General features: G+C 47.4%; 4 protein-coding genes and 1 non-coding gene across 6 annotated transcripts; 2 read left to right on the top strand and 3 right to left on the bottom strand.

Annotated features, from left to right (window-relative positions):
- The first annotated feature begins 1,173 nt into the window (after positions 1–1,173).
- On the top strand, positions 1,174–16,030 carry HNF1A (HNF1 homeobox A). Its single transcript, XM_033097635.1, has 10 exons — positions 1,174–1,731; positions 8,343–8,542; positions 10,068–10,254; positions 10,667–10,911; positions 11,696–11,844; positions 11,964–12,165; positions 12,828–13,019; positions 14,081–14,199; positions 14,285–14,429; positions 15,842–16,030. The coding sequence occupies exons 1-10, from the start codon at positions 1,406–1,408 to the stop codon at positions 15,967–15,969; spliced, it is 1,893 nt and encodes a 630-aa protein (XP_032953526.1). The 5' UTR covers positions 1,174–1,405; the 3' UTR covers positions 15,970–16,030.
- On the bottom strand, positions 15,971–26,762 carry C25H12orf43 (chromosome 25 C12orf43 homolog). 2 transcript variants are annotated; one of them, XM_033097636.1, is made up of 6 exons: positions 25,887–26,762; positions 22,533–22,575; positions 22,257–22,355; positions 19,693–19,769; positions 19,066–19,156; positions 15,971–18,573 (listed from the first exon to the last, which is right to left on the bottom strand). In XM_033097636.1, exons 1-6 carry the CDS (start codon positions 26,032–26,034, stop codon positions 18,222–18,224), a joined length of 810 nt encoding a protein of 269 aa, XP_032953527.1. In that variant the 5' UTR covers positions 26,035–26,762; the 3' UTR covers positions 15,971–18,221. The 2 variants fall into 2 exon arrangements, with proteins under 2 accessions (XP_032953527.1, XP_032953528.1); XM_033097637.1 differs by having other exon boundaries at positions 15,971–18,570; positions 25,887–26,761.
- A 454-nt stretch (positions 26,763–27,216) lies between these two features.
- OASL (2'-5'-oligoadenylate synthetase like) lies at positions 27,217–44,491 on the bottom strand. The gene is made up of 6 exons (XM_033097167.1): positions 44,259–44,491; positions 40,844–41,126; positions 39,588–39,760; positions 32,547–32,788; positions 30,146–30,290; positions 27,217–28,556 (listed from the first exon to the last, which is right to left on the bottom strand). The coding sequence occupies exons 1-6, from the start codon at positions 44,454–44,456 to the stop codon at positions 28,056–28,058; spliced, it is 1,542 nt and encodes a 513-aa protein (XP_032953058.1). The 5' UTR covers positions 44,457–44,491; the 3' UTR covers positions 27,217–28,055.
- LOC117017913 (U6 spliceosomal RNA) lies at positions 37,171–37,273 on the top strand. Its single transcript, XR_004422144.1, has one exon. It is a non-coding gene; the product is annotated as a U6 spliceosomal RNA (small nuclear RNA).
- Positions 44,492–53,047: 8,556 nt separating the features above from the next.
- On the bottom strand, positions 53,048–64,334 carry LOC117017873 (2'-5'-oligoadenylate synthase-like protein 2). Its single transcript, XM_033098485.1, has 6 exons — positions 64,031–64,334; positions 60,252–60,540; positions 59,259–59,434; positions 56,803–57,044; positions 56,167–56,308; positions 53,048–54,321 (listed from the first exon to the last, which is right to left on the bottom strand). Exons 1-6 carry the CDS (start codon positions 64,226–64,228, stop codon positions 53,854–53,856), a joined length of 1,515 nt encoding a protein of 504 aa, XP_032954376.1. The 5' UTR covers positions 64,229–64,334; the 3' UTR covers positions 53,048–53,853.
- Positions 64,335–69,419: the final 5,085 nt, after the last annotated feature.

The following is a 69,419-nucleotide window of genomic DNA, read 5'->3' on the forward strand; positions in this document are numbered from 1 at the left end:
TTCAAGTTCAGAACTCAGTGGTTTTTTGTATAGTCAGAGTTGTGTAATATCACTCAATCAATTTTAGAACATTTCCATCATCCCCAAAGAAACCCCTTACTCACTAAACAGCGGCTCCCTGTTCCCTGCCCCTCCCACCCCCCGACCCTCAACTGCCAGTCTACTTTCCGTCTCTGTGGATTTGCCTGTTATGGATGGACACTTCATATAAATGGACTCATAATATGCAACCTTTTGTGTCTGGCTTCTTTCGCTAGTATAGTGTCTTCAGTGGTTCATCCATGTTGTACAGCACTTTGTTCTGTTTTCTGGTCAAATAATACACCGCTGCATCGACAGACCACATTTTATTTACCCATTCATCCACTGAGGCATGTTGTTTCCACATCATCGCTAGTGTGGATAACGCTGCTACTACAGACATTCACATGCGAGTTTCTGTGTGCACATGTATTTCGTTCTTTTGGGTTTTGCATCCATTTTGATGTTTAAATATATTGTATAGAAATGTGATTTTTTTTGTTTACTGAGTTTTTTGGCACCCCTTTCAAATATGCGCCTGAGTCAACTGCCTCACAGACCTCACCTTATTTCCACCCTGAAAGTCTTGTCCCTGGTTAGCTGTGTGACTTTGGGCAAGTTGCGTACCCTGTTGGAGCCTCGAGCCTCAGTTTCCTCCTCTATAGAATGGGGATAATTCCTGTACCTACCTTCTCATTGTTACAGACCTTGGCACACTGTAGACCTCAGTTAACAGCTTTTCCTACAGGCAGGCCTGGTGTCAGGCCTGAGGGGGCAGGTCCCCAAATGAATATGACCTTGCCCTTGAGGAGAGCTGGCCCACTTGCCTACAACTCCCTGCTGCTTCTGTTCCCAAGGGAAACCTGCTGTTTTTGCTCTCCTGCCTCAGCCTGGCCCCCCTACAAGGTCCTTGGGGGTGGGACCTGATGCTGCTCACCCGAAGTCCTCCTTGGCTCCCGGCACCTTCCATCCCAGCTGCCCTGGGCCCCCCACCACCGCCTCCCCCACCCTCCGCTCTGCCCACTCCCATTGAAGGCCGTGGCTCGCCGTCCCTCTGTGCTGCCATGAGGCCTGCACTTTGCAGGGCTGAAGTCCAAAGTTCAGTCCCTTCGCTAAGCACACGGATAAATATGAACCTTGGAGAATTTCCCCAGCTCCAATGTAAACAGAGCGGGCAGGGGCCCTGATTCACTGGCCGCCGGGGCCAGGGTTGGGGGTTGGGGGTGCCCACAGGGCTAGACTAGTGGGGTTTGGGGGGGACTATAGGTGCAAGCAGCCTGGTTTGTACCTGCCTGCTGACTGGCTGGCAAGTAGACAGTCCACGCGGTGGGGGAGGCGGCCCGCTTGGTGGCCCCGGGCCGCGTGGCCCCGTGGTAGTGGAGCCATGGTTTCTAAACTGAGCCAGCTGCAGATGGAGCTCCTAGGAGCCCTGCTCGAGTCGGGCCTGAGCAAAGAGGCACTGATCCAGGCATTGGGTGAGCCGGGGCCCTACCTGCTGGCTGGAGATGGCCCCCTGGACAAGGGGGAGTCCTGTGGCAGCGGTCGAGGGGAGCTGGCCGAGCTGCCCAATGGGCTGGGGGAGACGAGGGGCTCCGAGGAGGAGACGGACGACGATGGGGAAGACTTCACGCCACCCATCCTCAAGGAGCTGGAGAACCTCAGCCCCGAGGAGGCGGCCCACCAGAAAGCCGTGGTGGAGAGCCTGCTGCAGTAAGCACCCCCTTCCCTGTCTCCAGCTCTAAGGAGCCCAGAAGGGCCCACCCTCAGCCCCTGACTAGCCCTGCTGAGGCCAGAGTTCCGTGAGCTGGGCCTTTAGCCCAGTTGTCGGGAAGGGGGACAGGGCCCATGAGAGCTCAGGGGGGATGTTTACTCGGAGGCTGGTCTCCAAGCCCCCTCTCCCCCCACCTGGCCCTCCACAGAGTCCTGAGACCCCATGAGCCAAGGCTTTCAGCCCAGTGCTTGGGAAGTGGCCCCATTCCCCAGGGGAGCTCCAAGATGGGAAAAAAGCAGGAGACTTTACAATTCAAGTGCCTGGAGAACGAGAGGGTGGTGGGAATTTTTAGCCATGGCCAGTTCTACACTCCAGACCCTACTTCCCAGCTAAGTGCTCAGATTACAGGCTTGGGGGCCAGGGAGCATGGCGGGGGAGGTGGGGGGGGGCGGGCAAGGCCGAGGTTTTGGAGGCTCCCCTGGCCACCCGGGGACTCAAGCATTCAGCCAGGTCTTTCTTACCTGAGGGAGATGGAGCCTCAGAACGGGAGCTGCTCTCCTTTCTAGCACAACCTCAGGCTCTCCTGTCTCACCAGCAGGCGCTATTAGAGGCCTCTCGTTGTGTACCCCCATCCAGGGGCTGGCTCCCCATCTCTCGGAGAACTGGGTGGGTCTGAGTCTGATGCCTCCCCTCTCCTCAGCAGAGCTAACCTGGTTACTAATTACCCATGGGCTTTATTATTTCTCTTTTGTTTTATAAATTTATAAATGGCAAAAGGCTCTGATAAGGCCTGTGATCATTAACTTATAGGGATGGTGGCCTGGGGAGGCCTGAGCCAATGAACCTCCCACCCAGCGGGGGTGGGGGATGGAGAAGTGCAGGAGCGGAGGTGGGGAAAGGGAAGTCTGGGGGCTGTGAGGACCCCCTTCCCAACGCCCCTTTAACCTCTTTCCTAAGCTGGGTGCTGTGCTGAGGGTTTGCATGTACGTATAATTTTGGATAATGTGGAGATGAATCCTGGGAGGAAGCTATGGAAACTCTGCTCCGCAGATGAGGAAACTGAGGCCCAGAGAGGGGAAGTAGCTTGACTAAGGCCACTCGGCTGGGACTCCACACCCACTCAGTTTGGTGCTCTCAATCCCCATGACTGGGGGCCAGGGGTCGGCTGACAGTCACTGGGGCGGGGTCTGAGGAAGAGTTCCAAAGACGCTCTCCAGAGGGACCTTCTCTTTTCTGTTCAAGGTCCCGACCCCAGCTTGGGGTGGGGGAGGGCTGGATCCCTGCCTCAGGGAGTTCTCTGAGTCTGCCTGGCCTTGTGAGGGCCTGGGCAAGGGGCAGGGGAGCAGACAGGCCCCCTGACTTGGCAGGAAGAGGAGGGCAAAGGGCCCTGCTATGTTGCAGGGGAGGGGCAAAGAGTCAGGCATGGCAGACCCAGGGCGAGGGCACCTGGGACAGGGTGGGGCTGGGCCAGACCTGCTCAGGACCCCAGATGGGAATGGGGGCTTTCAAATGGGACAGGGGGACAGGGGGTGCCAAGGGCCTTTCTTACCTGGCTGGGTGGGGCCTCTTGATCAGCAGCCCCTTTGGTGGGATGGTGGGTGGGGGGAGGCTTGATCCACAGCACTTGAGGGTGAGAGCAGAGGTTAAAGTGCTCTCTAGGGACCAGCAGAGGCCTGGAAGCTGAGGGAGAAAGGGGAGACAGGGAGGAGGAGAGAGGGCGTGGGGCAGACGGATAGAGGCTTGGAGAAGCAGAATTGAGAAGAGGAGTGGGAGGAAAGAGGGGCTCACACCCAGCGGGGAGAAGGGGCTGGGGAGAGAGAGAGGCACCCCAAGCTGAGAGGAGGCTGGAGTGCTCCCGCCTGCCCCGATTGGGTTTTCTTTAATGCTAACAGCATGCTATTTACTTTCCATTTAAATTTGAGATGTTGCTATAAATTATCAACCAGCTCCTTGTTCCTGCGGAGTTTATAACTAACTACCTGGGTTACTTATTGTTCAGGTAACAAAAGGGATCAGAAACCGCCCTGAGGGAAAAAAGTGGGACCTATAGTCCCAGGGAACAGGAAGGAGAGGGGCTCGGGACCCCTGATGTCGGCCCGGGGCAGTGGGGGAGTTTGAAGCGCAGAAGGAGGGTGCAGAGGCAGGACTTCCATCTGTCTGCAGAAGACAGTGTCTTGGAAGAGGCAGCGTGGGTCCTGGGTCCCAGATCTCCCCAGGCGCCCTGTGCCTGAGGCTACAGCACGGCCCTGAGCTCTTCCTTTAATTCACTGTGTGACCTTGGGCCAGTCTCTTCTCTGCCTCCTGCCTCCGTTTCCCTACCTGGACAATGAATCAAATCCAAACTCCCTGGCCCAGTTCCCTGTCCTCTGAGGGACCTCTCACCCTCCCTCCCTTTCCTCCCGTTACACAGACTTTGCTGAGTCCCACCTCAGAGCCTTTGCATGTGCTGTTCCTTCTGCCTGGAACCCTCTTTCCAGATCTTCTCATGGCTGATTCCTTCTCCTCTTTTTGCGCAAATGTCACCTCAGGGAAGCCCTCCTGACTCTCTCATCTAAAGGTCACTCTTACTTTCACCAGTTTCCTTTCCTTTCTCCTGTCTGTTTTCTATCTCCTGCCATAAAAATACTGCTTGAATGAGAGGTCCATGTGGCCTCGTTCACCACTCTTACCCCTGATAGCCAGCCCCCTGGCCGACACATAGCACAGATGAATGAGTGACGAGGAGTCTCTGAGGCCCTGGGGAACGTCTGCGTCTGTGGCCAAGGGAGGAACCTGCACCTGGGGCTGCTTCGGGGTGTCCTCCTATGTCCTTCCTGACCAGCTCAAACCTCAACCTTGAAGGTCTCTGATCCTCTCTCTCCATTGGGCACTGAAACTCAGGCAGACAGTGGGACAGTGTGACACCCCTGACTGAGGACAGCCTGTCTGGTTTTGAACCCCAGCTCCCTCACTCTAGTGCGGGCAGTTAATTTCACCTTTTTGAGCCCCTGTTTCCTCTGCAAGGCAGAGATGATAATAACACTGACCCACAGGGTTAAGTAGCAAGATAACATGTAGAGTGCCTAGGTAGTAAGTGCAGTAAACGGTTGCTATTATGAGGGGTCCCATTTTACAGATGAGTAAACAGAGGCTCAGAGAGGCAAAGTGACTTGCCCAAGGTAACTCTTACAAAGCACTCAGGCCAGGACTTAGACCCAGGTCCTCCCAACCCACACAACTCTGCACAGCACTCTCAAGGTTGCAAGCCTGTCCTTGATAAGCTGTCTCCTTTCTTGTCCTCCCCAGTTGTTCTTGCTGTTCAACTTCACCAACTCACTTCCATGCAGTGTTCTAGAGCTCAGAATGGCTTACAAATGCATTAAACTCATTTTCTCCTCCTGACAACCTGTGAAATGTTTATTAGCCTTGAATCACAGTTGAGGAAACTGAGGCACACTTCCCAAGGCTACCTGGAGAGTGAGTGGCAGAGCTGGGATTCAAACTGAGACGGAAAGGCCACGCCCGCATTGAGAACTCAGCTCCCCTCCCCATGAACAGCCCTCCTGGGTGGTCTCCCAGCTCCATAATCTAGGAAGCGCTGAAACCCCAAGGCCCAGCAAACAAAAGGCCCAAAGCCTTGAACATCTGATTGACCCCAGAATGGGTAGGAGGCAGGAGGAGAGAGATGTGGGCAGATCTTCCCCTCTCCAGGACCCTCTTCCCTCTGCTGTGGAGCCTAGGGTCCCAGGACTGCACTGCTGGTGATGATAACAATGTCATTCCACCTACTGAGCCCTGACTGTGTGCCGGGCCCTGTAAGCGTTTCATTCCTCTTCGAAACTCATTCAGTTCTCCCAGTAGCATTGCGAGGCAGGCGTGCATTAGCCACCGAGTTTCGGAGATGTGGAGCATGCACACAGCAGGTGCTAGGGCGCAGTGGTGGAACTTGAACCCGGCTTGGCTTCACTTGCGAGCCCGCCCATGAGAGTGAAAGCTGGGGCTACCTGGGGACTTGGCCTCTTAGTTCCTAGTGGGGGAAACTGTCCTGAAGGGTCAGGTCCTTGGAGACTCTGTGTGTGTGTGTGTGTGTGTGTGTGTGTGTGTGTGTTGGGGGTGGGTGGGAGAAAGAGACACAGTGAACAACAGAGAGACACAGAGAAAGGAGAGAAAGAGAGAGAGAGAGAGAGAGAGAGAGAGAGAGAGAGAGAGAGAGAGAGAGAGAGACATGGAGCCAGATGCACAATGACAGTATACCTTCAGTTTGAGCCAGGAGAGGCCCTGCTGAAAGACTGAGCTCATTCTCTCTAGAGAAGAGAGGAGGGAGGGAGGATTTCTCAGGGGGGTGATGATTGCAGTTGGGGGAAGTGGGAGGCCATCCGGCAACCCAGCTCCAGAATCAGATAAACATGTTTGCCAGGGAGCATAAGGCTGGACTTTGTACTGCTCTTCCCTCCCAGCTCTGACTGGCACCCAGGAAGCAGGGGAGGTGGAAAAGAGGCTCCTAGGAAACCCTGAAAGCAGGGAGAGAGAGGAGCTCCGGGAGAGGTCTGCGGGGTCCAGGCAAAGTGAAATATTCTTGAGTCCCAGCTAGGTCAGCTTGGACAAGTGAGGCTCACCTGTGTGAGCCTCAGTTTTCTCACCCATGAAATGGGCATACGAGTAGTACCTACTTCCTAAGGTTATTGTAAGATTTAAATGACCGGCTCTTGGCAAAGCACCTGGCTCACAGTAAATATTCAAGAATTATTAGTATTCATGGGTATCATTTTTACACAAATGGGACTTTGCTGTTCTGACTGCTGACCGATTTTACTTTATCTGACCCCACCTTCCCTGCTTCCCTGCCTTTATGGGAACTGCTGGTAAAAATGGAGGAAGTCACGGGGGCCAAAGCTGATGAAAGGGTGTCCTGGAGTCTGAGAAAGGCATGGTCAAGGGGACAGCCAGGCTGGCTCTATGAGGAATGAGAGATGGGTGGGGGAAGGGCAGTGCGGGGTGGGCTTCAGAGCACTGGGGTTGGGAGCTGTTTGTGTTTATTACAATTCCGCTTTAAATAGTACATATGCATATGTTGTATATTATATAATATGATATGACGTAATTTAAAAAGTATGGAATAGTAACAGAGAAGGCTGCCCCTGTCACCCTGTCCCCAGCACCCTACACCCCTCGAGGCCATCAGTGTCACCAGTTCCTTCCGTGTCCTGCCAGTATTTCATGCAAACACAAGCAAATAGGTAGAAATGTTTTGTCCCACTTTAAATTGTACCCAAATAGCAGTGTAGCAAACCTAGCAGACAAACTGTTCCATTTGCGCACATACAGAGCTTTCTCAGCGGGTTTTTACAGTTGGATCAACCCAAGGCACCGCCATTTAGTTAATCCGCGTCTGTTTGCTGGACACTTAGGTAGTTTCCAATCTTTTGCTGTGGCAAGCCACATGGGGACGAGCTATCTCCTACACATTTGCCACACGTGCAAATATCAGAAGTCTCAAATTCTAGAACAACTTGCTGAGTCAAGGGGGTGAGAACACAGGCTCTGGAAACTGGCAGACCTGGGTTCAAATCCCAGTTCTGTTCTGTTTCAGCACGGATGTAACGAGCTGCTTCTATCTGACACATATTTGTAACAGAAGCTCAGGACAGGATGAGGGGAAGAGAATCTCAGCCCACAGAGGGGGATTCTGGAGCTCAGACATGCACAATTTTCTTACAATGAGGCCTTTGAATGCCAGCCCATAACCCCTTCACCTGCAGCTCAGTTGAAAACCAGACGCCTGGCCCAGTGCTGTGGGAAAACTGGCCGGGCCGTTGCCTCGGGTCTTGAGCCCATTGTCAGGAGGCGTTTTGACATTATGTGATTTTTACCAGATAGGCTGACTTAGAAATGAGTCCCTTCAGTAGGATGGAACTCTGCTGGGCTGGTCCTGTGACCTTGGGCAAGAGATGCAAAGCACGCAATTCTCTTAGCCTTAGTGGCCCCAGCTGTCAAGTGGGAGAATCTTGTTTCTCGCCTTGTTTTCAGACCCAGTATTTTTTCTAGTAGGTTTCCTTCAGTCATCCATCCATCCACCCTACCATCCATACATTCACTCCTGCATTCACCAAGGGCATAATATGTGTCAGGCCCATTTTCGGCGCTGAAAACTAGATGGTTCCTGACCTCACGGCGTTTATAGTCTCTCTCAGTGGATAAGATACAGTGACAAGTAACATTTCCAGGTAGGATGAGGGGAGGGGCTTTAAAGGAAGCCCAAACGTGAGGGCCCTCTCTCTTGGGCTTGTGCAACTTTGAGCGGGAGTCTGTTCATGTTCACATCTGCCCCTGTGTCTGTGTGGCCATGTTTCTAAACTTGTCTCTGTTCCCATGTCTGTGTGGGACTGGTTGTACCTGTGACCACGTCTGCCACGTGTTATGTGTCTCTGTCTCTGTTCTCATGTCCCTGCGCCCTAGCATGAGTGCCCCATACCTTCCTGTCCCCGAGTCAGGGTGCAGGCCCCAGGCTCCACACCTGCTTTCATCCACAACCCCACCCCCAGGGCAGACGGGGCTCCTGGCAGCCGGGACTCCCAGCCCTGCCTGCAGGCTCACTCCCAGCTGAACAGCCCTGTCCTTGCCTTCCATCCAGGGAGGACCCGTGGCGTGTGGCAAAGATGGTCAAGTCGTACCTGCAGCAGCACAACATCCCTCAACGGGAGGTGGTCGACACCACCGGCCTCAACCAGTCGCACCTCTCCCAGCACCTCAACAAAGGGACCCCCATGAAGACACAAAAGCGAGCTGCCCTGTACACCTGGTACGTCCGCAAGCAGCGAGAGGTGGCCCAGCGTAAGTAATGACCGAATGTAGCCCCGTCTTCCCTGGCAGGCCCGGCCGGGACTCTCTGCAGCTCGAGGGTGGGGGCTGGAAGCGTCACCATCCCGTTACTCGGACAGGCAGACTCAGAGGAAGTCAGCAGGACTCAACCAGCATTTAGTACCTATTCTGCACCAGGCACGCTGGGGAGCGGGAGGGCAGTCGCGTCGGTCCTGGGCATCCAAAGATGGATAAACTGGTCCCTGTCTTCTAAGAGCTGTGTGGTGGGGAAGTAGAAAAGATCTCTATGATATAGTGAGCTGTATTACAACGTGATAACAACAGTAATAGCTAGTGTGTATAGAGTACTTGCAGAGTGCCAGGCCCAGTGCGGAGTGCTACGTAAAGCATATTTCGAAGTGTTGAGCTGATGGCGGAAGAGAGAATAATCTATTCTTCCTCAGGGAGGCAGGTGCATCAGGAAGGGTCACACTAGAAGTATGACTTTCGGACTAAGTCTTCAAGTGTGAGTTGAATTTTGACCCATGCAGACGCAGGGAAGGGTGTTTTGGGCAGAAGGAACAGTGTGCGTAAAGACTCAGAGGTGAGGTGTATGCTCAGCCCTCCACTGCAAACCTGGGAAGACCTGGGCGCACTGTCATTCAGGGAACAGTGGGTTTCCTCACTCAGGTCTCACACCCCATCAAATCCCAAGTGCACTTTCACACTTATGAGGCTAAATATAAAAAAATGTCTACCATGTCTTTTATTAATTATCCAGGTTTTTAAAAGGCAATATACATTAATAAAAAAAAGAAAGCTTTTACAATAAATATTAGATGTCTCCTCCCTAAAGCAGCCACTGACATTCCCCAGTCTTGCATATATCCTTCCAGAGATATTTTATGCATATACTAGCGTTATGTATACCTCATACACACATACATATATATCCCTGACTTGGAATCTCCCTTCTCCCCTTCATAAAAATGTCCTGGCACTTGTCTGTCCCATACCCTGGGTGACCTGCTCAGGGATAATCTGATAGACTAGTTTCCATTAAAGTGGAACCAGCTAACAAGGGCTGGTGGGTCTCTTCTCTCCTGGCTAACACTGCACTTTAAACTTGAATTCTGAGTCTGGAATGTTGAACATAGCTCTGAATATACTCAGGAGATATGATTCAATTTTCTGCTCTCCTGTGTGACCCTGGAAAAATATTTAACTTCCCTGAACCTCACCTGTAAAATGGGACGGCATATGTGTCAAGTGTGAACAAATGCTCATGTCTACCTTCAGCCTTGTGAGATTATATCTTGGCTCAGTAGAAAAGTGTGCAGGGATTGATTAGTGATGTCTGCCTTGGATACAGGTTAAGAAAGTGGTGGCATATGTGCTGTGTGTTTGTCATCACTGGAGTAGATGATTTCTAAGTTCTAGTTGTAAGCTCCTTTGGCTCAGCACCCTGGGAATGAGAAAGAATCAGGAGGGTTGTCATGAACTGATGTGGGAAGGTGGGTGTGTCTGGTGTCCTGGTCATTGTTCTCTGTCCCTACAGAATTCACTCATGCCGGGCAGGGTGGGCTGGTTGAGGAGCCCACAGGTGATGAGCTGCCAACCAAGAAGGGGCGGAGAAACCGTTTCAAATGGGGCCCAGCATCCCAGCAGATCCTGTTCCAGGCCTATGAGAGGCAGAAGAACCCCAGCAAGGAGGAGCGAGAGGCATTGGTGGAGGAGTGCAATAGGTAGGATGGCGGGTGGTTAGCAGGGCTGGTTTGGTCTGGGCAGGGGCAAGGCTGGGGAAGGGGAGGGTAGCTCTGGGTGCTGAGGGAGGCTACCCAGTCTCAACTCCTGCTCAGGGTCCGAAACCTAGCTCCATTTCTGACACCAGCCCCCACCAACCCAAGCAGCTCTTGAGTGGCTGCTCATCTCATCCATCCTAACTACAACCCTCTGGTTCCTTTGCTCACTTTATGACCAGAGACACTAAGAGAGACTAAGTCACTTACTCAAGCTCACACAGCAGAACTGGGATTGAAACCGTCTGCCAGCTTCAAACACTCAGATAGAGCCCTACGTGTTAGATCTCTCCCCACAACCCCAGGAGAGGGCCCCTCTGTTCCTGACCTGGAGGCTCACAAGTGGCTATTTCTGCAGGGCCGAGTGCATCCAGAGGGGGGTGTCACCATCACAGGCACAGGGGCTGGGCTCCAACCTGGTCACAGAGGTGCGTGTCTACAACTGGTTTGCCAATCGGCGCAAGGAGGAAGCGTTTCGGCACAAGCTGGCCATGGACACATACAGTGGGCCGCCGCCGCCAGGGCCAGGCCCAGGCCCTGCGCTGCCCGCCCACAGCTCCCCGGGCCTGGCCCCACCTGCCCTCTCCCCCAGTAAGGTCCACGGTAAGTGCTGGGGATGAAGGAAACATGGGGGTAGGTGGGAGAGTTGGGGACCACTGCCCAGTGGCAGCTGCCACCCAAACCTCTTAGCACTTCAGTTTGGTTCCACTCCATGCTATTGACACGACTATATCTACTCTGCTTCTCTCCACTCCATCTATTCCACCCCATTCCATTCACTCTGATTTGTGTTACTTCAATTCATTCACTTCAGATCAACTCAACTCATTTCTGTTCAACTCAATTCAATTCAGTTCCATTCTGTTCAACTCATTATAACCCAATTTAGTTCATTTAAATTTGGTACGGTTTAATCCGATGCAATTCCCAATCGATTCAGTTTACTAAATACCATTCAAGGAAATTCAGTTAATTTGGTATAGCTTAGTTCAATTCAATCCAATTCGATTAGATTCAATTCAGTTCAACTCAAGCTCGATTCATGTCAGGTTCAATTAAACTAGATTCAGTTTCTTTCAACTAATTCCAACTCATTCTATTCAACTTAGTTTGCTGCAGTTTAATGTCGTTAACATCAATTTAGTTCAGTTCAATTGTCTTTCATTGAGCACCTACTGCATGTCAGGTACAGCACTAGGCAGCCCTCGTGTTCACCAGTTGGAAGCAGCCAGCATAGGGCCTGGCAGGAGGTGGACACACGAGCAAAGTTTGCCAGCTGCATAAAGACGGGGTGGGTGGCCTAAGCAAACAGATGTAGTTTAGAGGGATGAGGGCCCTGGAGGGCAGGAAAATGGGGTGTTGAGGCTGGATACTGCTCCCATTCTAGGTGTGCGCTATGGACAGCCTGCAACCAGTGAGGCAGAGGAAGCGCCCTCAAGCAGCGGTTCCTTGGTGACAGTATCTACACCCTTGCACCAAGTGTCCCCTACAGGCCTGGAGCCCAGTCACAGCCTGCTAAGCACCGAAGCCAAGCTGGTGAGTGTCCCCCCTACATAGGGAAGACCCTTCCAACCTCATCTTCCCTCGGGGGAGAAAGGGTCCCTAGGAAGGCAGCGTGAGGCCCCACCCTCACTCGGCTTGGCTTCCCTTCCAAGGTCTCAGCAACTGGGGGTCCCCTGCCTCCTGTCAGCACCCTGACGGCACTGCACAGCTTGGAGCAGACATCCCCAGGCCTCAACCAGCAGCCCCAGAACCTTATTATGGCCTCGCTTCCTGGAGTCATGGCCATAGGGCCTGGTGAGCCTGCCTCCCTGGGCTCCACGTTCACCAACACGGGCGCCTCTACACTGGTCATTGGTAAGCTGGTGGGGTAGCTGGGTGGGGGTGGGGGTGGGGCTCATGGGGCTCTAGAGAATCCAAAAGCTGGAAGAGCTACTAGGACTCATTCATGTTTTATTGAGCACTTACTCTGTGCCAGGCTCTGTGTTACATCAGTGATACATAAGCAAACCAAACAGTCCAAAATCTGAGTGACCCAAGTGGGGAGGCAGACCATAAACACAGTACATCAATTACATGGTGCCTTAGAAGGTAAAACGTCTGTGGGAAAACCAGCAGCTGAAGGGGATCAAAATTTTTAAGGCTTCAGGGTGATTTTTTCCCCAAAGCCTAGAAAGACTTTATTTGTAGGAACTATTATGCAGATGCTCAATATATAAGACAGATAGGGAGAGGGAAACAGAGTTAGCTCTAGGGCCTGTGCACTGCGGTGGAACCCCAGGGCTCCAGGGAACCTAGTTTGACACACCCCCTACCCATATAATGAGCTAGAGGCTCAGAGACAGACGCAGAGTGGCTTGCCAGAGCCATGTGAGTTAGTGACAGGTCCCTGTGCAAAGGTGTTTCCTGTCCACCGCACCTCCTCCCCCAACACACTGGCTCTGGGAGGGAGGAACGGAGTCCTCAGGGGGACCGGGGGGCCGTGGATGCCTGGCTGACCCCGGCCCCTCCCGCTCCAGGCCTGGCCTCCACACAGGCCCAGAGCGTGCCAGTCATCAACAGCATGGGCAGCAGCCTGACCACCCTGCAGCCCGTCCAGTTCTCCCAGCCGCTGCACCCTTCCTACCAGCAGCCACTCATGCCTCCCGTGCAGAGTCACATGGCCCAGAACCCCTTCATGGCCACCATGGCCCAGCTGCAGAGCCCCCATGGTGAGCACAGGGGGACGGGGTGGCCAGCAGAGACCGCGGTCTCTGTGGCTGGTACAAGTGTGTCTGGGATGGGGGTGGGAGCGCTGTGGGTGCTCAGATGAGTGTCTGTGGCCGGAATGTTTCAGTGTGTGAATACACGTGGCCATGAGCGTGTGCATGTGTTTGTGCGAGTGGATCTGCATTTGAGTGTTCATGGTGTTTACGTGTGCACGCCACGCGTTGGAGTACCGGTCAGTCCTTCTCTGAACGAAACCCTTGGGGCCACATGTAGTTTAGAATTCACTATTTTCAGTTTTTCGAAAGGTAATATGGTGGCCATACCATAGATGACGTAAACACTCCAAGCAGGGTTTGGGGCAACACTGTCACCAAGCATCACGATTTCTGCAGCAAAAGGTAGACTTCCACCAAGTAGGTTAATAAAGACTTAACCTCACAGCAGTCTCAGGACAGATTTTGCTACCACACGAGCTCTAGTGCCAAGCTTCTGAAAACTGACTGCTTTTCACTTTTGGAATTTGGCACTGGGGATACGGGAACGTGGACCTGGGCATGTGTGTGTGCATCTGGTTGAGTGCACGTATTTGTGTATATGGATGGTGTGGCTTTATCTGAGTCAATGTGAGAATCTGTATTTTTCTGTTGGTATTGATGTGCTTTTGTAGGGGCAGGTGGAGGTTAAAATCCAGGTTCCATTTCAAGGGGTGTCCTGGAGGGCGAGATACGCTGCCCTCCGAGTTCTGTACTTAGTACAAGAGCACCCGTGTCTCCCATTCCCTTTCACACCTGTCATCTCCAGGTGAAGGGAGGGTCTGGGTTTGGATTCCTGGCTTCTCCCAGGCTTCTTCCCCCCAAACCAAGCTGAGCAGGGCCCTGTAGGTGGGGAGGGGGTCCAAACCCTCTCTCTGGAGCGCCGTTTTGGAAATCAGTCCCTCCACTGCGCCACTGGGCCATTCGCCAGGCCTCACGCCCCACTGCCTCCAGCCCCGAGGCCCGCCTGGGAGAGGTCCAGCCTGGCCCGGGCGCCCTGTGTATCCACCTGTCTCCTCCCTCCTGGCCAGCCCTGTACAGCCACAAGCCCGAGGTGGCGCAGTACGCCCACACGGGCCTGCTCCCGCAGACCATGCTCATCACCGACACCAACCTGAGCGCACTGGCCAGCCTCACGCCCACCAAGCAGGTAAGGCCCAGGCCAGCCAGGCCCCGACCTCGGGCCCCTCCCCGGCGTCTACCCAGGCACTCAGGTGGCTGCTCCGTTCCCCCAGGTCTTCACCTCAGACACCGAGGCCTCCAGTGAGTCCGGGCTTCACACGCCAGCATCTCAGGCCACCACCATCCACATCCCCAGCCAGGACCCTGCTGGCATCCAGCACCTGCAGCCCTCCCATCGGCTCAGTGCCAGCCCCACAGGTGAGCAGCCTTTCCCTGCGGCCTCTTCCTTGCGTGGGTACAGCAGTGGGCAAACAGGCGGGGCCACGGGGCAGGTTTTAGAGGGCACTCTGTGCTCTCTGGAAGTGAGCCAAGAGGGGTGTGAAACTACAGGAAAATGGGCGTATCTTACAGAAACATCTCACTGACTGGTCGAGGAACGGGATTAAGTCGTAGGAAGAGGCAGTGGCGGGTAACAGGGAGTGGTCGGATAGGCTAGTTGGGGGCCAGAAGCAGCTCAGCATTTAGCATTCTTTGAATCACTGCCGACATTGAAATATCAGGAGCTTTCCTAAAGAAAGCCAGATGGAAAACTGGAAGGACTCATGTTTCCACGTAGCAACAAGAGAGAGTGGGCTTTCCAGGCCCCCGTACCCCACTTGACCCATTCATTCCCATCCCCCTATGACCCAAGTCTGCAACCTACAAGGTCATGGTGAAGAGCCGGCACTCTGGGGTCCAGCTGCTGGGCTTTGGGGCCTGTGGTGACCACCTGCTTAGTGCGTGACTTTGGGCAAGGTGTCGCCCCTCTGTGTGCCTGAGGTTACTCCACTCAGCCCTGGTGACGGAAGTGAGTTCCTGAGGGCTGCACAGTCCAGGCTCTGTTTTACCCGTGTGGCACTGTCATCATCCCCATTTTACAGATGAGACACTTAAGGCGGTGAGGGACTTGGCCTTGCCTCTGACAGCTGCCAGGTGGCAGGGCCAGGACTTGAACTCAAAGCCCATTCTCGTAACCATCTGAATCAGCCAGGCTTCTCCCGAGAACCCACAGGAATATGGACACATTTAAGGAACTGGCTGACACAACTGTGGGGGATGGCAAGTCCGAAAGCTGTAGGGCAGGCCAGCAGGCTGGCGACGCGGGCAGGGGTTAATGTTGGTCTTGAGGCAGAATTCCTTCTTCTCTAGGAAATCTCAGCTTCTGCTCTTAAGGCCTTCGACCGATAGGATGAGGTCCACACATGTTATCAAGGGAAATCTCCTTTAAATCAACTGACTGTAGGTGTTTTAAAACACACACACACACACACACACACACACACACACACACACACACAAATACCTCCACAGCAACACTTCGGTTAGTGTTTGGAAATCTCCTTTAAATCAACTGACTGTAGGTGTTTAAACACACACACACACACACACCTCCACAGCAACACTTCGGTTAGTGTTTGGTTCAATGACTAGAGCCAAGATGACACCTACAACTAACCACCTCACCGGGCTTCTCTAACGTTCCCACTAAAATGTCCTGAGGTGGCCACTCCCCGGGTGGCCCGCGCCTGGCCACAGGTTAATGAGACCAGGCCCCCCTCCGCTGGCCTGGGTACCCCGGGGATGCGTAAGGACGGGCTCGGTGGCAGCAGCCGTGTCACTTGCCTCCGCAGTGTCCTCCAGCAGCCTGGTGTTATACCAGAGCACCGAGTCCACCAATGGCCACAGCCACCTGCTGCCATCCAATCACAGCGTCATCGAGACCTTCATCTCCACGCAGATGGCCTCTTCTTCCCAGTAACCATGGCTACCGCCTCCCAGGGGCTGGGCACCGAAGCCTGCACGGCCCACTTGGGGGGTGACTAGAACATCTGAACCTGCAAAACTTTTGCTGCCACAGAGCTGCTGCCCTTCTCTGGAAAACTGTGCCTCGGTCCCCACCCTGCTCTGTCAGTGTCAGAGAGGGAGGGGTCCTGAGGGGCCCTGACCCGAGGTGGGCTGCTTTGGTGTACATGGGGGTACTGTGGAGCGCTGGGAAGCACAGCGTGTTCCTGGCAGGACACGGGAGGGGCTGTCCCCGCTGCTCAGGGGAAATCCTGTCACTTGGAGCAGAGGGGGACAGGCTTTGGATGCTGATACCCCCAGCCTGGGCCTGTGGGGAGCCCCGGTACCCTGAAGGGAGCTCTGGCAGCCACACGTCTCAGGACACAGCCTGTGTAGCTGTGACTCACTGAGCAACAAGAGACGCCCTAGATCAGTGTGTCCCCATTCTGTCACCGATGCCCTGTCCAGGCCACTCCATCCTGCTATGGACCCACATGCCCATTTGTACCCACTCCTGTCCCCCACTCACAGCTTACGCTTTCCCTGAGGGGCTACTCTGTCCCAGGGCCTGGGGCTCAGACATCCAAGCCCTAGGGGAGCCCAAGCTGACAGCAAGGGCATCAGGGCTCTCCAGCTTCCCTCATCCTGAGCCATCCCTCTCTCTGGACCCCATGACCTCCAGTTTTCTGGGACTTTCGTTCCCCCGAGCACCATGCCTTCTGATGTCAGCCTGGCATCTTGCCTCTACTGAAAAGCCCCCTTAAGGCTAGTAACTTGTCCTTGTTCAAGTGGGAGGCTTGCAACTCTGCACCTGGTGCTAAGTCCTGGGGTAGCAACTCCTCTGGCCGCTGGGGCCCTGCAGACCTTCCCTGGTTCGGGGAGAAGCTGCTGAGCTCAGAAGGCAGCAAGGTCTGAGCAGCAGGCAGAGTGGAGGTGCCCACAGGGAGAAGCGAGAGGCGAGCGGCAGGGAGGACCACCCGTCTGGACAGGACGGAGGCCTGGAAGCTTGGAGGCCTGGCAGGCGGAGGGATGGGGCAAAGAGCAGGCAGGCGCAGCCCATGGGGAGCCTGAGCCCCTGAGCCCCACTGGGAGGGACAAGGCAGCTGTGTAAACCCGGGGCTCCTGCGACCTCATCTCCCTGAGGCTGCTGCAGATAAACTGGCCCTCGGAGTCTGCCTCCAACCCGTGACTGAGGAAGGGCCTGGGAGAACCAGCAACCCCTGCGGCTTGCAGCCAGCTAAGGGCAGGTCTGTACATTTATTTAACTTTTAGTAAAGAAAGGACGTATCGGAAACTTCTTGCTTGTCCACACATCACCCAGATGGGGTTGGGCACGCAGAGGGAGGCAGGGGTGCACCGGGGGCCTGAGGAGTGAGGGGTCCAGCACACACTCCCTCACACCCCACCTGTCCTCCTGGTTCTGCCGAATCTGAGGCAAGGCGACAAAGCCAGAATTTTACCTCAACCTGGAGCTTCTGTTCCTTCCTGAAGTCTTGAAGCTGGGGTGCAGGAACCCATGTTGGGGTGTAGGCAGGAGGACTCCTCCTGTCTGATGCTTATTTAAAATGTCTCATCAAGATTCAGCATTGACCGAGAGGCAGCACCCAAATCACTTTGTTACGCGTTGGGTCCGACAATTTATTTTCGATAATCTGGTTGGCTCAGAGACATGATCGTGCATGGAGGAAAAAAAAAATTCTGGAAAAATGAGGGGGGAAAAAATCTCTCTCCTTCTCTTTCAGACAATGTTATATCCAGTCTGTGTGGCATGGGGGAGAAGTACAAACTCTTTGGGCCTCGGCACCTCAGGGACCCCTTCTCTCATTTCCTTGAGATTGTATCCCACAACAGGCTGAGGAGGTGGAGAGGAAGGAAAAGGCCTCCCTCCCTCTCTCTCCGCAGACAGCACTGGGGAAATGGAAGCTTCACCACTTGGCCATTAGTACTGAATGACTGGAAGGCTTTTTCTTCCTGAGGCCACAGAACGTTCTGGTACCACAGGTCTGCCCCAGCCTCCAGTGGGAGCACAAAAGGGCAGGCCTTGCTTAGGCTTCTCACCCTATAACCACGGCTTTGCCCCGACCCTTGGGCAAGCCCCAGTCTGGCCCTTGTGCAGAGCCTGGACTGGCCAACCAAGTCCTTGGAGAGGGAGACAGGTCTCGGCAATGCCTTGTCCCAGTGGGTGCCTTGGTACTGGGGCTAGCTGTGCCCTGTGCCCACAGGCTGGGGTCAGTTTGCAGACATGGCTGCTGTACTCCTTGCTGGGGGTAATGGGGAAGCCTCACTGGCCTTCTCTGCCTTTTTCTTCCTTTTCTTCTTTTTGGTCCCAAGTGATGTCTGGTCTCCGTTGAGCTTGGCTGACTCCTTTTCTTGCTTCCCGACTGTGGCCTTGCTTGTGGTGGTGGCTGCGGTCAAGTCTGCGCTGGCCTCCTTCTTGGCTTTCTTTTTCAACTTCCTTTTCTTCTTCTTTGCCTCTTTCTCCCCCTTGACAGACCCATGGATGGCAGACTCCTGCAGGATGTCAGAGGCTGACACAGCTGCCTCCCGGCACCGCTGCCACTCCTCGTTGCTGTCCTCACTGCTACGAGGGGAAGGCAGTCTGGTCACCCTGCGTTGGGACCGGGCCCCTCAGCTGCCTCTCACTGGTTTGGTCCACGCCACCAGAAAGAGGCCACAGGGAGCGGCAGACACGGAGCTCAGGATTGGGAGTGAGGCAGGCCTTGGTTCTGATACTGGCTTCTCTGCTTTCTAGCTATGTGACCTCATTAAGTAACTTCACCTCTCTGACCCTCAGTGTCTTCATCTATAAAATGGGGATCTTCACTGAGTCCAGGCCTCACAGGAATGTCCAAGGAGTGAGGCGCCTGGCACTAGATGGGCGCTCAAACAGCAGTAAACATCCAAGGCCACCCCCCAGGAGAACCTCTTCCCCCTCCCACTGAGGGTACTATTTCCCAGCTACCTGACAGGGTTCCTGGACCGTACTGGAGTCTGCTTGGCTGTCCTGGGACACTGGACAACACAGAAAACGGGCAAAAAGGAGGGACCCTGAGGAGAGGCTGTGCGATCTGACCTGGAGCTGGAAGGCAGTCGCTTTCGGCAGGGCTGGGGAGAAGCTTTCTCTTCAGGGCCTTCAGGTATGGAGGTGAAGAAAAGGCGGAAGCCTACAAACCAAAGGGGCAGAGTCAGCACTGCCAGGTGCCGACCTCTCCTCCCAGGTGCCCAGGCTGCCCTGCCTCTGCCCTCAAGGAGCTCCCAGTCCAGAGGTGAAGACTTGGGAATTGCTCTTATCTAACCACAAAGTAATGCCTCAGGCGATGAGGGTACACCGGCTGCCACATCAGGTCAGCCAGCCCCCGGCGGCTTCCGGAAATGAGCAGTGGAGCCTCCTGCCTAAGGCAGCTTCCAGAGTGGCAAATGAATTTGACATGGGACCGACTCAGACAGCAGGGCTGTGGAGTGCAGTGGTAAGGGGCTCCTGCTCAGGGCTGCCCTGAAAACTCACCAGACAAGTGACTTCATTTGTCAGAGCCTCAGCTTCCCATACGGTCCCCCATAAACGGGCTATAATCATGATACCTGCCTTAAGAGCAGACTGCTGGGGTGAAAGAAGGTAACATACCACACTGTACTTCCCAGCTCCAGGCACACAGTAGGTGCTCACCAAACGATAGCTGATATTAACAGGGTAACTACTCACCATCATCCTCTGGGGTGACTCTCTTCTGTACCTCGGCCTTTGTCGGCTCCTTCACGACTTCTGAGATGGTAATGGAGCTAAGGGAAGAGGAGACGGTTGATTCAGGATGAGAGTCTGGGTGATAACAAAAATGTTTTTTAAAGGGGATAGAGGCGTGTGATCTTCAATGCAAAAGGAGACAGCACACTGGCCTGATAAGAATGCGAAAGCCGACAGCTACAACCTGTAACCAGTGCCTGCCGGCTCAAACCGCAGTGCTTCATTTGTTTAAATCCCTTTATTATTCCAGAAAACACTGAAGAATTTTTAGAGATACTCATAGTACAACAAAATGAATACCATTTCAAATAGGGCAAAGAGAAAATAAACGCAAGAGGGACAGAAAGCGCTGACGTGTGGTCAGGAAGTCCTGTACACGTACTAGAGAGAGGGCACACTGAGCTTCCTGGCAGCAAACATGAAAAAGGAAACATGACCAATGTAGAGAAATGGTTTAGAGGTCAGCTTATAGAGCAGGGCAGACCTGTTTGTTTTTTAACTTAATTTTTTTTCTTTTTCAATTTGAGATAACTGTAGATTGACATGCATCTAAGAAATACTGCGGAGAGATTCCATATCCTATTTGCCCGGTTTCTCCCAATGGCAGCATTGTGTGCATTAACTGTATAGTTCAATCATCCGAGTGGGAAACTTACACTGATACAATCCATTGACCTTATTCAGACTTCAGAGACCTGGGTCTTGAATCCTGGCTTTGTCACTTACTGGCTGTGTCCTCTTTGGCAAGGGACTTCCTCTCTCTTGGCCTCTGTTACCCATCTGCACGCTGGGAATGATAACAGTCCCTGCCTCCCAGGGTTGTGACCGGATTAAATGAGAGAGTGGATAGCAAGCACTCAGTCCAGAGCCTGGCCACGAGCAGGTGCTCAATAAATGGCAGCTGTGATGATGAAGAAGAAGATCACTGTCATCCTGATAAGCAGTAAGTTTCACAGGACCTCTGATGCAAAAATAAAGCCTGTCTCCAGAAGCACAGAAAGCAGGGAGAACTCCCAACACCAGGAAGCATGTCTCTGGTGAATGCGAACAGAGACTATGCCAAAGGTGTGTCCCAAGGTCCTGTCCAGGAAATCAGTCTGGGAAGAAGGATGGTGCCACCCAGGCGCCTGATGCTGACCCAAGCATCTATCACAGTGGTTCGTTGTCCACAGGGGACATTAGGCAATGTCTGGAGACATTTTTGGTTGTCACAACTGGTTGGGAGGTTTGCTCCGAGGATCTAGTGGGTAGAGGCCAGGGATGCTGCTAACCATCCTACACTGTGCGGGACAGTCCCCCACAACCAGGAATGATCCAGTCCGTATGCCAACAGCGCCACGGCTGAGAAACCCTGCTCGCACACAAGGGACCAACTGGAGTATCTTTTAAGTCTCTGTGGGGAGAAATATAAAAACACTGCAGGGAACTGTCTGACCGCAGCTGAGCAGCACCCGGCTCCATTTCCACTTGGGGAAATGTCCAGCGTGGATCACTGTAGTGCCAGGTGGGCCTTTTTACCTTAAAGCCAAACAGTCATGAAGAGAAACTGCTTCCATGGGGTGAAAGGTCAACTGACCTTTCTAAACACGTTTCCCACATTCTTGAGTTGGGGGATGGCACTACACCACGGTGCTTCAGGCTGCTGAGATCTGGCCCAACATTCTGTCTTAGCAGAGCAGCTGGTTTACACTTTGGGAGGGCGCTTTTGTCCTTTTTGATGTTACTTCAAATTGAAGGACTCTTGCTTGACTATCCTCACCTCCCTTTCAAAACCTGCTCTGCTAATCAAGAATGGACCTAGACCAGCATATTCTGAAATGTGCTCCATGCTACGTGACTGGTCTTCCACTAAACAAAGGCAGTGTGGCCATATGGGTCTGGAAACTGCTGGGCTGAACAAAATTACACAGGTGTCTTTACTGCAGGACTTCTCAGAGCCTTGAATGTATGATTAGGAATCTCAATTATCTCAATCTACAAGGGGGGATGTAGAATGTAGTGTTTTTCAACTTCTTTGCCATTGGATCTCTTCTTTTCAAGAGCCTCACTCTGGACTTGTATTCCTCGGCACCTGCTTTAGGGCTGCTGACCTGCATCTTTACAGACTGTGTTCTCAAATGTAAGAAATAGAACTGGCACAGTGCTTGGCACACGGAAAGCACCCAAGAAACAGTAATTCCATCTGTCCCTTGCCCTCTTGTTCTTGGGGTTCCTCGCTTCCTCTCACGGTAGCAGGATAACACAGCGGTCAAGAGCACAGCCTTTGGAGTCAAACACACTTGGGTTCGAGTCCCAGCTCTGTTCCTTACTCCCTTCAGGCAAATGTTTCTTTTCGTGAAGAACCTTTGTTTCCTCAACTGGAGAATAAGGTGACAGGCTACACGGTAGGGTGACTGTGAACGCAGTGAGGTGACATGTGCCTGGTGCATACCCCGTGCCTACCTGCACACTGTGAGCTCCCCGTCAATGGGGGCCATTACTGTTCCTATTGATGAGGGCAGAAGAGAAGGTAAGCTTTTGGTTACCTGTCCAGTAGGGCTCCCAGCTTCTTGGCTATGTGGGCTCGGAATTCGGGGGTGGTCTGAAGCTCGTTACCATCTTGCTCATGCTCATCCACCTTGTGCCTACAACACAAAGAGAAAGACCGCACTTCCTGCCAGTCCAGAAGCTGCCCCATGAGGGCAGGGATTACATGTGGCTCGTTCACCCTGATATCCCGGGTGTAACCTAGCATCGGCACACAGCAGGGGTCTGTATTTGTTGAATGAAGGGATGAAACTTGAACCCAAAGCGCACAGTACCTGCGGCTCCGCTGGGTGGTTGGTAACCGATTATCTGCTGCATCTGTGGAAATAATGAAAACCGAGGCATTTATAGAGGAAACATTATCTGTTGTGTGCCAGGCATGATTTTAAGTGATTTACATGTCTAACTCATTGAATCTTCCCCCTTTAGAGGGGTCACCATATACCACATTTTGCAGAATAGTAAACTGAGCCAAGAAGATGTAAAATAACTTAGTTAGAGTCAAACAGCTAATAAGTGACAGAGTTGGGATGAGACACCCAACCTGGGATGAGATCAACCGTCTTCAGAGCCCCTCTCTTAACCACCATGCTGACCAGGCAAGCCTAAGAGTGATCTGATTCTAGCATTAACTGAGTGCCTACTAAGTACCTGGCGGGCACTGAGCAGGGAAGAAGTGGCCCAGCTATGTCGATCACATTCTTCAAGCCAAGACACTGGGGATACCTGGTCTGGTGGTCATTCACTCAACCAAATACTGAAGGTCTACCATTACCCAGGTGGTGTGCCAGTGGCTGAATAACAGACAAAGATCCCAGTCCTCATGGAGCTTACACTCTAGTCGGTGAAGACAGATGACAGAAAACACACAATTAAAACACAAAATTAGATAAGTATAGGGAAAAGCAAAGCAGGAAGGGAGGTGGGGAATACTGGGTGGGGGAATCATTTTAGAAAGATGGGCAGGGAGGGTATCACGGATAGGTGACATTTGAACTGAGATTTGAGAGGTGACGGAATGCCAAGTGGATATCTGGGGAAGAGCCTTCCAGGTGGAGGGAAAAGTACCTGCAAAGACCCCGAGGCAGAAAGAACCGTGTCTGGTGTGTTTTAGAGCCAGCAAGGAGGCCGGTGTGGCTGGGGGAGAAGCAGAAATGGGGGAACTCAGGGGGCCAGATCACACAGGGCCTGGTGGGCCAATGTGAGGGCCTGGGTCTCGAAGGAGAAGAAGGGCAAGGCCAGCAGGAACACTGCTGCAATAATTGAGATGGTGAGAAGTGGCAGCACACAGGACATGTATTTTGAGGATGGAGTCCACAGGATTTTGCTGATGGACTAGATAGATGGTGTGAGAAATAAGGGAAAGATGGCTCTATGCGGGTTTTGACTTGAACAGTGGGACAAAATGTGCTTGTGTATGTAAGGGGCTAACTGAATCAAATGGACACTTGGTAACTCTGGGCCCAAAGTAGGGCCACCAGTATTAAGCAACTTCAGGAAGCACAGCGTACACTGTGGTCTGTGTCCACATGCTCGGGAACGTAACACGGAGTGCAAAGTGCCTGATGGTTCTGGAGTTGGGTAATGTGGAGCCCTGGGATGGACAGTCTTTAATGACCTGCTCCTTTCTCTTCCATGCAATCACAATGTAGTCCGTCATGACTACAGAGCAATGGATGTGAGGTACTGTCATGGCATAGAAGAAGCTGTATGAGATCCCAGGCTCCAGAGTTCAGTTGAGCCCTGGCAAGATGTGTGACCCTAAGCAAGTCCCTTTACCTCCCAAGCCTTTGTTTTCCACATTTATAAAATGAGGATTAGGTCACCAACCCTCCGGAGTAAGTGTAAGGACATAGTGAAGTTTTATATTGTTTTGGACACTTCATTTGCAATTCCATCTCCTCCCTGGATTTGTAAGCTACTGGAGTACATGGTCTGCCTTTTTATCTTTACATCCTCAGCTCTTGGCGGGGATGGTGTCTTGGTATGAAATAAATGTCGCATATCTTTATCAAAGTTGCATACCTGGGATCTGGGAACAGGCCAGATCCCAGCTTTCATGAAGTTCACATCACGTAACTTCTCACTCAATAAACTGTAGAACATGTACGAGCCAGGGTTGAATTCAAGTTACCAGGGATGCAGGAATAGAAGAAAAAAGACAAGAGACAAGTGTAGGAAGGAAAGCACTATCTATGAAGGTTATCACATAAAGTCTGATGCCTTTATCACAGATAAAGGCAGGTAAACCAGCTTTCCTGAAGAGGTAGTGTCTCAGCTGTATTATAGGACGAGCGGGAATTAGGCAGGAAGGGGAAAGCAGTCCATGCGGAGAGACCAACCACATAACTGCTGCCATTTGTTGGGCCTTCTTATGTTCCAAGAACTGCAGATGTATCATCTCAGTTACTTTTCAACTTGATGTGGGTACTACCATTACCCCAACTTTACAGATGAGGAAATTTAGATACAGTGAGATTTAAGTACCTTGCCCAAATTCTCAATGCTAGTGAGTGATGGAGATGGATGTGTATAGAGTGATGCGTATAGAATGTGAAAACTGCAAAGTTGTGGTACCCAGAGATGAGAGCGTATAGTATGGTCTGATGCCTACCTATGGAAGTGTACAGTGGCAGGACAGCAAGAAAGGAGAGGCAGGCAGGGAATGGATTACCAAAGGGCTTGTAAGTCCTTTTAAACAAAAGCAGGGGGTTTTAACCATGATTTACCACTGCTGTAAAAGTCTGGTAAAGCCTGGATTCCTTTTCAGGATGTTTTACATGTATAAAATACAACTCGTAGGATTACAAATAAAACCAATGATACTGCAATTGTCACTATAACATAAAACACCAAATTTGGCATATTGATATATGTTTCTTTTTTAATGCATTAAATTAGATCTAGAGATGGATGTACAAATTATTGTAATTTTAAAGTAGTGATGAATATAAAATTTTTCCAACATTTTATTGTGAATAAAATGATATTTTAATGTATCTGCAAAGACTGTAAGTAAGACACGAAAATCTGTGACATTTGTTAGGACAAAGTAACAGGTATTGTCCAAGTTACTTGTGGCTTGTTGCCCACATGCAAGATGGAAAGTGATGCTAAATTTCAGACAGAGGTTAATGAAAGTAAAGACGAAATATTTTTCCCCATCCCAAATCCACGTATCCTCTGGATTATGATTAGGTACCCCTATGATGAGTTTGGGGCTTATTCCAGGGCGCTAGGGAATCACGGTCAGAGTTATGTGTTGGGCACAGCTCACTGCCAGTGGGCTGCCAGCCCCAGGGTATGAACACGATGCAGGCGGGGAAAGGATGAATGCGAGAATCCAGAAAGAGGGCTGTCGCCGTCATTTCGGAGAGGTGGCGGCTGCCTAGTGTGCAGCAGTGAAGATGGGCCAAAGGGAGCAGAATCAAGAGACATTCAGGTACCTCAATTTCCCTGACTGGATAATGGAACAACCCACACTGCTGCACGCGCTTTGCCTCTGAACTCCATGCAGTCCCAGGAGTTCTCTTGCGGAGAGAAGTCGAGTCCCAGTGGCTCCTTCCTCACCATCCATTCTCTCAGACCCCTACGCCCTTCGGCCAGACTGCCTGAACACAGTTGCCTACCAGCTCTTGGCTTCTCCGGCCCCCTCGGGCGCTGCTCCAAGCCCCAGGCCGGCATCGCCGCCTCACGGCACCGCGCCAACTCCTCTGCATCACTGCTGCTGGTGCTGCTGCTCTCCAAATCGCTCACGGAACCTCTGGGCGCCGTCATCTTGAAGCACCGCAAAGGATTGTGGGGAGCTCCTCCACTAGCCACACCCCTCCACGACCTCACGTGAGAGCGGAGGAGCGCAGGGCATGGTGGGGATTGTAGTTCTCAGACTAAGGCCGTCTCTGGCCGTTGAATTGTCCTGGCGGTTTCTTCAAACGTAAGAGTTTAGAAGTGACTAAGAAATCAATTTCTCCATCCTTTCTTGATGAGGAAAATGTGACATACAGAAGGGAAGGAATTGCCTAAGGTAACACGGGGGTTAACGACAGAACTGGGAATAGTTCCCAGGGCTGATTCAATATAGCTTCAGTATTACCCATTTATTCCAGGAATTTGGAAATCCATCTGGGCATCAGAAGCAACGGAGGAAGCTTGTTAAAACGCAGGTTGTCGGGTCTAACCCAAAACTAACTGAATCAGAACCTTTTAGGGCCCTGCTTCTACTCAGTACAATCTGTGAGCCAGCCGCATCCGCAAACTCAGGCGCTTGTTAGAAATGCAAAGTCCTGGCTTCAGTTTAGACCTACTGAAGCACAACCTGTAGTTAAATAAGATCTCCAGGTGATTCGGATAAAGTGTGAGAGGCCCAATCCCAGGTGATGCTAATGCATAGTAGGGTTTGGGAAACATTGGGCAGCTTTTTCTAGCTTAGGACTTCTGCATTCTGCTTGCACATTGGAATTCAATTCAATACTGACCCCTAGGACCCACTCAAGACCAACACATTAGAATTTGTGTTGTTTCATGGAATACTCCACTATGAAGGATGAACAAAATCACTTTTGTCTTTGGAATGCTTTTCTTCATGTTTTATCTTTGAAACTGTGTCAAAATTTTGATTAAAATAAACTTTCGGGCCTCGGTCTTTTCTGTTACAAAAGAGAGACTTATTCATTCCTTTTTAAAAACAAGAATATGCCCACTACCTACAATGTGGGCTGTGCTGGGCATTATAAAGGATACAAAGATATGGGGTGGTCTTGCCTGTCTACGCCATGGAAAAGAGGCACTCCTTCAGTCCCTGAAGGCAAAAAGAGGTGGGAATTAGGCAGATTACTATGGGTAAATTGCCCAGAGGCTGTTGAGAATCAATCATAAAGTATATTTTATATTCTATGGTAAATGAATAGTCCATAAGAAAGCAAGGCAAAAGGGGAGGGAAAAAAGGAATCTCTTTATTGGTTGATTGACGTAAACATAATCACATGACGTCCTTTGATAATAAAGACGCTGTTCTTTTCCTGAAGTCCTTGGAACATTAGATATTGTTTGTGTGTGTACTTTAAGAGTTGAGGGTTTTTAAAAATATTGCGTCATCCTTGCTCTCCCAGACTTTGCCTCTCTTTGTCTCAGTTTCCCTACAGTTTTCACTTCCCAGAGTTAAGAGTCTTAAAGGATTAAGCAATAACCACTAAGACAGCATTAGCATCTGTGGAAAGAAATGAAGACCATCCAAAAGAGAATGAACAAAGGTTATTTATTCCCAACTTGCTGCAGCAAGGGAGTCAGCCACCATCCCCTTGCATTTGGCAGCGACTCAAAGGCAGGCAGAAGAGTGGGAAAACTTTATAGTGGGAAAAAGGGAAGGCTTCAGGTGTGCCCTAACTGAAGTTGGTGGCATGGGGAAGCTGGAGGCGGTCTATCAGGAAGCAGGACATCCTATGTGATTGGTTAGAGAGCTTGTCTGGCAGGGGAGAATTAGGGTAGCTGGCAGTTATTGACTAAGTCCTGAAAGTTTTGCATTGATTGCTGCACAGGTGGTGGTTTGGCTTCCCGGGCTGGTAGCTGCCGAGGTTGTGGGTCAGAGTTCTATTGCCGTATGTGGTCTGGCCAGTGTCCACTTGTATATCTAGTCTCACAGCCTTCCTCATTCCTCCACTGGAAAGGAGGGCTAGGATAACTTTTACAAAGCTGGTGAAGCCATGGGACCTCCCCAGCAGACAGCTGGAAGGGGTGGGTGGTTGATAGGATGAGTCCTGGATGACAGGGTAGAACCGTACAGCGAGGTTTCCCAGAGTAAATTAGCTGTATGGAAGTGGAACCTCTCTGGCTTTCTTCTCGGAGAGGATGAGGGTGTCGCTATCCTGAATACCATAGCTTGTGAAAGCCAACCAATCCTGCAGTTGCTGGCCCTGAAACTCCAGCTGTTGCTGCTTTCTGAGCAGCCCCTGCTTGTCTTCTATCTGCTGCTTCAGGGAAATGATGAAACTGTTGGGGTCAATGGCATAGGCATGGCTCCCACCATCTGGATTCTTCACAAAGACCTGGATTTCAGGGACGACGGTTTCCAGCAGACAGATGGGAGTGTCCAGGAAGATCCCGAAATCAGCCAGGCAGTTGTGGCTGCTGAGGAGTTGCCGTTCACTGCCGGGTGTCTGGAAGGACAGACGCTGCAGGCCCAAGGAGGCCCGGCTCAGTCGGATCTTCTCTTTAACATTTCTTATGGGCTCATAAGGGTTCACTACGAGGATCAAATTTGGGTAACCCCACTGTTCCACTGTCACCCAGATGTCTCGTGCACTCTGCAAGGCAGAGGAGAGAGAGGGGTTAAGTTCGCACTCTTCTGTCTCACATGCAAAATTTCCCTTCATCTGTCCTCATCTTTCAACATCACCACCAGCAGAAGCAAACGTTTAGGGAGTGCCAACCAATTTCCAGGCCCTGTGCCCAGTGTCTTTTATACACTTCTTAATGCATTTTATTTTCCCAGCAGCCCTACAAGGTTGATTCTCCTTATTATCCCATTTTACAGATGAGGAAACCGTGGTTGAGCTGGGTTTAGTGATTTACTGACCACCACAGAGGTAGTAAGGAGCAGAGCAGGTATTTGAACTGCCATCAGTCAGACTCCAACATCTGTTCTTCACTATCAGAGGCTGCACTCAAGGGCCTAAGCATCCCAGGTGGCTGAGGAATGTACCTGGAACGTACCGGGAAGGGCCAACCCTCTAGCTGATCCTTTCAAGAAGGGATAGATAGAGGCCCAGCATTGCCAAGTCTTCTGATTTTTCAAGATAAAAATATTTGCATGATGTTTTTATATTCAGAAAGCATTCAGAGGCACATGCTTTCTAGCCCATCTGTGGGCCTCATGTGGTTGGTGGGCTCCCAGTTTGCAATCTCTGCACTTGATTAGAGAGCCTCTGCTTCGACTTCCAACTTCCGGCACACACCTCCCGTCCTTTACCCCTCGCCTCCCACCCAGACCCTCGATGTGGATGGAGTGCTGTCTGTTCTGAGTGTCTATATCCCTCCCTGGCTTTTAAGGCCCACGTCAAGCCCTATCTGCTTCAAGGAATCTTTTCCGGTGACTTTAGAGAAAATTATTTTCCATTTTCAAAGCCCCACAAAGACCTTGGAGTGAATCCTGCTGCCCCTTAGCAGTGTGACCTTGATTAATTAGCTTAATCTCTCTGAGCCTCAGTTTCCTCATCTGTAAAATGATGATAATGATAAAGATGATAATAATAATAATAATAATAGTACTTGACCTTTCTACTTTACACAATTGTCCCTGGATACGTGCTTTGCAAATTGTAAAGAACAATGTGAATAAAATAGATTATTATGATCCTTGCCTGTACTGTAGGTTTGACATCCCATTATACCATCTATTATTTAGCATTTTTTGTTCCCTGAGTATCTTCTCTGGATATTCTTTCTTGCAGTTTTGTGCAAGTTTATTTCAGGGATTTGCTTCCTAACAGAGTATGGCGGGTTTCTTGAGGGTAGGGGCCGTGTCTTCTTTCCGTTGCCCCCTGGCCCCCCACCCCCTGCCTGCCGAGCCTAGTGCTGGCACAAAACAGCTGATGGAATTGACTTGCCTGGGCTCAGCTCATGCAAAGAATGATCGGGAGCTTGGAACTGACGCTCTGGTCGGTTATGGGAAGAAGAAAGAAAAGGAGAACAAGAATTTGAAGGTAGGGAATCGGAGGCTCCGACTGTTGAATAATTTCCCCACAGAGTTGGTGGGTGGTGCAGCCAGGCCTCAAACTGTCTGACTCGAATGCCTTGTTGGCTCCACTGGTGCAGAAATAAATAAGTTAACACTATGCAGTTCTCTCATTCTGGGCTTCAAGCCCCTGGCAGCCAGCCTGAGAGGAGCCATTACCTTTACATTCCAGCTGGGGACTGGGTTCTCCTGGTCATAGCAACATTCCTGTTTTAGGCACTGGCGGGCCCTCTGAGCGACTATGTCCCATCTGTATCCTTCTGCCACGTTGTGGGTTGGATCAGCTGGATCCAGGATGATGGGCCTGCAACACAGAGAGTGGCTGCTCAGGCTCTTTCTGATTTGGAGGCCAGCAAGTCAGAAAGAAGCCTTCTTGTCCATCATCTCTTCAAGCCCCTGAGCATCTGCTATACCCAGAATCCCGGGCCGTCAGTCCAGGAGGGCCCAGAAACATTGCTGGAGAGTAACAGGATAGAGATTATTAGATTTGCAAGAAATCCTCTTGGGGAGAGTTCTCTAGGTGTTTGTAAGACATTTTGGTGGTCTGTGTGTGTGTGTGTGTGTGTGTGTGTGTGTGTGTGTGTGTGTGTGTGTATGTGTAGGGTGAGACACCAAAAGGCATGCTGAAGCAATAACAGATGCCCACTCCGGCGTCTTAAGTCTGAACTTAAGACTTAAGTCTCTTAAGTTCAGAGACTTTATTTTGCTGACAGGCTACATGAGTTTGAGACTAGAGCTGCTAAATTGCTTTGGGTAACACCACCCCCAACTACTGATTTTTATAGGGCACCCGGCCAAAGCCTATGTGAATTAACCTATTTTAATCCTTACAATAATTCTATAAGGTAGGGACTAGTGTTATTATTACTGTTGTTGTTGTTGTTGTTATGGACCCCATTTTACAAATGAGGAAACTGAGGCACAGACCTCCCTAAGGTCGCACAACTAGCTTACCCATCTCTGCTGCCTCAACACAGGAGAGGTTGGGCTGCCTCCAAGAGCCTCTTCTCTGCATAAATGTTGAATAAATATTTTAAAGAATGTTGGCTTAAAAGGGGTCTAATAACCTCGTTGGGTTGCTTGGGGTGACCGCATGTATTGGATGCCAAGCCCATGAGAAGAGCTGGCCCTTGTACTCCAGGAGATTTTGACTTAGGAGGGAGCTGTGACATTATGTGACACAATGTGATAGCAGACTATTGGAGTGAACTGAACATTTTAGGCTGCATCCTTGCTACTCTCGACATCCCTGGCTCCCTGAAATCATCCTGTCAGGTAGAAGAGTCAGGCCATCTTATGGGGTGGGTCGTCTGACGCAAAGTGACACACCAGGGGACCTGTCACAAAGGGCCTGTGCCCAGTGATCAGACTGGTTCCCTCTGGAATTTGGATCAGGGATGATGAAGTTCCCTCACCAACTGGGAGTAAGAGGGAAGCAGGGCAGGTGTGAAGAGAGAAGCAAAGGCAGAGAGGAAAGAGGCAGGTGGGCAGGAAGAGAGCGTGACAGAGAAAGAGGGAATCTATAGGTTTGCCACAGGTCTCGATGGTTTTCCAAACTCAACTTTCTGGGTATCCTTATAATCAATGTTCTTTTCATAAGGAGACCAGGTTTGTCTACTTTGTAAGTAAGAAAACCAAAAATAACCAAACCCAACACTCACAAAAGAGAGCAATAAACATTCTTGTGATATCGCTTACACTGACTTAGAGATTCTAATATAAAGCGTTGCCTCAGGCTGGGTTCTCCCAGAAGCAGATCCCAAGATAAGGATTTGAGTGCAAGTGGTTTATTTGGAAGGAGATGCCAGAAAGCACCAACAACAGAGTGAGAAAGTGAGAAGGGAGGGAAGGACACCAGTAAAGGGTATGTATCAAGGTTATTACCACTGTGGGCAATTGGAGGGATGCTAGTTAACGGTGAAGCACACATGACCCAGACAGAGTCCTTCCATCTGAGATGGGAGGGGCCTTGGGTATTTATCCCCCAGCTTCCAGCAGGCAAGGGAACACACTTGCCGACAGTTGGAGGCTGAGCCAGTCACCATGGAAATGGTAAAGGCCCAAGGGGATGCCCCAGTAGCACATGCTACATTAGTGAGCGTTTATCCAGGGTCTACCCTGGGCTGGATACTGGAGGCCCTTGGCATGTGTTTTCTCCGACCCTTACAACAGCACTGCATTGTTGGTGCCAGTTACTCCTGTTTTACGGAGGAGAAACTGAGGCTCACAGAAGTGAGAAAAAGGCAGAGCTGGGATTAAACTTGGGTCTCCATGATTCTTTCCACTTTCCCATGTTGTCACTAAGAAGCACTGAAATGGCCTTCGGCGGGTAAGAGGGTTACAGTAGGGTTGAGTAGTAGCTAGAGAAACAAGGAAAGACTCCTAGCTGCTAAGGCCCCTGCCAATTTTGAAAGGTGGGCATACTGTTAACTGTGTCAGCATGAGACTTCGGTGCAGCCATACTACTTAATAAAGCCCTCCCCTAAAACTCCATACCTCCTTTCCCTCCATTCTCTTTCTTTTCTCTCTGAGATGTGGTTGGCAAGCAGGGACCCAGTACCTCTGTCTTTTGAACGCTTTTCTGACAAAATCCTCGATGATTGGGTTCTGGAACGTGTAGTTCTTGGTCCAGTAGATACAGAGGAACCCATACTCCTTGAGCAGTTCCATCACAGTGGCGAGGCCTTCGTCCAAACTGAAATTCTCATCCCCGTGTGTACCCATTTCCCAGGCGTAAATGGTCAGTAGCTCGAGTGTGTAGAAAGGGGGCAGCATAGCCCTGGGGCACCTGGCTTTCACATACTGTTGAAAGAGATGAAAAAAGAAAGAGAACCCAAGATTCTGCGTCAGGATGGCACCGGACCCGAAACTGGAAAATCCAAGTTCTTATCTCAGCAATGGTACCTACTGGCTGTGTAATCTTGGCCAAGTTGGTTTCCCTCTCTGGCCCTAAGTGGGTTTCCCCATTTTAGAATTAAGGGGATAGGTTAGTACAGTGGGTTTCAAACTGTGCTGGACATAACTCCTGGAATGGAGTTATGAAGAGGTATCCCAAGGAGTGAGCAGGTTGAGCTCTGCCACCAGGGTCCCAGGCTAAGCAGCTCCATTTTAACCCAATTTAATGTATTGCGCTTCTGAAAAGTTTCCTTTAAAGAAAAGGCATCTTAGCTAAAGAGGGGGGAAAATAAAGAAAAAAGAAAGGATATGGATTGGGGGAATTACAGAACTAGGAAATAGTCGAGATTCTGTGGTGAACACCGGGGTTGCCTGTCTAGCAGGCCTTTTTCCTTCTCTATTGTACAGAGGCCATACTGTTTAGATGGGATTGACCCCACTCTCAACTCCAGGGTGGGTCCTGACTGGACAGGGTCATCTCTGTAAACACATTTCTTTTGCCAAGTGATTGGTTCAAGAGAAGCCTTGTGATCTAAGTTCGCTCAATTTGAGTGAAACCTAGTTCTTTCGTTCAGTGATTGAAAGAAGAGAAACCCTCTCGTGTGTGGATGTGAGGACAGGAAGAATTGTGGCCATTTTGTCATTGTGAGGGAAACCAGACAGGACCAAGATGACAGGCAGAGGAAATTGAAGCTGAGAGTATTACAGAGAAACAGAGCTGGAGCCCTCACCAAACAGTACTTGACACCTGCCTTCTCCCTGTTATGGTTTCACACATGAGCTGATAATTCTCTTTAGTGTCTAAACCAGTTTGACTTGCTTTTCCTGTTTTTCTGTTACTGGCAAAAGCAAGCATCTTAACTGATACCAGTCACCTCCTGTCTTAAGAACCTCTCTAATATTCAGCTAGAAAGTGAAAAATTTTTGTAAACATCCAGCTATTTGGTCTGTGGAAGCAAAATCCACATCTTTTCCTGTGGCTATTAGAAATAAGTATTATATCACATCCCAGAAAGGGGGGAAAAAACTCACTTTGACCTGGAAACAAACAAACAAAAACAGGATCATCTTATCTAGTTCTAGTCTCCAAAATAAATAAAACTTGAGACTTTCCTATAAGTTACTGACTTACAAACAAAAACAACTTTATCATTGACTTTTAAAAACATTTTTAATTGAATTCAAATTTACTCATAAACTAATGAATTTGTTTTTATAACGTTTTGTGAATTCACACTTAACATTCCAGACCAAATCTTAACTAATAAAATTATTATTTTGTTAAGAATTTAAACTCATAACAATACAATTTATTTTCTCCGATACTAGTGAGATTTCGGTGGTATTCTTAAAACTTATTGATGATGAGATGTAAGCCTTATAGATCCTTCATTTCTTTTAGGATCTTCAATAGACTATTTAATGGTAACATAAAAAACAAATCAGAAGAAAAGATCCGTTCCCTCCCACGGCTGACGTTCAGGATGCTGATTTCTTCATGTTTAGGATATCTCTGACACTTCTAATGTTGCTGTCTGAGACATGCTGTGATCTTTCCAGATAAACATGTGAGAAAACTGCTGTTTTCCTACCATGAACAGAGACTAAGTATAAACCTAGTAATCTTGGTAATGGTGTTTCCTTTCCATACCCATTATGTTTTTCATCGGAGTAAGCCTTTTTTTTCTCCAATCTGATTCTCTTGCAGCTTCTCTGCAAGTTCTTATTTAATACATGATTTTTGTCTCTAAGTTTCTTTTTACAGTTGGAGGTTCCACTGAAGTTGTTTAGGGGGACTTATTTCCCAAGTTGACTAAATTCATGGGGTTTACTACTTTAATTAAAAATAAACACATCATAAAATCTACCCATCAGTGAGCTCCTAATCTTACAGGGCTGTTTGCCAGGAGTCACATAATACACACACAGACAAATTTTTGAGTGATTTGAATTCATAATGGCATGCAAGCCTACAATAGTAAATAGCCCTGCACCTCCTGGGCTGTTTACACGTGGACATCCCTTCTTTTCAACTCCAAGGGTGAATCTTGTGTGGCGACTGCTTTTACTCTTGCTGGTGTTTCTCTCCTCCCTCCCCAACTCTACCCTGTTTCTATTTCTGATTCTGGATTAAGTCTGAGTTTTGGCCAAATCTGATTTTGGTTCTTGTTCTTATTTGTATAGGGCCACTTATGTCCCCATTGGTGACAATGCTCTGTGAATCTGGTTTTATGGTTTGACCATCCGGTGGTCTCCATTGAGAGACGGATGATAGGAATTTATTTTCTGCTGGGTGGCAGTCAATGGGAGTTTGATTGTATTTTGTGTTTTTCTCTTTCTCTTTCTCTTTTCTCTGTTTGTCTTTTTGTTGTTGTTGTTTTTTAAGGAGGGTGCAGCTCACAGACGTGGCCCACATGGAGGGTGGCCCATGTGGGGCTCGAACCGGCAACCTTGGTGTTATTAGCACCACACTTGAACCAACTGAGCTAACCAGGCACCCCAGGTCTGTTTGTCTTGAGAATTCTGATATCTCCTGGGAGCCTCACTATTGCTGTCTTGCATGCCATTATGAATTTAAGTCACTCAAAAATTTGTCTCTGTGTGTGTATGTGACTCCTGGAAAACAGCCTTATAAAATTAGGAGCTCACTGATGGAAGGTTTTGTTCTGTGTTTATTTTTGACGAGTAATTAAAGTAGTAAAACCAATACCGTTAGTTCTTTTTGTCTGTATGTATATAAATAAAGAAAGAATGATCTGATTATAATATAATCTATCTGTGGGCAGATCCCTTTCTCCCCACTCCACTATAGGAAATTTATAGAATGTAATTGGGAATAAATTCAGGTATAAAGGCTCATATCCTCACCAAAGGGGACTGAATCAGAATTTCTTCAGACTCTTTTATTCCAGAAGTAGATGACATGACTTCATAAAAACAGACTGCTTAACCAAAGATCAATAAAGCAAGAATTAATTACCCAGGTTAATATGCTATTTTTGATGGATATGTAAAAAAATAACCCTTTCTTTTTTTCTTAATTTATCTCCTGTCCTCAATATAGGGCCATACTTGTGCAAATTAAGATTAAACATTCTTTGAATGACACATTATTCCAACTAACACCTCAGAATAAAAAATTCCTATAAAAATTCCTGCTATAGATTGCAAAGTAACAGTTCCTCAGAAAAACAAAGATAATTGTTCTGTAAAATAATCATATATACATTGGCCCTGCTTACAAAACTATTTGAGATGATGGTTAAATATTCACAAAGTAACTTTATTAAGTTCCTTTTTATGACTATTGACATAATAAGTTCAATACAAATATGTCCTCCTTCCTACTAGGATAGAATTAGATAAATCAATTTACCAGTACTTCAATAATAAAAAATCAAATTTATAAATAAATTTGTATTGATGCCAGAAATCTCCTCCAATTAGGTATGATAATCAATTCCACTATTAAGAATCAAGGACAAAATAAGACAGACCGAAAATACAAATATTGTATGATTCTACTTACATGAGGGAGCTAGAATAGGTACACTCATAGAGACAGGAAGTAGAAATGGTGGTTACCAGGGGCTGGAGAGAGGGTAGAATGGGGACTTACTGTTTAACCGGGACAGAGTTTCTGTTTGGGATGATGAAAAAGTTCAGGAAATAAATAGTGATGGTGTTTACACAACATTGTGAATGTAATGAATGCCACTGAATTGTACACTTAAAATGGTAACAACAACAAAAAATCCCTCAAAACAAACAAAAAACTTATGTCAAAAGCTCAACTAAAACACTGGGGAACATCCCATCTTGTTCCCAGAACTACATTGAATTAAATACTTGAAAATATAAAAAAATAAACATCAGTTTGTTGGCAAAAAAAAAAAAAAAAAAAATCCAGGCCTGATCTTCACAGGTGGAAATCATGCTTATAAAGTCCCTCCTGATACTGACCTGATCCTGCGGTAAAGCTGATGAAAGCCAGCATTACAGACAGTAACAATAACACTTTTTTGGCAGGCCACGAGTAAGCATGAACAACTTTGGACCTCTCTGAGTTCAGTGACAGCCTCCCAGTTAAGATCGGACAGACCAGCCCCTTCCACCATGTGAGGACACAGAGAAAAGTCGGCAATCTGTAACGTAGAAAAGGGCCTTCACCAGAATTCAACCCTGTTTGCACCCTGATGTTGGGCTTCCAGCCTCCAAAGGGGTGAGAAAGAAATTTTGTTGTTTATTAAAAAAAAAAAAGAAGAAGAAGAAGAAGATTGGGCAGACAAATGCTCCCTTCGGCAGCACATATACTAAAATGGAACAATATAAAGATTAGCATGACCTCTGCGCAGGGATGACGTGCGAATCCGTGAAGAGTTCCATATTTTTATATACTTGTATAGTACAGCACAGGGAATATAGTCAATACTATTCTATTAACTCTCTACAGTGTCAGATGGGTAATAGACTTATTGGGGTTATTACTTTGTGAGGTACCTCACTTTGTCTAATCACTTTGTTGTTTTATACACCTGAAACTAATAAAAAATAGAAAAAAAAGATTGGACAGATGAAACCTAGAGAAGTTAAATGACATGTTCCTATGAGGAGAAAAATAATTTTTGTTTTTCTCAGTTTTTTGAAACTCTTGGAAAACAACTTTGTTTTTCTGAGTTGCTGCCCTCAGCATTTTATAGTATAACCCTGCTTACACCCAGAGTCTGAGCTTTGAGATAGAACTTGAGTTTAGGATTCCCGCCATAAGTTCCTGCTTTGCTTTTCCCAGGGCATCTTTCAAAATAAGTTAAGCTTGGGAATAGTCAGTGACCTTTACCCCAACCACCTTATAAGTAATAAGTGCTTGCTACCCTGTTAGCTCTTGACCTGAGACGTGACCTGGGATGAAGGACAAGCCCTTCCCCTGGGCTCATTGTGCCCCCTTGCTTCTGGGATCTGTAGGTAATAAATCTGGTGACTACTTCCTTTGTGTGGTTATATTGAAACTGTGCCTGACCCAGCAGTGTGTTTCCCTTCCCCAAAGTGGAAGCTCAGATGCTGAAGGAACTATGACTTGCAGACCCCAGGTGGTGACTTGTTCCCCCTCATTCACCAGGTCATAATCTGCATATTTTAAATTCAGTATACCAGTTCTGGCTTCTCAACATGCTTCTTTGGTCCTGATGCCAGTACATGAACTAGTAAGAACAATAAAATACTATTGAGCCATGAAAAAGTCAATGATGACACCAGGGACTTTACCAAAAACTCCAGACAAAGACAAACTATTAAACTTTTTAGCATCTCGGGACTCTGGTTTTGTTCACCATACAATACGAGCTCTTTATGTATCATTGTTCTCTTATGTATTGACCAACACATCTTGTAACACTTAGCTAAATAAACCTTGTCCAATAAAAGAAAACATCAAATTAATAATACCGAATCAGAACACTGTTTTATAAAACTATATATAGTCTTAGGAGCAGAGGCTTGAACAAAAGGGAGAGCTATAGAAGGAAAGTTGATATATTACACCGTGGACATTACAAATAAACATGCATATCATACTTGTATGCAGGAAGAAAATACTTTGCACCTTGAAACAAACAAACAAATAAAGCAAACGGGGCACCCTGCTGAGTTCCAGCTCTTCAAACCCACAAAACCTTGGATCGTTTCCTGTAAATGACTTATCAACAAAAACAATTTTATTCTTGGCGTTGGCAATGCTAGTGTCTGAAGATATATCACAACTTTGGTTGGTGTGAGAATCATGTAAGAAATTTGCTGTTTTCCCACCATGAACAGCCTAACTGCAAATTTACTAACCTTGGTAATTTTCTGACTTTTATCTTTCAATACATTTATTCTTTTTTAACTGAGTCCTTCTGAAATCTGACTCTCTACTGTTTTTTAAAATAAGAAAGCATATTTTAATTTTTCTAATTTTTGTGTTTGTTTCTGAGTCCTTCTTTTATAAATTTAGATAACTCTGTTCATCTGGATTTTTAAAACACAAACCTTATATAAATTTTTATTTAAAAACTACAAAGTAATACAGAATATACACTTCATTTTGAAAAATCTCTCCAGGAATAAATATATATATATGTCCTGACTTGTATCTTAAAGACATATACTAATTTCCCTTAACATTCTTTTCCTTTTTCGATTACAGTTGACATTCAACATTATATTAGTTTCAGGTGTCCTTTTGATATTTTGAAAAACACACGGTCCCATGCAGGCATCACATGTGAACTCTAAAAAGTAGCTGCTTTGATTATATTCACTCATTAATGATCGTGATATTGAGGAACTCAATCATTTGGAGGGGAAATTGGTGCAGGATGGAAATAAATGAATCTTTCCATTTGTTTGTCCTTAACGAGCTGAGATTAACGTGCAGAGATCCCAGTGAAGTTGACATTAACCAGTACTGGATTGTAACTGGAGCATCACAAACACTTGTTTATTGAAATTCTGTACGTTCCTTATTTTTCTCCTCCTCCTGCTCATCTCCACCCCACCCTCCATCTTTTTCACTCTTTCTCTTTACAGTTCAAAAGACTAGCACTCTTTCTGCCCCCACTTCCATTTTTCCTTGAGGAAGTTTCCTGAAGTGACAAATCTAGCTCCTGCCTTTTGTTCCCCTTCCTCCACCATCATCCCCCTGCTGCCCCCATCCCGGCAGCCCTCTCACCTGCTGGTACCAGTGTTTTACCAGCCGCAGAAGGCTTTTCAGTTTGGTTGGCCGATGTTTCACAAAATTTCTCTGCAGCTCGCAGAAGGATGGAGAGAAATTTCCAGGGTAACCGCAGGCCTTAATCAGATTCTCATAGACCTGGAGTCGCTGAGAGTTGGTAACCAAAGACCCTGGGGTGAGAGGAAGCAAAGGGGGGAGGGAATGTGTGATTTAGGAAGCTCCAGGTTGCTAAGTGGCCTGTGCCTGAGAGCCTGCTAATTCACTGGACTGTAACTCCAGGGAAACCAGAGACCTCATAGCCTAAGAGAATAAAGGTTTGACTTGGTTGATTGTCCTCTGGAGAAACAAAAGTGGGTTTTTTAAATCCTCAGTCTACTCAGGGACTGTTGTCTTCGTCTCCAACACTTTCCCTTAATGTCTGTTTGGATCTCACTTGCAGCCATTTTTTTGAACCTCCCATCACTGTAGGGGAGACCCAGTTCCAGATAAGAGAGCTGGGCTCTGAGAGTGCATTTGCTGAAAGGTGTGCTGCTGTAGCACGCCTCTTGCATCACGAATGCATCCCACCCAGGTGATTTGAATGCTCCTTCCTTTCTCTGTCTCACTCCCCTATTCCCTACCAGCTTTTCCTGGGACTGCTTGTTCTCAAACCCTTGTCTCAGGGTCTGCTTCTGTGAAAGCCCCAGAAATGACATCCCACCTCCCCCACTGCTACCTGCACCGGTAGTAGGTGCTACAGAAGCACCTGAGGTTACTCTTCTAAATCCTTCCCCTCCATGGGTCTCGCCTCCTCCTGCGATCATATACAGTGGTACCTAGGTTTTCGAACATACCCGTTGACAAACATTTTGCTTTATGAACGTTGTAAAACCGGAAGTAAATGCTTCGGTTTTCGAACAAGACTCAGAAGTCGAACATGTCACACGGTTTCCGCTGAGTGCAAGACCCTGAGGCCTCGCTGTCGGCTGTTTTCGAACATTTCAGAACTCGTGGATTACGTTCAAAAACCGAGGTCCCACTGTATTTATCTGTGTGATTCTTGAGCAAACTGTTTCCCAGGTTGAGCCCTGTGACAGCCAGAGGTGGGTCAGTCCCATGTACCACGCACTGTGGTTGCCCAGCCCTCAGCACCAGACATGGGTTGAACAGATGAAAGCAGGTGTCTGCATGTGGCCACACGCGAGAGGGGAGGCAGTTACAAGTCTCTCGGGAAGGGCAGGTGTGTGAATTGGGTGGGTTACCTCTCCTCTTACCCAGCGGCCTGTAGGCAGGCACGATGGTGACAGTGATGGGCTCTGCAGTCTCCTTGGTGTGGATGGTGAAGACGAGAGCATCGGGGATTCCCTGGACCAGCCCTAGGACCTCGAGCCCAAGGGCTAGCAGGTCCTGGCAAAGCCACAGCCGTTTCCATATCAGTCTCAGAGCAGTTTTGTGATGCTTGGCCTCTTCCTGGAAGCTGTGGAAACAGCTTAGGAACACCACCAGCTCCACCTCCGTGCTACTCCTGATCACTGTGCCGTTCCCGAAGGAGCCCACCTGCGGAACAGAGTCCTGTCACCCTGAGGCCACTGCCGGTGCCAGGCAATCCCTGAAGTTTTTACACTCTTAATGCTCTCCACAACCCTGACGGATGGGTGAATAGTACCAGTACCCTCTCTTCACAGGCGAGAAAACTGAGACGTCAAAGAGGATAAGACGCTCGCCCAGGCTCGCACTGTATGCAGCCTGACTCCAGAGCCCAGGCTTCTCATTTGCTACATTGCATCGCAGTGTAGACTCATCGCAGATGAGACTGTCTTCTCATCTGCAGAGTTATGGCTCTTCCAAGGGAATACAAATGCCTACTTCACACGGTTGTTTGAGGATTCTGGGGGGTGGGTCTGAATAAACTCATGACAATAAAAAAGAAGGGAGGGTACAGGATTGCCTGGTGGATAAGAGCCTTTGGCTGTGGAATGGGGCAGCCTGACTTTGACCTCGATTCTTGCCCTTGTTTTTCAGCTGTGCGGTCATTCTGAACCCTAAGTGTGTAAAATGAGATAAATGATGGAACATGAGTCATTGGGTTACTGGGAGGATTAGGTGAGAGAATGTATGCCCAAAACTTGCTGTGGTGCCTAGCACACAGGAAATTAGCAATATGTTTCTCTTCTTCATCTTTGTCTGTTGGCTCACAACTTTCTTTCTGAGGCTGGGGATTCAGTTGCCCCATCTGAACTGAAGTTGCTGGATGATGTTGAAGGGATCTTTTTGATGTTCTGAGAGTCTGGGCTTGCTCTCCAGCGTCTGGTACACAAAAGCCCTACAATTCTCTGGCCTTCTTTCTTGCTCACTCCCGCTCCAGAGGTGGTATTGCTAGGGATGAATAGACCGCAGGTCAGCTACCTCTCCTGGTGGGTGAACCACTGCACGCTGGTTATAATCCAGCGGTCATAGGTTGAGCACTCACTGTGTCTGGCACTCCTGAAAGTCCTTTATTCATAGAAGATTTTCTCATCCTCACACCCAATGATTGAGGGGGGTACTCGTATTATTATCCCTAATGCACAGATGAGAAAACTGAGGCAGTGGACTCAATTTGCCATGGACTCTTAGCCAGGAGTCATAGTCATAGTCAATTAAGGAGTCGGATCACAGGGTGTGGTTCTCTCACCTCTTTCCTCCTCACGACCCAAGTCTACAAGTGAGGCTCTGCTTCTGAGGAGGAGTCTGACATCTTTTTTACCCTTACATTTTCCATGCTCTTTCTCTACTTGCCTTCAGACTCAGTGTTTCTGCCCGGTGTGAGAGGGTTGGGGATAGCTCCCTGTGTGTGGATAAAGGGCACATCCCTCTGAAGGCCTTTCCTAGTGGTAAGACCCAGACAGGGAGGAAAGAACGTTCTAGAATAGGTTTCATGACTTGCTTCAGCTTGAACCTATTTCAGCTCAAATCATTCGAAGACAAGCATTCACTCATGTGGACCGGCCCAGCTCACCAGATTTTCAGGGTGGGGGGAGGAGTTACAGGCTGACTAAAGTATTACTTTATCCTCTTTTGGGCACCTCTATTATTTCATGGTTTCAAGGGCTGAAGGGGATATGGTTTGTGGGCAGAATTTGAGGACTGGGTAAATGTCATTTCCTGCTGTCAAACCTCATTCTGTTTGTAGCATCCTCCTGTCCCCAGAGTTGTCAGGGCTGTGGTCTGGGAGGGCCTGCCTGACTCAGACTGGCACCTCAGACCAAGAAGATAGCTTGGGCAAGAATTTATAATGACGCTTTCAGTGGGCTTTTTGTTTTTTTGATGTGCTAATTTGTTTGATGAGGGCGAGATGATGGTGATGATGACGCCTCCATTACACATGAGAAGACCGAAGGTTTGCGAGACAAGATGGTAAATCCACAGTCACACAGCCAGGAAGGGAAGAAGGCAAGAATCAACCCTGGGTCTACCTGATGTCAGAATGTGTGGTTTCTCACTTCTAAATCGTATGGCCTCAGACTCCGGTGTTGGATGTGGGTATAAAGAAGGGATGTGGTTCTGAGGTTTGTAAATCCTTCCCTGGGGTGGCTGCCCCTGGAGAGAGAACCAGAGAGCCCTGGGCCATGGGTCAGAATCAGGGGGTCTTAATTCTAGTCATGCCTTTGTCACCAGCTTGCTGTGTGAACTTGGGACACCCCTCTGTGTCTCAGTGTTCTTATTGTTTAAACAAGGGATTGACTGAAATTGTTGATCTCTCCTTGGCTGCTCTTGTTTTGACCCTCTTGAATTTTGATCTTAGCTCTGACAGGAGGTGACATGAGGCAGCTGTAGGAAGGACTTGGGGGAAAAAATCTCACTGGGGCAGCCGGAAGTCCTGGCTGTGGAGTCAGATAAGACCCTGATTCAAATTTCAGCTCTACCACTAGCTGTGTGACTTTGGGCCAATCACCTCACCTTTCTGAGCTTTCATGGAAAAAAACCATTTTTATTAATAAAAATTTAAAACATAGAAACATAGGAAGAGAATACAATAAATATTCATATATCCAGCCAGTTAGGTTCAACAAGTCTCAACGCCTCACTGCATTAGCTTCATCTAAACCACATTAAAGTAAATTGCAGACACCAAGAAACTTTGTCCCTAAATACTTTAGCATTTGCATCCATCGAAAGAGAACATTTCTTCTCATAACCACAACACTATTACACGTCACAAAATCAACAGTGATTCCCTTATATTATCTAATATCCAGGTCATATTAAAATTTCCTCAATTGTTTCTAAACTATATTTTATGGATGGTCTATTCACACCGGGATCCAGTCAAAGACCTTGCATTACATTTGGTTGTTACGAATCTTAAGTCTCTGAGTCTCCATTTTACTCATCCATAAACGGGGAAAAGAATAGTTCTTAACTCACAGGGTACACAAATTAGAGATAATATATGTTACCCTTAACATATATTAGTGCACCCCCTAGTGCACCCCCAAAAAGTGAACTATTATTGGCTTCCTTACTGGATTGTTCTGCTCAAGGCAGCAGTGTGGTGGAGTACAGGGAGCTAAGGTGGGGTGTCCTGAGATGTGAGCAGCATAGACTAGGGATAAGAAGGCAAGAGTTCCCCGGCATCATCAGGGATGAGGGACTTCATGCTGGGTTTACCCGGCCCTGGCCTGGGGATGGAGGGGCCATCAGTCTCACCTTGACCACCTTCAGCACCCGCACATCCTGGGTCAGCCCATGCTCCCCTTGGAAGGTCTCTTCCCTGAGAAACTGCTCCACAGTTCGCACAGCCTCCAGCACCTCTTCTTTCCATTCTCGGCTGGGCTGCAGGTACTGAGCCACAAAGGAATTCAGCCGGGGGGCAGAGGTGTCATACAGTTCTGGGGTCAGTGCCATCTCTGTCCTGAGAGTACCACTGCTAGGCAGATATATAGCCACACAGCTACCCAGCTCCTGGCATACACCCCCTTCTTTAAGGGGGCTCGTCCTCAGCTGACCTCCAGCACCCTGTAGAATAAAGGCCCACAGTGGAGATGAAACCAGGGGTGAGGGAAATGATCTGGGGTTCCTCTCTTAGAGACCCCCTCGCTGCGGCAGGGACACAGAGTGACATTCAGACGTGGCTGGAAGATCCTGGGCCACCTTAACAGGCTTGGCTTTCAGCCAACCTTTCTGCTGTTGGTTTCGATTCTCAATTTTTTGAGTTTCCCTTTTATGACGTTTGGAAACTGAAATTGGCTTGAGTTTGATCCTAGAGGAGGCAACTCTCCCAGCAGGTCAAAGTTGGATGGTATTAATCACTCCAGTCACCCGACCTGCCATATGGAACTGAGGTTCAGGAAGAAAAAGGACTTGTTCACGGTTGAGGTGAGCATTGGGAACTCTAGAGGCTGACAGAAGTCTAAGTTCCAGTTGGCCCTTTACCAGACTCTTAACCTCTCTGACCCTCCCATAATGTATCCATAAAATGGGTCTAACGATAACACTCTACCCCATAGGTTGTCATGCAATTAAACATGAAAACATAGAGCAGGGAAAGCACTTAGAAAATGCAGGTATTATTCATTTTCTAAATATCTATTGAGTGTCTTCTAGATGCCAGATATTGTGCTAAGGAGACAAAATGAGACAGGGCTCCTGCCCCAAGGGGCTCTCCGAGCAGCTGGGGAGGCAGACAAGAGATACTGAGAGTGACATGTGCCAGGTAGACAAAAGGGCATGGACACCTGGTGAAATCCAGGCAGAAGAGTTTCTTTTGGGTTACCTGTTGTGTCGGTGCACACCTGCTTGAGATGAATCTCAAGACTCGGGATGTGGCCAGGAGCAGAAAGAGGGCACAACGTGGGTAAAAGCTGAGAAGTGTGAATCATCCAGATGTGTGCCACCACCCCAATGTTAAATATGCCTCAGCATAGAGGGTAAGGAGGGGAAAGGTGAGAGAAGTGGCTGGGCAGGTGGGCAGGAGTTGAATCTTTGAGTGCTATTCATTCATTCATTCAACAAACATTTTTTGAGCATCTACTATGTGCCAGTTAGGTTGAGGATACAGCAGTGAACAGGCAAAATTCCCTGCCTGCAGAGGGCTTACATTTTGATAGTGAAGACAGACGATCAGCAGGATAAATCAAATTATAGTAAATAACATGGTGATAAATGCTAAATAGAAAAATAAAGCAGGGAAAGAGGTTAAAAGGGTGTGTGTGTGTGTGTGTGTGTGTGTGTGTGTGTGTGCATAAGTGTTCAGTCTTAAATAAGGTGGGTAGAGAAGGCCTGGAAAGGAGACATTTGTACCAAGGCATGAAGGAGGTGAAGAGTGAGCCATGTACATGTCAGAGGGAAGAGGGCCCTTCTCGGCAGAAGGAACCAGAGGTCCCATGGCCGCAGTGTGCCTGGTGGGTGTGAAGAACAGCTGTGACTGGAATGGAACGATTGAGGGGAGTAGGAGGGGTTGAGGTTTGAGTGGTAAAGAGTGGGGAGAAAATGGCGTAGGATGTTGAAGACTCCTGAGACTCTGACGTTGACTCTGAATGAAACGGGGAGCCATAGGGGAGTTCCAAGCCGAGGAGGGACATGGTCTGAGTTTCGGTTTCACAGAATCCCACTAGCTGCTGGGGGAAGCTTAGATTAAAAGCAGAGGGTGGGTGTGGAGGGGAGAAGAGAAGCGGGAGTTCAGTTAAGGAGCTCCTGCAACAGTCCAGACAGCAGATGATGGCGGCTTGGATCAGGCAGGCAGCTGTGAAGGTAGGGAGAAGCAGTATGATTTAATTTTTGTATTGTGGAAAGTTTCAAACATAAATAAGGTGGAATCAGAATAAGAACCCCCATAGGCCATCACCCAACTTCAATATTTATCATCATGTAGACAGTCTCGTTTCAATTATACCCCCATCCACGTCTCCTCTCTTGTATTATTTGGAAGTGAGTCCTAGACATCCTAGCATTTCACTGGGTATATTTTGACTCTAAAGCTGACAGGTCTTGCTAATGGATAGAGGCTAACGTGAGAGAAAGATCAGAGTTAAGGACCACTTCAAGGCCTTAAATCTTAGCAACTGGAAGTATGGAATTGTCCTGAACTTAGGTGGGCAAGACCGGTGAAGAATGCAGTGTAGGCCTGCAGATCAGGAGCTCCGTTTTGGAACTGAAGTTTGAAGTGTCTATTAGACAGCCACATGGAATAAGGACTTGGGTATAGGAGTCTGGATTTCAGAGAAGAAGTCTGGGCTTGAGATACAAATTTGGGAACCCCCAACCTAGAGATATTTAAAGCCACAAGACTGGATGGGGTGACCAAGGGAGTGAATGTAGCGCAGGAAGAGGAAAGGACCAAAGACTGAGCCCTGAAGCACTTAACAGTATGAAGAGGTTGGGGGCGTTGCGAGAATCCAGCAAAGAAGAATGAGAAGGAGTAGCTTGGGAGGTGGAAGAAAAATCAAGAGGGGTGTTTTGGAAGTCAAGTGGAGACATCATTTTACAAAGTGACCCACTAGGTCAAATGCTGGAGGCATCTGCTCTGGCTTTGTCCTGATGGCAGTGGCAAATCAGGGGAGGGACCCGTGGTGAAGTTAGCATTCTGGAAAGATTGGTCTGGCTGCTTCTGTTGGGAGGATGGATTACAGGAGGCAACAGTAGATGCAGGGAGACGTGTCAGGACACTGTGCAACGGTCCCGGGGACAGATAGCCTGGATTTGGCTGGAAGCAGTGGAGGTGGAGAGAAAGGGCTGGATGCTAGGTCTATTTTGGAGGAAGGGTAAAGCTAGGACTCGGTGACTACAGGAAGGAGGTGAGGGACAGGGCGAAGATAGGGAGGGCTCTCTGGCTTGGGTCCTTGAGTAACTGGTGGAGGGCATTAGTAACAAAGAGAGGAAGATGGAAGGAGAAATGGGAGTGGGAGAGATCTAGAAATGTATCTTTGAATGGTGACTTGGAGGTACTCACAGGTGATAAGGGAAATGAGCACCTCCAGGACAAAGTTGGTTTTCCGCAGCACACAGATGGGTCATGGTGCTTTCAGGAAGGATGATTGATACCAAAATTAAATGATGGGCGAAGAAAGTGACACTCAGAGTACCAGATGGGGTGGCCAAAGAGATGGGACAAAGCCAGAGAGCTTAAAACGTTGTCCACATTGCCTCATGTTTCTGATAAGCCGAGAAATAGAGATCTGAGAAGTATCCAAGAAGCCACCGGTCACTATGGAGGGTGCAGTTTTAGGGGAGATCTGGGAGCAGAAGCCACATTAGGATGGGTTGGGGAGTAAGTGGAGTGAGGGGAAGACCAGGAGTGTAGCTAACCCTTGCAAGAAGTTTCCCATGAAAGGGAGGAGAAAGACAGGGTGTGAGCTAGAGGAGGCGGCAGGGTGGAGAGTATTTGTTTTAAACATCATTTTGAGAAAAAAAACCCCTCAGTCATGACACATTTTAATTAAAGCTTTCAAACTGGCCAGTCCCAAATGGAAAACACCACATATTTTATTAGATAATTTTGAAAAGTCCCCATGTTGCCGATGTTTGGTAGTAGTGCACGGTCCTTAAATAGTCCCATATTACGGCAATTTAGAGGAGTAGTCATTTCACAAACTTCAGTCAACAATAACGTAAGGCTCCAAATGTTTACCATATGTTTATGAGGACAGATAATGAATGTCAAGGCAATAAAAAGTTGTTCAAACAATAAACATTCAGGCCTTACATATTGGTTTTTATTCTGCTTCATGAAATCTATGAGAGAGAGTTGAGCAGCTTTCAATTATTTGATCACTAATACAGTGGATAGCATTTGAAAATTTGAAAAGGGAACACGGAGTTGGTAATGTATTGTCTTTATGGTTTGTCAGGATGCCACCCCGTGGAGCATGTTTTGGTGGGAGGGAGAAGAGCCGGGAGTTAGGAAGTGGGTGGGCTAAGTTTGGGGCAGGAGAAAGCTACGTCAGGTTGAGCAGTGCCTTAGCTTGAGTTCCCCCAGAAGCAGAGCGTGAGGCAAGGGCTTGTGTGAGGGTGACTGTTTTGGCAAATGATCCCAAGGGATTGGTATGGGGGATTGCGAAGGAGGGAAAACCATTCCAAGGAATATTGTTAAATTGATCAGTACTGTGGGTAGCTGGGATTTCATCCCGCTGGGCACCTTCTGAGGAGCAGTGTAGAGATGTGCCTCACCTGAGAGGTGGAAGGGGGGAGTACGCATTCATTGGTTCCTGGCTTTCCATTAGTTGAGGGTTGCTCCTTGGGGTGTTAACTCCCTTGAACTTCCATGTTTGCTCAGACACCATAATGGTTGAATGGGTGCCCACAGATGTTTCTTATGGGGCAGGAGAGAAAGCCCTAGTGGAGAGAAGGGCTATTTTCCCTGCCATGTGGAGAGAGATTATCCAAGAAAATCTAAAGCAGTGCTTTCATTTTTTCCCATCCTTGTATGCACAGCCCTCTGACTTCGCAGTTCCTTTCATGAAGAAGTGGAACCTATTTCTCTAGCCCCGGAAACAGGCATGTGACTTGTTTTGACCAAGGAGACATTAGCAAACATCATGCAAGCAAAGGCTTAAAAAGTGTGTGCGTATTGGGGCTTGCCTTTTCTCTTGCTACGTTTAGAACCCCATAACAATGTGAACAAGCTCAGACCAGCCAGTTGGATAAGGAGAAACACATGGTTAAAGCATTCAATTGAACAACTGATAATTGAGCCAATTGCCAGACATGGGAGAATATTGTTGACCTCCAGCTTCAGGTGGGCCAGCTCAGACCAGGAAAACTATTCAGACAATTCCCAGAACTACAAGCAAAGAAATGGGTGTTTTGAGGTGGTTTGTTATGTGGCATCAATTAACTGACACAACTTCTGGCATTGTTTGGATTCCTCGATCCAGCTGTGCCTTATGTCAGCTACCTGTGGATTCTTATGGGCCATTATAGTCTACTTATTTTTGCTTAAATTAATTTGAATTGGGTCTCTGTCACTTGCAACAAGAAGGGTCCTTGATGATCCAAGATTGAATGGACTGAACAAACAAATGGGTGGGAAAGATGAAGAGAGTGACTCGTGAGTCACTGGTAGGGTTGACCATGGGTCTAAGCTGGATAGAAAAGGAAATAAATCCAGGGTCGAGAGGAAAGGAAGGGTCAGTCATTCAAGGTCCTTCCTCCTTGAAACCCTAGGGTTTCCTTCTCTGAATCAGTTCTTGGAACTGGGTCACATTCATTGGTTTTCTCCTGATTTCCCTCAACAATGTTGAACTCAAGTTACCCCATATCAGCCAGTTTTCCACAGGCACCCAGCAGTCCACAAACAGGAGCTGTGAACACACCCTTGTTTAAAGGTACGCAAACTAGGGAACCCCTTCCCTGATCATCATCGTAATTAATCTTGTATTTAGGCAAGACAGAGCCCAGCCGGGCTTGTGGAGCTTAGGCGCTTTCACCGTGTGATATCTGGGGTACCATAGAAGAAAGCTGCATCCCGTCTTAAGCCTACTCCAAGGACAGAAACTTTCACAAAAATGTTGCTTAATATCACAATAATATCTCTTTCCTGGATATAAAGCAGGAAGGAGATAGCTTCTGGATATACTGGACCCAACAGACAAAGGTCGTTGGGGATGAACATGCAAATTCGTGCATAAAATACAAATGAACTCCGTTGGTTCGGGGAGACTGGGAAACGTAGTCTTCAGACTTTGGCGATGTGCCTAGCTAATAATTCTGTTGCTATGGAAGAAAAGGAGAAAGGATATGCTGGTGGTGGGGTGTTGTGAGTGGACACCAGTTGCTGCTACAACGTCCATTCTTTTTGCCATTTTGGCCCCAGCATAGGACTAGGAGTGGGGAACTGCCAGGGCCAGAGAGGATATAACTCTTTAGAAATCCCCCTACTTCTGCCCTGGGACATGAAAGGAGAACTTGGAGCGGGTAAGGGAAGGAGCTAATAACAGCTGGTAAGCTGCTGTATTTATTGAGTCCTTATTGTGTGCCATGTAGTGGGTGAAGAGTTTCACATACCTTATGTCAATTCCAGGCCTTGCAAGACTTAATCCCTACTAACGTCACCCATTCATTCAACACATATTTACTGAGCACCTATTATGTATCAGCTCCTCTGCTAGGTACTGGAGAGAGTGGTGAATAAGACAAAGTCCTCCATTCTTGCTAAGTTTACAACATAACAAAGTGGTTGCAAGTGCAAGCTTTGGAGCCAGAGTGCCCAGGTTCAAATCCTAACTTATTAGTTCTGTGAACGTGCACGTCACTGCAAGTATCTGTGCCTCAGTTTCCCCACCTGTAAAATGGAAATAATAACAGCACCCACCTCCTAGGGCTACCATGATGCTCCAATGAAATAATGGATGAAAAACACTCAGCTCACTGCCCAATACATAGCTGGTGCTCAATAAATGTGAGTTGTTATTATTATGACGGGGGAGACGAATCTCAAATCATAATTGCTAATGAGTGTGAATAGCAAGAAATGCAGGGTACACCACGGTCATGCGGGGTCTCTGGTCCCGCTCCCCGCACAAGAATGCAGGATATGGTGAGGCCAAAAAGGAACACCAACAGAGCCATGGATGGAGGGTTTATACCACTATATATTCTCGCTGGAGACTGGGTTGGAGACACAGGAGGCAGGAGTCACACAATCTGCAACCCACCGTTTGCTTCTCTGCCAACCAACCCACAACCACTATAGCCACGGCAGTTATATTAGTGGCTAATGGCTAACCGTTTACAGCTGATGGCCAACTAGTCACAGCTGATGGCCATCTACTACCCGAGCCAGCTCTTTGCCATGTGAGGCCGAGAACTTGGAAACTGCTCTCTGGGACTCTGTCCCCACAACCATCCACCAGAAGTGGCTAGAAATTGACGCATCCTTCTTTTTTCTTGATTATTCTGTTGAGATATAACTTACACATAACAAAGTGCACAGACCTGAAGTGTGATGGTCCACTCAGCGGTGGTTAGTGTGCACAATATTATTGAAGGGACTGGAGAAGGCTAGGAGACTGATGAGGCTGGAGTTCAGGCAGGCTGCCTATGGGTGAGGTCCAGAGAAGGCGAGAAGACATTCCTCCCAGATGATCTATGAGTGCTCCAGGGTGTCCCTGCTGAGATTGTTCTGGTTCCTCTTTGTGGGGACAGAGCCAGGGGTGCAGTTTCCAGGCTCTCGGCCTCACGTGGAAAGGTGCTGGCTCAGGTAGTAAATGGCCATCAACTGTGATTGGATGGCCATCAGCTGTGGCTAGTTGGCCGTCAGCTGTAACCAGTGAGCCACTGGCTACTAATATAACTGCTGTGGCGACGCTATCAGACAATGGGGGCTAGCAAGAAGATGGTGGCTGAGCTAGGAAGCGGCGGAGTGTGGATTGCAGATTGCAGAGAGGCGGATTGCAGCTAGCAAGTGACATCGGTTGGCAGAGAGAAGTGGACGGCAGGTTGCGGATCATGTGGCTCCTGCTTCCTGTGTCTCCAACCAAGCCGCCAGCGAGACTATAGTGGTGTGACTCCCCTATCTATGGCTCCGTGGGTGTTCCTTTTTGGCCTCACCATGTCCTGCATTCTTATGTGGAGAGAGGGAGCAGAGACCCCAGAAGAGACCCCACCTGTCACCCTGCATGACACTCTTCCACAGAAGTTGCCCTCTGAACATTAGTCACTGTCCTCTAAGCCTCAGTGTTCTCATCTGTAAAAAGGGGCAGGGGTGTTAATTTGATTCATCCATTAATTTCCAGAGCAGCTGTGAGGATCAGACTCAAATGTCATCATGTCTGTGGAGACTTAGTGCAAATGCTACGTAGATGCATAAACTTATTAATTTACTGAGGACTAGAAAAAAAATGGATTGAGCTGCTGAGGCAGATCTTAGTCAAGGCTCTTGGGGCAGGAAAGACACACAACTCCCTCTGATTCACTCAATGAGTGGCTGCTCATTCAGTTAGGTTGATAAAAGTGTACAGCGGGAGTTTGATAGGAAAAAAAAGGGCAGATCTATCAGCATCCTGCAGCTTCTCTCCCTGGGAATATGTGAGGAGGGCTTTTGATCCAGTCTCTTACTACATGTATCTCCATTCTCTGTGTGGGGGGCTCTCTCTTTACTAATGTGTGGACTGGGTGGGGCTCTGGCTTAAGCTGCTCAGTTCTGACTGCATTTCTGTTTAGATATCTCCTCATTTAACTGTACCAGGAGCTCCCTGTACCTGGTCCCTCCCCCCAACCCCCAGGACTCAGAATCTGATTGGGTGAGTACAACCAATGGATGGATGCTACCTAGGGTCAGCTGATCAATTTTGGTCTAATTAGGTTTGGAAAGAGGGGTGAAGGTATTGAGTATGAGTGTGGTATGCCACTACACAAGCATGGGGCTTCTGTAGACGAGATGAGTGTGGGTATTTTCAAAGAATGAGGCATAACCTGGGGGCATCCCAAACAAGGTGGTCTTCAAAATGGCCCTGGACTGAGACTCATGAAGGCAATAGTGAAGAATTCAGTCATTCTGTAGTGTATTTGTTTATTCAACAAGCGTGTGCTAAGCATTTGTGCCAGGTGGGCACCATTGTTGACCATGGGACACAAGAATAAGACACAGTTCCTCTCTTGTCTCACTGGACGAGGGGCATACATGATTCAACAAAGGAACACGATGAGGGTCCCAAGTGCTTTCCCAGAAGTCTGACCTGGGTGTAGGGCAGGATAAGTTCAGAAGATGATTTGGTCCACTGTATGGGGCTTATAGCAGTGGTTCTCAGACTTGAGCGGGCATCAGAATTACTTGGAAGGCTTGTTAAGACACAAATTGCTGATTCCCACCCCCAGAGAACCAGACACAGGTAAGTCTGCGATAGTTGCTGAGAATTTTGATTTCTGAGACGTTCCCAGCTGATGCTTATTCTGCTGGTCTGGGGCCCATACTTTGAGAATTGGTGACTCAGAGGTTTGAGTGTGGAAAGACGAAAACATGGGGGAAAGGAAAGTGGACTCAGAGTCATGGAATTACGACGTGGCAGTCAGTGTTCTGGAATTACATGTGTTTGGGCACATCCAGTGTGCTCTGAGAGTGGTGAGGAGAGATTAAGGGGGTAAGCAAGGCCTAAATTGTCAAGCACCCTAAATGCCAAGCAAAGGCACTGGAACTATATTCTGTGGGTAATAGGAGTCACTGGAGGATTTTAAACAGGGGAAGGGGTACATGCACGTTTATGCTTCCAGAGAGGACAGTAGTCTGGGTAGAAAGGGGTGGAATGGGGAGACCGTGCCATAGACGTCTACTTCGCGAGCAGCCTGCCCATGTGCACTCATGGGGAACTCATGTAAGGAGCATGATGGTGTCAGAGTCCTCAATCTGCAGTTCTGAGAGGCTGCAATGATTCCTCAGTCTCCGACCCTGGAACTTCAGTATCTGATCTTCCACATAAGGCCCTCCAGCGACCTCAATCTTTTGTTTTAAGTCACGGACAGAGTCATCAGGGCAGATGGCATAAGGCTTGCTATGGCCACTACGGTTCTTCACGAAGACCTGAATCTCATGAGGAAAGGTCTCTAGCACCTGGACAGTCACCTTAGAGAAGATCCCATAATCTGCCAGGGTCCGTTTGCTGCTGAGTAGTTGCCGCTCCCTTCCCGGCTCCTGGAAGGAGAGACGCTGCTGCCCGATGAGACCAAACGCCTTCTTGATCTCCGGTTTCATTTTCCAGATGGGACTGTAGGGGTCCACTGAGAGTTTATAGGGCTCATTTCCTGTCAGTTTCACCACCACCTGGACGTTCCTTGCTGGCTGGAAGGGAGGAGCAGAAAAGGGTTTCTGGTGGTCATGACTGTCTATTGTCTCCAAATCCTCCCCCTTCTGGCTACTGATGATATAATTTATTGCCTACCAAGAAACTTTTAGTTAAAGGAGGTGCTATCAATAATTATCTCAGCTAACAGGCATAAAGCAGGATTGTCCCGGGCAAAGCAGACTATTTGGTCATCCTAGGCTTATAGGACCACTGGCTCATCCTTCATCCCCTGACTCACCCCAAGCAGAGTGACAACTGACAACAGTTCTCTAAATAACGATTCCTTCCACGTGGACCTGTCCAGGGTCTCCTCCACCCTACCCCACCTGTCGTCACATGCGGACAACATTAGAACCTACTCCATATGCAAGCATAGGGCTATTGTAGGTTTAACGATTTCATGTATATCAGGCACCTGGATGTATGTTCAAGGATATACAATGTAATAGCAGAAGCCTGACAGCATCCTAAAAATCTATGCGTAGGGCACTGGTTATATAAGTTAAGGTACTTTCATTCATTGGATTATGACATAGCTGTTGATCCAGGAGGCCCTGACATTCCCATTTGTCTAGGGCAGTCTTACTGTATGTCCTTCGTCCTGCATAAGTAACAGCATCCCATTTCACGCTCCAAAATATCCTGGCTTGGACTTTGTCATATAGTTATGCTTTTTAGGTCTATATGTGTGGATATGAAATTGGCTTTCGGATAATTTAATAGAGTAACTGAATGACGTAATAATTTAAGTAAATAAAAGTAAACACACACACACACAAATAGGATGTGCAGTTAGACACAGGCACGTGCTTGTGTGTGGGTGGCGTATCCATGGAAGGAGATGCAAGAAATTGGTAAGTGCGTGTGTCGGGGAGGGACGATACTGAGAGGCTGGGGATCAGGCTGGAAGGCAGATGTACTTTAACTGTGCGCTCTTTTAAACAGCTTGTTTTGCCTTTTGTTTTTTTTTTTTGCTATGAGGGTGTGTTTTCTTCTCTCTCTCTCTCTCTCTCTCTCTCTCTCTCTCTCTCTCTCTCTCTTTCTCACAAACACATATACACACACACTATAATAATTATGGGAAGGGTTCTTAGCAGGAGTTGGAAGACTGTTCCATGAATCTTCTCCCAGAAACCTCCTGGTCTGCTGGACCTTCCAGCCAATGGAACGTGGCTGGGTGGCAGTTATCTGCCTTGCTTCAGTGGCTGCAGGTTTGCCTTTGAGGCCGGGCTCAGAATTTCCCTACAGGATATGAAATGTAGGACTGGCAACAAGAAAACTCTGGGACTAGCTGGTTGGTGAAAATAGATCTCTCAGTTGAGCACATCGCAGAGTCCTGGTCTTTGAATCCTGGATTCCCATGTAGTGTTGAGACCCGGGACTACGGTGGTCCGTGTGGGAACAGCCATGCACAGGGGGCCACACAGCTGGGGTTTCTGTCCGCATTGGACGCCTATGCTCCTCACTTAAGGTTTTTGGATACATCTATAAATCTCGTTTTAATAGCAAAAAGTTGAACTTTTGACAACCCATAATAGCAGAGACATTAGTCCACAGGATATATGTATGGAATAAATTCTTTGGCTGTATCCCTCAAATGGCTACAGAGCAGGGCAAAAATTGCCTGCCCACTTTACAGACGAAAGTATTGAGGCCTAGACACTTACAGCATAAGGGGAAGAAATGCATACCTGGTTAGCTGGGACATCACCAGGGTAGGTACGTATTGCCTGTCTTGGGGACTTATAGGTGCTATGGCAGGAGTTGGGGAAGATTCATGGTGGGGGTTGAAGTGAGGTCATCACTAAGTCATGACAGTGGAATGAGGGTGGGGGTGGTACCTGTACGTCCCAATCTTGGCAGGAGTCTTCAGTGCTGCAGCAGGCCTGCCTCAGGCAGTAAGCAGCTTCTTTGGCCACCAGGTCCCACCTCTTTTCCCTTCCCAGGTTGTTGGTGGGATCAGCTGGGTCCAGGATAACGGGCCTGGGAGAGAGAAGGGGAATGATTTTCCATCACACTCAGAACTCTGTCCTCTGTCACTCAAGTGTGTGGAATTGTGCACGCCTCTGTGTAGGGAGGAGGCCTCTCTGCATGCTGCAGCCCTTGGTTCAAGATTGGCGGTATAAACTAAGCTGGCCCAATCAGACTGCATCTCAGGGATTCTGCTTGGGATGCTGGGGCAAATGTGCTCTCTTCTCTACTGGAAGGTCTGAGTCCAGATGAGAAGACTGGACCTGATGCAGCCATGAAAGAATTAGCCTGAATTCAAAGGTAAAACCCCCAGCAGGGCAGAAGTGAGCAATTCACAGATGGGACCCTGATGACATAGTGAATATCTGGATCACACCACGTCTGAAGCTTTATTTATCTTTGGACTTCTCAGTTACACAAGCCAATACATCCCCTTTATTTTAAGAACTGTTTGAGTTGGGTTTTCTATTCTTTGTAGCTGAAACTAATGCAACCAACACACTCACCTGGGTTCCTTCAACTGTTGTTTGATAAAATTCCTGACCACCTCATTTTGGAAATCATAGTACTTGGTCCAATATACGCAGATCTTTTCATAATCTCGGAGGAGTTCCATCACAGCTATAAACCCTTCATCCAGGTTGAAGTTCTCACTTTCATCAGTACCCATTTCCCAGGCGTAGATGGTCAGTAGCTCCAGTGCATATTTTGGGGGCAATCCTGGCTTTTTATATTTACGTTTCAAAAACTGGAGAGGGAGAGAGGGTGAAGGTTGGGGTGGACAGGGGGAGAGGGAGAGAATATGAGATTGTTACCCTGGGAATTGGGAATTCCCATGTTATGCTGTTTCTAGGACCCAGTAATACTTCGTCAACTTCCTTTTACATCCAGATTATATAGCACATACATAAAATTTCACATGAGCCCAGCAGCTTGCGGTCTAAATGAAATACGTCCTGGGGCCATCAAAATTTCAATAGAAGAGGAAATTGGGGCCTCCTGTGGATATTTCCTGGGCCTCATCAATCCTTGTTATTCAGTTGAAATGGGGGAGGCAACGTAACATAGCGAATATAGGGTATAACTGAAGAAAACTAAAACACACAGACACACTGAAAACATAAAACAAAATCAGAACAAACAAAAGATGAAGGAGAAAGAGTAATAATGTAAAATTTTCAGTTCTTCAAAAATTAATTTAGAAATTTGTTGCAATTTTATAATCTCAGTGATGTTTTTAGTGGGATGAAATGATCTTAAGATTCATATAGAGGAATAAATACCTAGGAAATCCAAGAAAAATAAAAATGGAGAAGTTGGTGTTTGTTTTCTCAGGTATGTTATATAAAGCAGTTGTAACAAAAACAGTATGCTTTTGGTGTTAGAATAAACAATAGTCAAGGGTAATAGAACTGATAGCCCAGAATTAGTTCCCAGTCGATGGAAGAATTTAATAATCGACAAGGATGGTATTTCAGTTCAGTGGGAAAGAGATGCATAATTCAGTAAATGATGCTGGCACAACTGGTTCGCCATTTGGAAGAAAATAAAGACTGTCACAGCGAATATCAAAATAAATTACAACCAGAGGTAAAATATATATTAAACATATAAAGAGAAAAATTAAGAGATTACATATATACTGTGGGTAAGATAAGCAACCTGCAACATTGAAAAAAGTCAGACATCTGTGTATTTTAAAAATTAGAAATAATTATGTTGTCAAAGATACTATAATTAAGGTAAATAGATGAGTGATATATTTGTAAAAATATTTGCAACACATACGAAGTAATGGTAAAACATCTACAATTTGCAAAGATGTCCTACAACTGACAAGAATAAGACAAAAAAACACACACAAACAATTCAAAAGTATGCAAAATACATTAATAGGTAACTCCCAAAAATTCAAGTCCAAAGTAAGCAAATGTATTTTCTTAAAGGGTGGGATACAAAAAGAGTTTGCATGATTTGATCCCACTTACGTAAGCTCTGTGCATGAGCTTTGTGAGTACAGCTATAAAGATAGGTATGAAAAAAAATAGTCACCAAAAATGTTATTAGTATTATCTCAGGGATTTCATGTGAATTTTACCTTCTTTTTTTAAAATCACTTGAAGTTTTTATAATGAGCCCAATGTGTAATAGTCAGATAATCTGAAAAAAAAATGTTAATATTATGAAAAATATTTAGAGTTCTTGATTAAGAGCCCCAGTTCTAGAGTCAGACACTTTGGGGTTCAAATCTCAGCCCACCTTAGCTTTTGAGTCTCAGTTTTCTTATCTCCAAAATGGGGCTGATGAATAATATATGACAGAGCTGTTGGAAAGACCAGATGAGAAAAAATTTGCAGAGCACTTAGCATAGGTCACAAAACCTAATTAACGCTCAGTAAGTGACAGCTTTCTCATTATTGCTGTTGCTGTTGTCTGAAATGCCTGAGGTCTGACGCCTGTTGAAAACCACGTCTGTGTACATCAGAAACCATTTAATTGCCCTGGGAGAACGTGCTATTGGAACCAGGAGGCTATCGCCAGGACACAACACTTTGGAAGAGAACAGAACACAGCAACAAGAAGTAAGCAACAGGAGCGGCCGGATGGCTCAGTGGGTTAGAGCTCTTAACAAGGTTGTGGGTTTGATCCCCACATGGGCCACTGTGAGCTGCGCCCTCCACAACTAGATTGAAACAACTACTTGACTTGGAGCTGAGGGGTCCTGGAAACACACACTTAAAATTAAAAAAAAAAAAAAAGAGGTAAACAATAGCCCCAACAATAACGCAAAACTTTGTCCAGTGCTCTGTACTTGACAAATAGTGTCCAATCATACTATTTCACCAACGCTATTTAACCTGCTCCCTGTCCTGAGATAGGGTGTGTTCGTTTCTTTTCCCTTTAAAACAATACCAAGATGCACCTGCCCTTCCTCTTGCCCCTACACCCCCCAGCTCCTCACCTGCAGGTACCAGTGTTTCACCAGCCGCAGGAGGTTCTTTAGCTTAATAGGGCGACTTTTCACAAAGTGCCTCTGCAACTCCGTGAAGCTTGGTGAGAACTGCCCAGGGCGGCCGCCAACGGTTATTAAGTTTTCATAGATTTCCGGTCGTGGTTTACAGTCTGGGGAAAATTTTCCTGGGAGATAAAAGTGCCTGGTCAGGAAAATCTGCCCTTTGAGGTGAGGAAGATGGGAAAAGAACTACAGCACAGAGAGTGTGCAGACATTATCTCATGCATTTCTCGCTACAGCGCTATTTTTTTTCCCATTTTACAACTAAATAAGGGGAGGTCTAGAGGGTTTGGTTGCCAACTCAAAAGTCAGATAGATAAATTTTAAATAACTGACATTGACTAAAGACTTAACTGTATGTCCGTCACTGGATCTAAGCTCATGGTATCCTCAGAACAGCTCCACGAAGTAGTACATGCCATAGGAAGTGCCATTTTTTGTGAGTCAAACCTGGTTAAATATTGTCTATTTCCTATGATTCAACTGGATATTATTATTCCACTTAACAGGTTGGTACATTGAGTCTTGGAAGTTTTAAATAGCTTGCCCAAGGTCACACAATTAGTAAGTCTTGGAGCCAAAATTTGAAGACCTTAAGAGATCTGCTTTTAAAATGATTCCAATCAGTTCTGACTCCAAAGACCTTGAAGTGCTTGCTTGCCCGGGTGTTTCCCAGAGGATCAGAGAAGAATCTCTTCGTTGGGTTGGGTAGGAATCCATTATCTAGGAGAAGTCCCCTTTGCCCGCAAGAATGGGCTATGGAAACACCTGCATTTATGGGAAGATTTCATTTTCCAAGTATAGCTCCAGTCCTATCCCCCTGAAAAAGAACAAACTCCACTCTCACCCATTGGTTTCCACTTTCCCAAACCTCCTCCCGAGGCCACGTTGCTGAAGGGCCCCTGACTAGGTTCTCTGGACCCAACCCATCGCTGTCTTTACCTAGAGCATCGAAAGCTGGGAGCACATCCACTTTAATGACATCACTGCTCTTCCTGGCCTGGACCAGGAAGGACAGGGAGCGGGAGGCCCTGCTTCCCCCTCTGTGCTGGGCCACAGTGATGTTGTAGGCCAGGCTCCTGCTACAGCGATCCAGTTTCTCCTCGATGATGTTTATGATGGACTCACAGAGCCAGGCCTGGTGTTGGAAGCTGGAGAAGCAGCTCAGGAACAGGATCAAATCCACATCGGACGTGTGGTTCAGCGTCGTCCCCTTCCCTGAGGAGCCGCCCTGGGGAGAACATCAAAGTTGAGCTTCACCCTCCCCTGAGGCCTGATGTTTTGAGGTGGGGGTGAAGCCAGGAGCACCCATGTTGGGCTAGTTACACAGGTCCCCAAAGGAGCCCTTGGTCTCCGTCATACATGGACTAGAAAAATTAAGTACGTGTTACACAATTCTAAGGATATAAATGAAATGTAAATTAAAGCTCCATTGCACCCCAGACCCTAACCCTTTCTCCAGAGGCAACCCTAGTTACCAGCTTCTTACATACATCGTTCCATAAATGTTCGATGCCTCCACTTCTGCTATTCAACATGGTAGCCACATGTGGCTACTGAAATTTAAATAAATTAAAATGAAATGAAATAAAAAAATTTCAGTTCTTCAGCCGCAAGAGCCTCAATTTCAAATGCTAAGTAGTCACCTGATTACATTGGACGGTGCACATATAGAACATTTTCATCATTGGAGAAAGTTCTATTGGACAGCTCTGGCTTAGACAAACATTTTTGTGTATACATTTTATATACGTATTATGGGTGTGTGTATGCACAAATATACATTGTTAGACTTTCTATTTTGAAATAATTATAGATTCACAGGAATTTGTAAAGATGGTTCAGAGAGGTCTGATGTGTCCTTTATCTGGTTCCACCCCCCATGGCTACCTCTTACATAAATGTAGTGGACTATCAAAACCAGGCAATTGCCATGGATACAATGTATGTGCTTAGTTTTATGACATTTTATCATATGTTTAGATTCCTGTTATCACCATTGAAACCAAGATACACAATTATTCCAATTCTACTTCCTCATTCTACTTTTTCATAGTCACAGTTACCTCCCTCCCCTCCACCATCCCTGAAACCTGGAAACCACTAATCTGTTTTCCATCTCTACAATCTCACGATTTCGAGAATTATATAATGGAACCATACGGTATGCGAGCTTTTGACGTTGGCTTTTTATTTTCACTCAGCACAATGCTTTTGATATTCATCCATGTTGTCACATGTATTAAGAGTTTGCTCCACCAAAATCACCCTTGTTACAGCTTGTTACTCAAGTTTTAACTTCAGTCCCAATCTGCTGGCTATTCTCTACTTTTCAGAGTTGTCAATCATTTGCTTTTCCATGTCTCTCCAGAATTTTAGTTGTAATTTGTGAGAGTTTGTAAGAGCCTTACTCCATCTGGGCCAGCACCAGAAGTTTACAGTCTCTTAAAATAGGTGTATTTAGAAATACATATGAAACAAAATGTTTTCTAATTATTTATAAACATAAAATGTGATCATAGTATATGAAAATTTTAACAGTGCTTATCTATGCATAGTAAGGTCATTCATTTAAATTTTTTTTTTGTTTTTTCCCCCTATATTTTTGTGATTAAATGTATTACTCATGTAATTTAGAAAATCATGAAACAATTTGACCTCAGGTTCCTATGTGACCTTAATTTTGGCATTGGGTTCCTTGACTTGAGGAAACAGAATAGTAGAAAAAGGATAAATATGATTTTCAGCGGGTGGCAGTGATTAGCACAGCAAGAGGTGACTTTGAAAAAGACTCTCCAGGCCACTCATGGTAGGAAATCAAATGAAATTAGTAGGTTTAACTCTGGAAAAATACAACACTCTAACCACAATATAGATGGATGGAACCAAGAAAATGAGATGTAACTCAGAAAGTCTAGTGCTTAACAAGGTCGAGAAAGGCAGAGAGAGAAGAAATGTTAATTTATGTGCAATGTACCCTCTTCCTCCTAATATAGAAATGGAAATGTAGAGAGCAGGTGTCCTTTCTGCTATGTTTGTTTACCAAGTTATATCCAAATAGAGTGTTTAACTCCATAAATACTTCTACTAGGCATTTTCCATGCTACTCAAAATAGTTGGAGATAGTCAAGGGCTGTTTAAACTTCTGGAAATAGAGATCATTGAAAGAACGAGAGGAAAGGGAAAATAATTGTCTTTCTTCTAGACAGTTTCCACCTGTAATAGTGGAAATGGGAACTTCAAGATATGGGTTCTTGGAGTAACATAAATGGCATGTCTCCAGTGGAAACAGCACCTTCGAATCCATAGAAAAGCTTTATTTAGAACCTATGTTGAACTATTTGAATACTCTGAAACCCATCCTTCAGAGAATATGCGTCCCATTTCTGGTTTTGATGGGCGTTTCCTTTTTCCATTTAAGGTCCCGAAAACAAAGATTCTGATGGAGCTCTAAGAGCAGAAAGCAGAGGTTGCAATTCCTCTAAGAAGTTCAGATATGTGGAACAGTCAGAGCCCAGAAGTACAAAGCTGGATCTTTTGAAGAAATTATAGGAGCTTGAATTTTTTGAATTTCTGTTTGGAAGCTCCTAGTTTGCTGATACCAACCCCCTGAATCTTTGGTTTCAACTTTTTTATTTAAAGACTCTTTAAAGCTGCAAGTCCTTCCTTTTTAGCCTTACCCTCGGTGGTCATTGTCACCCATAGGTAAAGAGTGATTTATTTAAGTTAATGTTAGTCTTTCATTCTAGTAAAATGAGAAATATCTAGATTTACAGTCAAGGAACTTTTGATTTATGTGATATGTTAGAAGTTAAATTACAAATTAGTACTTTTCCAGGAGGAACCATGCTATAAATGGGTGTTGAATTTCATGATCAGCCCCGAAAGATCCATGTAACCCTGGAAGTATTCTCTGGTATTACATAATTGCTAGGTAGTTTCTAATATAACTATATAACATAGTGCTATTTTAGAAGAAAAATGTAGAAGATTATGAATTTGGGGTAAAGTAGATTTTTTCTTCTTATTTTTAAAAAGCTATCTTACTGCAGCATATAACGAATTGTTTATTGGAGATATTGTGTATGTATTTATTTATTTATTTATTTATTTTTAAGGAGGGCGCAGCTCACAGTGGCCCATGTGGGGATCAAACTGCCAACCTTGGTGTTATTAGCACCACGCTCTAACCAACTGAGCTAACCCGCCAACCCTAAAGTAGGTTTTCTTAAACAAGAAATAAAAACATACATTTTATAGAGACCTGTTACCTATCTTCCACTTGCCTCCCTGGCACTCAGAGAGCTGGGGGGGGGGGAGGTGGCGGGGGTGGGGTGGGGGGTGGGGGGTGATAAGAGAAAGTGGGGGGAGCTCCAACATATATGGTACTCAGGAATGTGAGCAGTCTTTTGCTAATTGGCCCACAAATATTAATTATTCCTGTTTCTTTCTCTCTCTTCAGGTGCTGTGATTTAATTTAGAACATCTCAGACATTTGCTCTTGTCAATTGTGATAATCATCCTCCTTCTTTAGATTCGTAGGATAATTTACCGTTTAAAAACACTTCCCCACACTTTATCTCATTTATTCCTGATAACAAATTGGGTTAAAGAGGAGGAGGCAGAGACTGGGAGAGATGAAATGACCCGTCTCCCCAGGTCACACAGTCCCAAAGCAGCAGAGCTGGGATTCGAACCCCCAGGGTCTCCCAAGTGCTCACCTTCACCACCTTCAGCACCCTGATTGTTTGGTCTCCAATCAGCTCATCATGGAAGCACACATCCCTCAAGAACCGCTCGCTTCTCTCCCAGGCGTCTTGCACTTCCTCCTTCCAGTCCCTCTGGGGCTGCAGGGTCTGCCTCACAAAGGTGTCCAGCTCGTCTGCAGGGGTCTCATACAGGCTCCGGAAGGGTTCCATTTCTGTGGGACCCGGCTGCCCGGCTGCCCGAGGGAATAAATCTCTGCTTCTGCCCCGCGCTTTTAATGCTCAGGAGTCAGCTGTCCTGCCAGCTTCTCCCTACTCACGTAATATTTGGAAATCGAAACTGAGTTTGCAGAGCTAATTTTCGTTTTCCGTTTAAGGCTGCCAGGAAGAACGGCTGGAAGATAAGAATGAGCACCGCTTTGAGCATCGCCACAGTCTCTCTCAGTCCTAGCGTTTCTCAGAGTGTCCTGGAGCAGGTCTCCCCCCAGGCCTCATCACGCTGCACGGAGAGTAGATCCCACCCTCTACTGCAACTGGGTCCCCCCTCCCCCTCTTGGAATTGGATGGTGTTTGCCCCTGGGATCAGGAGAGCTTGATGCCTGGGTGAGGGGGTAGAGACTTGGGCTGAACCTAAGGAGTCCTGGGACGTGGGATGGACTGAGCTCTTTTTCTTCTAAGAGCAAAGGCAAACACGCCCTTTATTTTTATTTAGTTTTTTAATTTTAGTCATCCCCAATAACTCACAGGAAAGAGGAAGTCTAAAAAGCTTTCACTGGTGGTTCTGTCAAGAACTTGATTTTGAACAGCAAAGGACAGTTTGGGGGGGTGGACGGGTGGCTCAGTTGGTTAGAATGCGAGCTCTGGGCAATGGGGCTGCAGGTTTGATTCCCACATGGGCCAGTGAGCTGCGCCCTCCTCAACTAGAATGAAGTCAATGAGCTGCTGCTCAGCTCCCGGGTGGCCAGATGCCTCAGTTGGTTGGAGGGGTTGGGGGGCTCTCAACCACAAGGTTGCCAGTTCGACTCCTCGACTCCCACAGGGGATGTGGGCTGTGACTCCCGGAAGGGATGGTGGGCTGTGCCCCCTGCAACTAACAATGGCGACTGGACCTGGAGCTGAGCTGCGCCCTCCACAACTAAGATTGAAAGGACAACAACTTAAAAAAAAAAAGGACAGTTTGGGGAAAACACAATGGCCTTAAAAGATCTCAATTAATGTGAATTTTGGAGGCCTAAAGAGGTGACCCTATGAAATCAGTAAAACAAAAGGTAGAAAATTAAACTCAGATTCAGCAATTATTCCTGAAAGAGGACCTCACATTTGCTTGTGGGGGTGGTGGTGTACAAAAGTGCTTTCACAGTCCTTTTAAATAGAAATCTCATTGATATTGTGAAGGTCACAAACACCTAGCTACAAGATGCATTTTGAAAATATCCTAATGCCACTCTGTGGTTTGTCAAAAATGTCAATATTCAAAAATGCCTCTCTCCCCTTCTTCCTATGGGAAGGGAAGACGCTGGGTCCTGGAAAACAGGCTTAGAAGACACAAAAACTGCCTTGGAGATGAGAAAAACACTTATGTTGAAGACGCTGTGAAGTGTTTGAGTGAAAAATAGTTTTTGAAACATGAAAGTTGAAAAGAGCAATTCTTATCTATTAGTCATACAACGTTTGAAAATATATAGCTGTATTGAAACCAATAAATAGTTTATGTGCATATTTAATTTTCCTAAAGTTTATGTAAGCAGAACAACCTCAATGAATTTTCATTTTCCCATTGGGAAATATTATTAGCCCATTGGAAAAATTGACTTAGATTTGAGGTCATGTTGTACTTGGCATTTTTGGAATACATATATATACATGTATATATGCGAAAGTAATTGCGGTTTAAAAGGTTAAAAATAATTGCAAAAACTGCAATTACTTTTGCACCAACCTAATATATATATGTGTGTGTATATATATATACATATATACATGTATATATATCTCATATATCATATATATCACGCAAACACACACACATATATATATATATATATATATATTCCTGTTTTAAAGATTGGGACATCTATACATGCCCTTAATATGTCTCTGCGACATTTTGACAATTTTCCTTTCTCCTCTGCTAGGTGGCGCTCCACACCATCTAAAACAGCACAATTTCTAATTCCTAGCCTCTTACTTTGATAGAAAAAGACTTGTGTGGTCAGTGCTTCTCATTTTCCAGAAGGTGAATGGAGGCCAGGGTGTTTACCAGGGCTCGTTGACATTATGGTGACAATATTAACTCCAATAGTTACAACTGGTTGAGCACTTAGCGTGTACAGGCTCTTTTCCTGGATTAGCTCCTTAAAACCCCACAGGACCTTGTCGTGTAAATCCCATGCTACACATGAGGAAATTTGACTCAGAGAGATGATGTGACCTGCCTGGAGTCACCTAGCACATAACGGGGTAGGCTGTGATTCGAACCCAGGTCATCTGGATGCCACATGCTGGAGACTTGACCCTCACACTGTACTGCTGACCAAGGCAGCTGCTCATTATTGAGCTCCTACAGGCACTGAATGAGGCTTGGAGAATCCAGAGATGAGTAAGAGACTCATTCAACAGGAGGTTTATTATGTGTCCTCTCCACTGGGCACCTTGAGGAAAGGAAGTGTGTTTCCCAACGTCTAGAACAGGGCCTGAGTTCATGTTTGGCTGAATAAACCAAAGAGCTTCATCAGATTTCACAGCAAGAATAAGCACTTCATTACTAAAAATTGTCACCCCAATAAGCTTTAATTAAAAAAAAAATTAAAAAATAAACACTTCAGTAACCTGACCATTTTTAGTCTAGAACAGGGACAGAGGGTGGAGGACAGGGGAGATCCTGTGACCTCCTACGTGTTCAGTCAAGACATCCATCAAGGATTCCCACCTTTGGGCCATTCCAGAGGGCCCTCTTGTTCTGCGATGGAATTATCTTTCCAAGGTCACTTGCTTCTTCATTTACCACAGTGTTTCTTAAATATGGGAGTCTTGTACACTCTAGAGAATATGACACATAGTCACTATGGGTCCTTCCCCAGAAAATCGTCTTTGTGCCTTTATTTTGCATACAGTTTCAGGGGCTTCCTGGACCCCAAGTTAACAATCTCTGTTGTAGAAGATTCTTAAGGACCAAAAGACATCCTAAACCATTTGCGAGTCATATCTCAAATGGTGGAATTGATTCCGTCCACCAACCCTACTAGGTGTCATGCATCCTGCTGGGTGCTGCGAATCCTGCAGGGGACAATTATGGATATCAAGAGAACTCAGGAGGGAGCTCTTGGGCAGCAGGGAGCCTTGTCCATTTCTGGCTTCTCAGGCCACACTTGGTGACCGCGATTGGGGCAGTTCACACCTCCCCAGTGAGAATGCAAAATGTTCTCCCTCCTGGCTCCTAGTTTAGAGTCTTGTACAGGTTTACCTCAGGGAAGCATGGATCATCCTGAATTGCCTTTGACATGTAGCCCCATCCCATCTAGGACTGATGTTTGCAGGGCTCGTCCCCCAGGATGTGCCAAAAACAGCTGCACTCAGTGCTGCAAGTTCAAAGCAGCCCTCAACCCAACCCCCTCAGCACAATGCCAGAAGGACTCCCCTCTCCTTTTTGTTGATGTCAACGATAAGATTTTGCCATTCGTTGAGATCAGAGGCACTGAGCACATTTGCAAAACCTGTGATGATGGGGAGAAGTTTTTCAGTTTCAAGTCTTCCAAAGAACTCTTTTATCCATTTCAAGTTAATTTTTACAAGTGGTATAAGATAGGGGTCCAATTTTATTCTTTTGCATGGGGGTGTCCAGTTTTCCCAACATCATTCACTGAAGAGACTGTCTCTTTATTCTCCATCGAGTATTTTTGGATTTCTTGTCAATGAGTTGACTGAGGGTTTATTTCTGGGCTCTTGACTCTGTCCCATCAGGGTATGTGCTGTTTGTATGGCAGCATCCTGCTGTTTGGATTCCAGAGTATAGCTTGACATTTCACAGTGTAGTGTGAAATCTGGAAGTATAATGCCTCAAGCTTTGTGCTTCCGTCTCAGGATGGCTGTGGCTATTCGTGGTTTCTCTCTCGTGGTTCCTTACAAATTTTAGGATGTTTTTTCTATTTATGTAAAAAATGCCATTGGAATTTGGATAGGGATGACATTAAATCTGTAGATAGTTTTGGGTAGTAGGGATGTATGCTTTCCGGGTGAGATGTGTGGTTTGCCTAAGACTTATTAAAAGCAAAAAAAATCTAAAAAGAAATCGCTACATTAGAAAAGACTACACGTATAGTGTGTGGACGCCTGGTGTACCCTAGGGCTGATCCAGCCCATTGCAGGTCAGAGAGGGGGCTGACCAGCAGCATTTCCAAGAGGCAAAGATGATTCTCCCTGTTGATCCCTCCCCTGGGCCCATTTCATCCTTGGCTGCACCATTTCATCTCAAAGCACACTTTGCATATTCAGCTGTCAGTTCTTCTAGCCATCGAGTTGTGCTACTTCCCTTATACCATTAGCTGGGCCACAGGAAACCTTAAACAAGTCTGACTTCCCATGTCCACGACTCGTCCTAGTCAGTATTGCCACAGAAATACATGAGATTTCGGTAGAGGAACAAGAACACGGCTTTATTATGGAGTTACGGAGAAGACACAAGGGTTCTGGGAGGTCAACTAGGAGAGGGGAGGAGTCAACTGTAGGCAGCAAGGGGGTCCTGCCTGCCCCAGGACTGGAGGGAGATGGGACAAGGGCGTCCATCTACTGCCCTTAGGCCCCCAGCTTCGAGGAAAACTTCAGGGAATGAGATGCTGTATCTCTGGGCGTCCAATATGCTCCCGGATGACAGAGCTCAGGGCTAGACTAGTGTTGCACAGCTAAATGGAGTTCACACATGGTCCAGCCTGGAAGGAAAGAGGACACTGGCTTCTTCTGCAGGTAGCTGTTCTTTCAGCCCAGCATTTTCCTCTTAGACCCCAAGAGAGTGGATTCTGTCCTGGAGGAAAGCGACATGGTGGACGGGCCAGAAGTTTTGTGTCCAACCACGCCCTGGACAGTCGAGGAGGGGGCCCTAAGGGCAAGTTTCTTCCTGTTTGTGCCCATCGCAGATGCAGGGTGGCTGTGGGTGGAGGCGGGACGGACACTCACCTGGAGGCAGTCTTGCTGGCAGTGGTGCTGGGCCCTGGGCTGAAGGGAAGGGCGCTCTGCCTGGGCACACCTCCACAGATGTTTCTTGAGGTGGGAGCAGTCCTGTCTCCAAGCACCCGGCTGTTTTTAGTGCTGGGTCCTGGGGTCACTGTGGGGCTGCTCTGGCGAGGGTGGCTGCAGGTGTTGAGGCCTGAGCTCCCTCTAGAGCGGTGTTTGTTGCTTGGGGCCCCAGTCG

This window comes from Rhinolophus ferrumequinum, chromosome 25, assembly GCF_004115265.2.
Source record: "Rhinolophus ferrumequinum isolate MPI-CBG mRhiFer1 chromosome 25, mRhiFer1_v1.p, whole genome shotgun sequence".
NCBI lineage: Eukaryota > Metazoa > Chordata > Mammalia > Chiroptera > Rhinolophidae > Rhinolophus > Rhinolophus ferrumequinum.

Excerpts from the sequence above, each read along its gene's own strand:
- HNF1A (XM_033097635.1), top strand. The coding sequence starts at position 1,406 with ATGGTTTCTAAACTGAGCCAGCTGCAGATGGAGCTCCTAGGAGCCCTG. Across the intron at positions 8,543-10,067 it reads GCAGCGAGAGGTGGCCCAGC|AATTCACTCATGCCGGGCAG; the intron begins GTAAGTAATGAC and ends CTGTCCCTACAG. Across the intron at positions 14,430-15,841 it reads GCTCAGTGCCAGCCCCACAG|TGTCCTCCAGCAGCCTGGTG; the intron begins GTGAGCAGCCTT and ends TTGCCTCCGCAG.
- C25H12orf43 (XM_033097636.1), bottom strand. The coding sequence starts at position 26,034 with ATGACGGCGCCCAGAGGTTCCGTGAGCGATTTGGAGAGCAGCAGCACC. Across the intron at positions 22,356-22,532 it reads ACCACCCAGCGGAGCCGCAG|GCACAAGGTGGATGAGCATG; the intron begins GTACTGTGCGCT and ends TTTGTGTTGTAG. Across the intron at positions 19,157-19,692 it reads AGTCACCCCAGAGGATGATG|GCTTCCGCCTTTTCTTCACC; the intron begins GTGAGTAGTTAC and ends TTTGGTTTGTAG.
- OASL (XM_033097167.1), bottom strand. The coding sequence starts at position 44,456 with ATGGCACTGACCCCAGAACTGTATGACACCTCTGCCCCCCGGCTGAAT. Across the intron at positions 41,127-44,258 it reads GGGTGCTGAAGGTGGTCAAG|GTGGGCTCCTTCGGGAACGG; the intron begins GTGAGACTGATG and ends TCTGTTCCGCAG. Across the intron at positions 39,761-40,843 it reads GCCTGCCTACAGGCCGCTGG|GGTCTTTGGTTACCAACTCT; the intron begins GTAAGAGGAGAG and ends CTCTCACCCCAG.
- LOC117017873 (XM_033098485.1), bottom strand. The coding sequence starts at position 64,228 with ATGGAACCCTTCCGGAGCCTGTATGAGACCCCTGCAGACGAGCTGGAC. Across the intron at positions 60,541-64,030 it reads GGGTGCTGAAGGTGGTGAAG|GGCGGCTCCTCAGGGAAGGG; the intron begins GTGAGCACTTGG and ends TGTTCTCCCCAG. Across the intron at positions 56,309-56,802 it reads CAACAGTTGAAGGAACCCAG|GCCCGTTATCCTGGACCCAG; the intron begins GTGAGTGTGTTG and ends TCTCTCTCCCAG.